This window comes from Coptis chinensis, chromosome 1, assembly GCF_015680905.1.
Source record: "Coptis chinensis isolate HL-2020 chromosome 1, ASM1568090v1, whole genome shotgun sequence".
NCBI classification, from domain to species: Eukaryota; Viridiplantae; Streptophyta; class Magnoliopsida; order Ranunculales; family Ranunculaceae; genus Coptis; species Coptis chinensis.
This window is the reverse complement of record NC_141456.1, coordinates 83,141,957-83,214,045: the sequence shown is the minus strand read 5'-3', so window position 1 is coordinate 83,214,045 and position 72,089 is coordinate 83,141,957. Positions and strand designations below refer to the sequence as shown.

General features: G+C 36.0%; 4 protein-coding genes and 2 long non-coding RNA genes across 6 annotated transcripts; 3 read left to right on the top strand and 3 right to left on the bottom strand.

Annotated features, from left to right (window-relative positions):
- The first annotated feature begins 16,382 nt into the window (after nucleotides 1-16,382).
- On the top strand, nucleotides 16,383-17,822 carry LOC147525494 (uncharacterized). Its single transcript, XM_086579538.1, has one exon. The coding sequence runs from the start codon at nucleotides 16,383-16,385 to the stop codon at nucleotides 17,820-17,822; it is 1,440 nt and encodes a 479-aa protein (XP_086435664.1).
- Nucleotides 17,823-22,937: 5,115 nt separating this feature from the next.
- LOC147525493 (UDP-Glycosyltransferase superfamily protein) lies at nucleotides 22,938-24,628 on the bottom strand. Its single transcript, XM_086607616.1, has one exon. The coding sequence runs from the start codon at nucleotides 24,566-24,568 to the stop codon at nucleotides 23,081-23,083; it is 1,488 nt and encodes a 495-aa protein (XP_086463742.1). The 5' UTR covers nucleotides 24,569-24,628; the 3' UTR covers nucleotides 22,938-23,080.
- A 731-nt stretch (nucleotides 24,629-25,359) lies between these two features.
- LOC147525492 (uncharacterized) lies at nucleotides 25,360-38,633 on the bottom strand. Its single transcript, XR_015221804.1, has 6 exons — nucleotides 38,498-38,633; nucleotides 38,205-38,386; nucleotides 29,655-29,704; nucleotides 27,568-27,812; nucleotides 26,134-26,186; nucleotides 25,360-25,824 (listed from the first exon to the last, which is right to left on the bottom strand). It is a non-coding gene; the product is annotated as an uncharacterized LOC147525492 (long non-coding RNA).
- Nucleotides 38,634-38,784: 151 nt separating this feature from the next.
- LOC147525491 (uncharacterized) lies at nucleotides 38,785-43,431 on the top strand. The gene is made up of 2 exons (XR_015221805.1): nucleotides 38,785-39,326; nucleotides 42,723-43,431. It is a non-coding gene; the product is annotated as an uncharacterized LOC147525491 (long non-coding RNA).
- A 901-nt stretch (nucleotides 43,432-44,332) lies between these two features.
- Nucleotides 44,333-46,923, bottom strand: LOC147525490 (Protein kinase superfamily protein). The gene is made up of 5 exons (XM_086607624.1): nucleotides 46,365-46,923; nucleotides 45,744-45,879; nucleotides 45,513-45,649; nucleotides 45,082-45,205; nucleotides 44,333-44,921 (listed from the first exon to the last, which is right to left on the bottom strand). Exons 1-5 carry the CDS (start codon nucleotides 46,815-46,817, stop codon nucleotides 44,476-44,478), a joined length of 1,296 nt encoding a protein of 431 aa, XP_086463750.1. The 5' UTR covers nucleotides 46,818-46,923; the 3' UTR covers nucleotides 44,333-44,475.
- Nucleotides 46,924-47,982: 1,059 nt separating this feature from the next.
- On the top strand, nucleotides 47,983-57,371 carry LOC147525489 (maltose excess protein 1-like, chloroplastic). Its single transcript, XM_086607637.1, has 8 exons — nucleotides 47,983-48,519; nucleotides 48,611-49,048; nucleotides 49,127-49,216; nucleotides 51,095-51,196; nucleotides 51,296-51,414; nucleotides 51,671-51,733; nucleotides 51,845-51,906; nucleotides 56,963-57,371. The coding sequence occupies exons 1-8, from the start codon at nucleotides 48,286-48,288 to the stop codon at nucleotides 57,043-57,045; spliced, it is 1,191 nt and encodes a 396-aa protein (XP_086463763.1). The 5' UTR covers nucleotides 47,983-48,285; the 3' UTR covers nucleotides 57,046-57,371.
- The last annotated feature ends 14,718 nt before the right edge of the window (nucleotides 57,372-72,089 follow it).

The window sequence follows — 72,089 nt, the reverse complement described above, 5'->3', positions numbered from 1 at the left end:
ACTTAAGCTTTTTCAGCTAAGGTGAAGGGAAACAACCTAAGCAAGACTTGTTCGTTGGTAACAGTCGGATGGCGGAAAGTGGTGACTACTTGTTGCATCCGACGAAGGTGATTGTACGGTTTTTCATGGTCTAGACCATGGTAAACAGGTAACAAACCGAAAATGTTTAGCGGAATTCAAAAATCACCTACAATAGCATCGAGTTTAATGCAGGAGACAGGTCCTTCTTGTAAGGCAGTATAGAAATCCGAAAGGGGTTTCTCGACTGTGGGATTTTCCTGGGCCATAATTAAGGGAGATGATGGCAACAGAGATGTTTGACGAGGTTGATTTACGGAGGAGGAACTATGTCTAGGAGATAGCATAAGCAGTTGTTTTTTGTATTTTCGACGACGATATGTAAGTTCTAATTCCTTATGTTTACCAGACCATAGTCTCATACAAATACAAATTTTAATTCAAGGCTCATAAGGAACAATTTATGACTGGAGGTTTTAGAATTAAGGAAGGAGGGAGGTGAAACACATCCTCCTGAGCTGTTGCTAACTCGAGCAGATAAGCTAGGATAATGTGTGAATATTCCAGCAGCCAGGTCACCTGAGAGGATTGAGGGAGGTTGTCCGTGCTAGCACGTTCCTTAATTAGGCAACCTCAATCTTTCGAGTTTCCTAGACACTGATGGAATAAGATGATGATTTATGATGGTGTATTATGCGGGGTATTATTAAGATTATTAAGATGAAATTTTTAATTACTATGATTTTTTTTTTAATTTTTTTTTAGTTTACGTAATTAATGTATTATGGAGACGTGATTACGAAATATGCAATTAAAAACGATAGATGCCAAAATATAAACTAATTAACATATACTAGTTTACGCAGAAAGTCTACACATGCAAATCTATATTACTTATACGTGCAACTATATGTGAGTTATATGTGAGCTAGGGGAATGTCGAGAACGAACTCATGCAAATGAATACCGCGTACGTGAATTGATGTAACATACACATACAAAAATATTCTAAGCAGGTGGTTTGAAACTACGCATATATCCAAATATATTCGAATCATATTAATCGTGTTAACATGAAGATATAATGACGTACCACATTTACATGCAAAGAGTTTTCATGCCAACACACAAACATACGAGGTAAAACAGGCTATAGCAAATAATATCCTCGACAAAGTTTGAAGAGTTTAAGAGTTTGAAACCTGGCGTCTTGCGATTCCTCGTACAATAATCGAACTAACTCCCGACCTCGTGAACTTAATGGAAAAATAGGACCAGAGAGTCCAAAAGAGTACTGAAAAGGAAAGTGGCATGTGCCTGAAAACCGGAGTGTTGATACTCCAGGTTAGTCTCGCGCGCTACTAATTTAGTCTCGTTCGAGACTCTTTTGTCTGTTCAGTACTTCAAGTTCCTACGGAATACTTAGACTGTGCTAATGAAAATAAACAAGACTTGGTTCACAGATATTTGTTAGTAGAAAAAGTTAAGGCAAACAGTTACGTAACACGTTAGTATCGTAAAAGAAATGGAAATTAAAAAATGAAAAGGTAGGGGAGGGGGTTTTACGTGATGTGTTCCAGTTATTACGTTAAGTCCAGAGTCCTTCCCTGGCAGCGGCGCCATTTGATAAAAACGTTTAATTGGACGTTTATTGGTTTTTATACTTATATTTCTTAAGTCCGAGGTCCACAGTCCGAAGTCTGAAGTCCAAAGACCAAAAACCAAAGTCCAAAGTCCAAAGTCCAAAGTCCGTATAGTCGTACGTTTTAGTCAAGTTACCTTACTCACGTAGGTTTGGTAGGATAGGTCGAGTAAGGGATCGCCCAAACCTTAGGGCTTGGAAAAGGTTCACATTTGGAATTACAACTTTTTGGTGAGTAGGATTTTAGGTTTTTAGTTGGTTTTAATTAAATTAATGGTAATGCAAATAATGTAAATTACTACGGTGATTTATATGTAGGTAAACAAAGATAGAGAAACAGGGAGAGAGTTGGTCATACTCATGCAAGAAACATTTTTTCAACAGGTTTATATTACCACCTCACTACATCTCTAATTGCCTCGCGTGTTTGGAGACGGCGCCGAAGTATTGATCCCTAGCGATGCCCACATCTCTCGAAGTCGCGATCACACTAGCATAAGGAGTTGAACTAATATTTCATCTCGGAATATTATTTCAGCTCTGGCTCGATTCCACATCAATTTGGACAAATTGGAGAGAATCGACGACCTGAGTCGTCGCTTGAGACATTTTGGGTCGCACCCGAGACTATTCTGGAGCATCAGCACTCCAAATTTGTACAATCTCAGTCATTTTGGGACCGGTGTCTAATCTATGCCTAATTCCTAAGTAGTGATTCTAGAATATTAAAGAGTCAATCCGGATTCTCACACGAGTAGCATAACCGTCCCCCTGAGGGGGGGGGGATTAACTCATGGTCATTAAAGGAATAATAAAACTTGTTGTATTCATTAAGTAAATAAATGCAGGACAGGAATTACACTAGAAAAGAAATGACTGTTATTAAGGGTAAAATGACTTACGATATTTAATTTCTTTGGAATGAAAATGACGGAATGTAAGTGCTGAAATAAAACTAACTACTTGCTAAGCGGATGTTAGAGCATGAAAATGCTGAAGCCAGAATATCAAAGGCTACCCCCCTCATATATATAGGCTGATGTCTCGTGAAAGATTTAATTGGCTTTTGTTTGTTTGCTAATTGAAATGTTCAAAACTTTGATAATCAAAGTTTTGTTTTTACCTGTTTTAAATTTTGTCTTTTTGCTTATTAAGGTTTTGTTTTTTAGCCAATTTCAATTCAAACCACCTGGTTTGAATTGGTACGTGTCTTCTATATTGCGAGGTGGCACCAAATTAAAACCATCACTTGCCACCTGCCTATGCTGACTCGTCATGCCTTTTGGGCCCGCAGAGTGGGTCCACTTAGTATGTCAAGTGGTGGCGCTGATTTTGGCGTTTTTACAACTTTCTGTCTTTGCGTAGAGTTTGTCGCTCTAGCAGTTCACTAACCAACGTTGGCACCCAGATTTATCAGATGTGAGCTTCGGAAGTTTGCTGCTTCTTTATATGTGGACCCGTTCTGCACTGGTTTTGTTCTTTTGGAAACTTCAGCTCTAGTCAGACTTTGTTGGGCTTTACTGGGGTTGAGTGGGAAACTTCAAATATTCCAGTATTCCCGTACTTCGATGCATGTTTTATCATTATATTCATTTTAAATGCGAAAACCTGCAAACGTACGAAAATATAATTATTACATGATTATTAAACGCATAATCGACCAAAATGTTATGTCTCTCGGGGTTTAATATTACAGTTTTGGGTGCTTATCATTGCGCTAATTCCCTTAAATGTGTTGCATTTCTTTGAAGGTTCTTTAATCTTGAATAAGAAAAACGTGTTACAATAGATTCATTGTAAAATGTGTGCTTTCTGCTTTCAAGAAAATGTTTATTGGTTTTATTCCTCAATTTTATTAATTTCTCAGTTGAAAAGTTCATCGGACTAAATAGGTAATTGATATTATATGATTAATACTCATCAGATAAATATTTTTATGGGGATTATTTATATTTAGATTTTTACAGTTCATCTCTAAATATATTTTTTGTTATTTTGGTTCCACTAAGTTTCTTACTGTGGAATAGAACTTGATGGAATGTTGTACTCAAGACGTTTAGATTTCCCAGTACCTAATGGTTTAGGATGTCTTGGTTCCGCAACATCTTTAGTAAATAGATTATAGATAGTTACTTACGATTGTATGTTGGTTCTACACCTCAAATCTTCTTTTTGTCAAGCTGGATAACTTTTAGGCTTCGCTTTTAAGCGGAAAAAGATGAATATTATTTACATTCGGTATGCCAAAGTTTTTCCATATTCTAAGAGCTCCATAGATGCTCCAAGGGAGCCTTTTAACTTGATCAAGTGCTCTTTTTAAATGAGGATACGAATGCATTAGTTCTGTTTTAATGGGGAGACGAATGTGTTTCTTCAATCCTAGAGTGAAAAATACTCACTTGAATACACACACACAAAATTACTGACTTAATAGTACATAAAACAATGATTTGGAATCAGTTTATTCTCACGGCCTATATATGTGCATTTGAGTCACTCGAAAGTGACCCTTCTGCTTTTCAAACTTAAGCATCCACGTTAAGTATATATTTTTGAGTTTCTAAAGGAGTAAATTAAATGTCTAGGTACAGTCTATAGTTGCATCTTTATCCTAATCGATGTTCCCTTAATCCATATGCATAATAGCAACATTATTAGACTTTGTTACATATACATGACTTTCCAATAAGATACTTAATACTTCCCAAAGCTAGCATTACCTGAACTAAATATTCTTTTTTTGTTGCATTGAATTAAAATTGTATTTGTTCAAATTGTATTGGTCATTATTTTGACTTTTGAGTTTGTGTTTTAAAAAAAGTGTTATATATACACCTTTTATGTTTGATAGAAACTTTGCAGAGTCTTATTTCAGGTTGCAAGATGGTATAAGTTAAGTTTTTTGGTGCTTCAAGTTCACTAATGGTAGTACTAATTAATGCCAACCCGCATAGCTTTTGAAATGAAATATGCACTTGGTGGATAGCTTTTGTGGCATATATATATGCAATATCAACTGCTTTGCTTTAGTGAGTATGACGTTGGTGATCTAGACCCCTCAACATCCCAAGTTTATGTGCATTCAATTGGTTTTTCTTTGTTTTGATAAAGTTGTAGGCCTTTTTATTTATACATATACAACCAAACATGTCAAACACTGATCACTAATGATACGATGTTCCAGATTCAAGGCGCAAGTCATACTTGCATAGAGTGTTGTGAAAGACTGTATGGACTTGGTGGTCAAAGTCCTCACTAGAATTCCTATTGTACTATTGAAAATAACACTTTGAAAGCAAATGGTAAATGTACGCTGGATTGTGTTTTCAAGTCACTACGTACAATTTTCTCTCAGACTTCTTCTCATGGTGCCTCCTTTTTTGGGGTGAAAAGGTTTCATTTCTTCCATTCACACTCTTGCAACGAAGAGGGTGTACCAGCCAAGACCTCTACTCTAATTCTAGGTAATTTGATGAGATTTTTACATTGGTGTTGGTTAAGTGACTGTGGTATTGTTAGTTTTGAATTTTTAGGGTTGCAGGTCATAGCTCGAGTATATTATATCTGACAAGGACTTTGGACAATTTCTAACTTAAATAGTAAGTTCATGCATTAAACATTGTCGTTCATTTTTGTTGAATATTTGTTTAGTGAAGCAGCCATGTAGTAATATTAGTTACCAAAAAAAGTGAAGGCATGGTGAAACTTTAGGAATATTATTATTGATGGTCAATTCAGATGTTTTTTATTTGTAAATTTCCAACATAGTTATTTGCAAAATGTATTGTTTATTATTTTTATTTTTTATTTTTATGTATTTTTTCGTGGGATTTCTTCAACACTCTTATTTTTCGACACTATAGGAGAATTTCTTATTCTTCGACACTCCTATTTCCATCAAGCTGTCTACTTATCAATTTTTATTTTTCGACTCTATAAGGAAATTCATATTCTTGGACACTCCTATTTTCGCCAAGCTGCCCACTTATCAATTTTTTTTCCCATCACAATAAATTGTAAATGCATGTGAAATTTTAAATCACATTATCTATGATGTTTCTTTATGGAATCCGTTTCGAAGGCACGGGAATTAACTAGTTGATCTACTTAACAAAACAGGGCTGTTTTTATACCCAACGGCTGAGATTCAATATGAGGGAGGATATATCGAGGGCCAACAATCCACAGAGTGAGTACGATTAGGAATTAATTAGGAGTTTTAATTGTGAAATCAAACAAAAACAAAAAACCCTTCGCCTCTTACCTCTTCTTCTTCCTCACACACCGTGTTTGTGAAATTAAATAAAAAAACCCTTCACCTCATACCTCTTCTTCTTCCTCACACACCGTGTTGTACTGTCATTCACTCTAGAATTTTTCTTTCCAAAATCCTTCGGTCTCCCATCTCTCCAATTCCTCTCTCTCTCCAAAAGATGGAAAGCATCTCCCCTGATCAGTTCTTATTGGAAGCTTGACTCAGGTAAGCTTTCTCTCTTTCCTCTATCTGTATGTGTTGTGAATAACTCTTCTTCTGATGAACAAAACATTATCCACTCCTCTTTCATGAATTTGCGAATCTCTTTTCCCAACCCTTGATACTGCCACATGTTATTTGTTACTTTATATGATTTGACCTATTTTGCTATTATAGTTTCTGGTCAGAGGGGGAGGAAGACGAGTTCTATATGTTTGAAGATCACAGAGAACGAAACTCAGACCTGCCATTCCAGGTAACTAGATTATGTTTCTTCAAGAATATTCTGTAGTTTAGGGGGTTTATTAAAGTTCTGTACGTTTACTTTGTCGCAGAACAATGTTGAAGTGGTTGTATATGAAGATGAAGGCGTGTCTTACTGTTCCAACCAAGGTTTTTCTCTTTCTCTTTACAAGTTTTATTCTTAGTCCCCTTGAATATCTTTACTTCAAATGCATTTTTTGTAACTTCAGGTTCTTTGGAAGGCTCAGTATCAGACCGGTCCTGTAGTGATTGGCACATGGTTAGTATGTTCCCCTATCATAGATGTAGCTATGTTCTTTCAGTATCGGAGCTTAAAATTATTGCTGCTAAACTCTTTGCATTTAATGTTTGAGACCCCTTTAATATTGGTTTTCTAGCTAGCTCTCGCATCCCACAATTATTTGTGGCCATATTTGTTACTTTTATCTTCAGAAAGTCCGATCACAATATTTGACACGGTAAACTTTAGCTCTATACAAACTCTAAACTTTGAATATATTACTATCGGTTTGCCTGAAGGTATACAATAATTTTATGTAGCTTGACATGTCCCTGCTCTATTGTTTGCAATCCATGACCTTTGTTAATGACATTTCGCGTAGTTGTTTTGGGCCCTCCCCTTGGTATTTGGTGATGAAAGGCATAGTTTTTTAGACTCTCAAATGTACTTATAATACAACTCACTGAATGCCTTTTCACAAAAAAAAATGTCCATTTACAAATTATTAAAAAGGCTATCTAGAATAATTATTACATATTGTTCTTTAATAGGTTCTTGGCGCAAGCAACACCCATAAGGATGTTGATATGCTTCCAACATTTGTGCCATTGAAATGTAACAACCCAACATGTTGATTATTTTGTCATTTCTTAACAACCATTTCGATAAGTCGACCAAACGCCATTTTGAGTTCGTAGTCCATACCAAATGGGCTATAAAGCTTAATAATTGGTGGATTTTTTGGGGCTTTGCTTGGTGGTATTTTCTTATTGAATTTCATCTAAATCTTCTCAGAAATTTCTTGGTAATTATACTAATATTGCATATATATTCCTGTTGAATTGAAATATTCTCCAACTACCCATGTCGATCACTTTGTTCTCCTTTAGCTTTTGATACCTTCCCCTCCTAAAAAAGAAATTTGTAAATCCATGTTGTTCCCTGGACTCTGTAATAAACTTAATTTCTTATTGCATAATTGTGTGTGTTAAGATTTATACTAATTTGGTAAATATTTTTGTTTGGTTTTCAGTTATGTCGTTGAGGTAGACATCGATTACACTTGAGGTATTATACCTTTCTGTAATCCCTTTAAAATTTATATGTGCGCTTAACAGATTGTACCCTTATTTTAAGCCACTTAGGTGAATACGATTTCATCGCCAACTGCAGAACTTTGAAGTCACATCTCTTTCATTTGGGTCAACTGCGCCAAGGTAATATCCTTTTCACGCTATTAACGCTCCAGTGCCTTTCTCTTAACCTTGCACTTTGTTTCTTCATCTCTGTTTTTAAACTGTAATAGTTTTACATTGTTGGTTTTTCATCTGTTTTTGTTTCCTTCATTTAGTTGCATCCGATTGTGTAACTTCTTTAGCCAATCCCAAGTGAACCAAACAATCATTCCGCACTAATTCTAAAAGTAATCTAAGTTATATGTACTTAATTTTAGTTCTTTGTCATCCCAACCGAGGAACCGTTGTTTGTTTGTGTTTGTGTTTGTGTGTCTTCGCTATTTTTGTTTTCGTTTTAAGTTTTGCACTTGCTGTGTTTGTTGTTTCTATTACTATTCTTTTCCATTTGTATGGTACTTTATAATTCTTTCACCGGCAAATAGAGTTTGTATTGTAGGCTATATAAGCAATAAGGAGGTGCTACAAAGGTACACCTTATTCGAGTTTTTTATTTTACTTTCAGGTTGTGTTTTAAAATGGAGGTGCAAATACATAAAAAGGTTGTAATGTATAACACCCCGTCTTTTTCTTTTGTTTTCCTAGTATAAAAAAATATAATAATAATAATAAATAATAATAATAATGAAAATAGATAAAATGGATAGATGATAACTATCGGTTAAGGATAAAAGTCTCGTAAGTAATAGATAAGAGTTGTCCTTGTTTTTCGGAAAGTTTTCTCACGTAGAGTTTTTGGGGAAAAACACAGCGAGAGTTTTATACAAAAAAATGGGATTTTTCTGAAAGAAGAAAAGGAAGGTTTTTTCTTGTAGCTAGCTGATAATCGGAGAGCGCTACAGGTGAGTAGATATATTATGTGATAAAGTTCTCGTTGTTTAATGTAGATTGCATGAGGATAGAATCAATATGATTTTTACTGTTCATATACTGTTCTATGAGTCTGATTATACTGTATACTGTGTAGTGTTAACTACGTATACAACTTTGAATAATCGTCTGTTCCGGAAAACTTAAAACGAGGGTATTAAATCGATGATGGCTGCTGTAAAAACAGTGGTCGGCTTATGTTTTGGCTATGCACTTTCGCGTTTTCGCCAAAAGCCAAAAGAACCAACTCGACTATTTTGTTTTGTGTGAATGTGATTGTTTATGTTTGCTGTAAATGTTTTGGTGGAACTAGATAAGTATCTATGCGTCTAAATGATTGTATTGACGGCGGTTAATGGTAGTTGGTGTCGTGAGATGGAGCTTTTGCAGAGTAGTAATGGCGTCCAGAGTTTGGTGTTGTTTGGATTAGTGTTTTGTTTGAATTTTGGTTGTGAGGTTGTTGTTGGGTTGAGGTGAATTTGTTGGTGGTTGTTTGGGTGCTGGAGAGGGTGTGGTTGAAGCTTTGAACAAGCTTTAATGGAGGTCGAAATTCCCAGATCTAGTTTTGGTTGAAGGATTTCGAATTTAAGAATTGAGGTTCTTGCTTTGGTTAATGTTATAGGGGTTTTGAAGGGGAGTATTTTCGATTAGGTGGGGAGGGCTGGCGAGTGGCTGATCCGGTGGTGGCTGATCGGTGGAGAGTTGATGGCGCTCGTGAGGGAGACGACCCTTGGTTGGGTTTGAGGTTGGGCCGAACCACTCATAGTGTGGTTTGGGTCAAACCATGAGTCTTGTTAGATGGCCGGTGGTGGCTGGAGGTGGAGGAGAGTGGCTGGAGGAAGAAGAAGATGAACAGTAAATTCGAATTTGGGCTTGGGCCAAATCGTGGGTTGGGCTTATGTTTTAAATTTTTATTTTATTTTTAGATTTAAGTTTAGACTTTGGGCCTTTAACTTTGGGCTTTTGGGTTAGAGGAGTTTGGGGCTGGTTGACTGCTGTTGACCATTGGCAGGTCGACTTTGACTTTGACCAGAGTTGATTTTTTACCAGGGTTGACTTTGACCAGTTGACCCAATTTTGACCTTTTAACTCGGATTATGATTTGGGTTATTAGGATAGGTCTAGGGCTATTAGCATGCTTGGCTTTAGGCTAAGACCTTTCTATATATACGTGTGTATGTGTATTAACTGCTATGTGATATTTCAGTTTTTGTGATATGCAACGCTATGACACTTAGACATCAATCTAATTAATAACGCGTAAACCAAAAATACATGAATCAAGATACTCTTTCGTTCTCTGAAATAATATATGCAATAAAGTTCAATATAATGCATAAACAAATTTACTGCACTCTTTTAGAACTCTCCACGCCTCAAGTTTTGGAATTTAGTTTTATGACTGATGATGTCATATGTTAAGTGGGCATTTATTGAATGTGCCATAAATGGCCCGTTAGCGTTATATATGGGTATTCATTGAATGTGTCATGAATGACCCGATTGTTTGGACTGCCCTAGAGAGGAACTAAGGTATTCGCCTTACGGGTTAGTTGTATTCTTTGATTATGCGAGTGTTTGGGTTTACTTTTGAATACCTAATATAATATCTACATATGTTATATAAAAGTTCTAACTTTCTTTTGCAGGAGGGTAGGACTTAATAACATTTTGTGCAGGGACGCGGTCCTACCCTTATACAGCAGTGGATATCGATAAGTTTTAATTCAATGGTTTAGATATTAAAACGAGTTATTAGAATGAGTTAATATAATGGAAGTTTTGCTTGGGAAGAAACTATGCCGGTTGAAATGACGGAACTACCTGTCTTCCAAGCTAAGAATGATTCAGTAATGGGAAAATATAAAGTGATTGTTTGGATAATTAAAGTATGATAATGTTTATATGTGGTTAGTCTACTCATACCAGCAAATTCCATTTTGCTGACCCATGTTTGGTTTGTTTTGGCAACGTGGGTGTGTTCTTGGGAACATAGGTGGAAGGCAGTGGAACCGCGGCGTGTGATTTGGATTCTTGCCTGGAGCAGTCCGGGAGGTTATTTTATTAGGTCTGATCTTTCGGAAGTATGTAATAACGTAGTTTTCTTTGCATATGACATGAAAATACAATATTGAAGACCTGTTATTCTTAGAGTGGTTTGATGTTTTATTGGGACGGAAGATAGACTTTTTATAAAGTAATAAAGAGAATTTTTGGAGATTATTTTTGTTGTTAAGATTCTTTATGATGTGGGTTTTAGGTTTTGACATGTGTTGTATCCACCCAGTCATAGCCTGGGTTTTTAGACAATTGAACCAAGTGATGTTTGATATATTTATATTTCAAATATTCATTTTTAATTGTTTAGAAATTCGGGCTGTGACATAATGCCTAGGAAAAACGTACACTTATAGCGGTATGGCAAAGCCACTCTTGACCAAATTGCAAATGTGCACTGATTTTATGTTCATTAAATTAGCATGATTGATGCCAAGACACCAATCTATGTATACTTGGCATGACTATTTATAAGCATTTCATTGCTCTTTTAGTGAAGGCTATCTTAGCTAAACGCATTACACACGCAACGATTAGATGAAAGTTGTGTAAGTTAATAGGGATGTTTATTCCATTTTGGCATAGTAAGAATCATATATGGTCTTTAATAGGTTTTTTTAGCATATTGTTGGGTTTTGTTATTCTTGCTTCTTGCTAAGGTTTAGACACGTTGTATTGCATGGCAAATATTTTTTTTTCCCCATTTTTTTCATTTTAATTATTCATGGAAATAAGGCATATAATAGGTTGTTCTTTGGAGCATAATGTATTGCTTAAAAATTATTGCACTACCATCAAACTTTACATGATTTGTAGATCAAACCGCTTGACCAAACAACTTATATTTTGTTGCATTTGTTCCCGGTCCTCGATAGCTATGTTGCTAGGAATATAGGCATAATTAATAAATTGATATATGTTAGACCTTTGACTGCTACTTAGTGCACATATTGTTTTCATCTAACAGTCTAAAATGATGCATTTATTGCGTATGTTTAGGAGTCGTCTGTTTTGATTTTGGTGGTGGCTGGTTCTGACTTCGGTACTTTGGCATACTATTATCAAATATATTCACTGGACTGTTACACCTATCACATTGCCGTCAAGTTTGGCGATGGAGGTATTGGAATTAGCATGGAAGTAGTGTTGGTGTTGTGGCTGGTACTGCCGTTGCTACCTGACAATCTGCTTCCTCTTTGAAATTGATTTATAGAGTAAAAGTACGATTGACAATGTGAGAAAAAGTGTAATCTATACAGGTACTGCTGGCACAATCTTAATAGTAAAACTGTGAGTGAGATCAAGTGTAATTTGTGCTCAGCGCAATCTGTATTCTGTGATTTTTTATTTTTATTTTTTGCTTTGGTAAGATTTGAATGTATCTGTAGTCTGTGAAAAGCTATCAAGTAATTAAATTGTTACATGCTACTGTATTTTACCATCACACAGACCAACTGTTGGAACAATGGAGAGTATCTACAATTCTCAAGTACCAGCAACTAGCAACCACTGATGATATTCATTGTAGGTGTTAGGGCCTTCTGCACAAACTCAGCACTATACAATATTTAGCTGGATTTTACCATTTAGACATAAATGAACATAGAATCAAAGAATTACTTGGAAAATCACCAAGAGTTACTGATTAATATGCAAAAAGTAACGAAACTAAAGAAGATAATGGTCTTTCACATAGCTCTTGGATGTTGTTGCAAAGTTGAAGTCTATCCATAGGCAAGTAAGTGTAAAAGCTAAGCTAAGAAAAAAGTTTTCTTCATTCCTTTGCCTAATTATTGTAGTTTGCAATCAATGATTGTTAGGCGGGCTACAATATACTTGGCGAGTGTTAAAGTAAAAAAAAAAAAATCCGCCTTTGCCTAATTAATTTAGTATACAACCTTTGCGACCAATGGTTTTAAAGACTACAGTATACTTGGTGGGTTTACTTCAAAAGATGTCTCATAAGGGAAAATGACTATATGGCTCATTATTATGACATTAGATTTAGGTGAGACCTTCATAGGAAACATATTTGATTGTAATATGTTTACATACGCTAGCTAGAAGCCTAGAAAGTACAATGGAATAGTGAGAACCTAACTATAGCCAATACGTCTGCGGCACCATAAAAAAACTTAATGTCACCACCAATACATGAAACAAGCACCTAGGTTATAATTGATGTTTCGTCTTATTTATTTGGTGGCCTCCATATGAAATGGCATCAATAACTACTATACTTGGTGGGTTTACTCCAAAAGATTTCTCATAAAGAAAAATGACTACATGGCTCATGGTTTTCTTTGTTTATGGAAATATATTTTGGTGCTTTTTTAGGGAATGAAATAAAAAGTGTAGATGGACAATTATTTTCATGTAAACACATACTCGAGGCATTTAATTTGAAAGTTAATATTGGATTTGCACACCTCCCTCCTATTCCATTTCCATAGTTTGTTTAGGGTACTTAAACATGCATCATTGCTTTGTTATTTTCAGGTCAGGAGTGACTAGGGGTTTCAAAACCACTTTTATGACAAGAAGTCTGCAAAATCTAATATTTGGATCTCTGCTTTTGTATACAGTTAGTCAAAGAAAAAAGATCATGCCAATGGATCTCTGCTTTTGTATACAGTTAGTCAAAGAAAAAAGATCATGCCAATCCTCCACCTCATATTTCTCTGTTTAAGTTTTGGTGTTTTTCCATGTATTCAAAACAGAAACATAAATATTATTGACATAACCAAAATTCAGTTTCTTGGAGGTTTTAAACATGATTAGTTTTTTGGAATTATATAGACATTGCCCCATTATATGCACAACAAACTCTGTCATTAGAGGCAGACATGTGACAACAGCCTTTGTTTGTTTGTTTTTTTTTCCCGATAATAAACATTTGATAAGAACTTATCTACACAACAAACTTTTCCCATTAGAGGAAGACATTTGATAAGAGCTATCCATGCCAAAGTTACAACAACTATTTTGCAGGTGTTAATGCCAATTACAATAAAAATACACAATAACTTTATAAAATCCGTGCCGAAGGCATGGGCATTAACTAGTTTTATAATAATTTGTACATATACAAGTAACTTACCAAAGCAAAAGGAAAAATGTATTTACATATTAGGTTGACTGGTTGAGAGGGTTATGATTATTTTTCTCATGCCAACAAACACTTCACTTTTTGTCGTTAAATGACACGTGTACAATATAGTTTCTAGATGCAAAGAATTCTTATAACAACCAAATAACATACAGTATTTTGTAAAAAATCTATCTAATAAAAAGGCTTGGTGTGGGGCCCGCAGAGCCCATCCAGCGGCTACAAATGTTTCTCATAAGTAATGACATGGCAGAACCAAAGTCTTATAGGATATGTGCAGTTTAAAATGTTAATTTGAAATAGTACTGGATCATTGTTGATTTGGTCAACAATGGCTGCTTTGTGGGTTGGGCTTTTATCATTCGGTTGGTTGGGGTTCTTTTGGGCCTAATTTGAAACAGTGTCGTGGGCACATGCTATATACAATATAGCTAGTTCCTAATGAACTCGATCTCATAATTACTCTCTCAAGAATTCTTATTCTTGTTTACCAAGTGCTTCCTAAAACTCTCATAATTCATCTTAGGCCTACAACATTCCAAACAAAGAATTTGTCTAGGGGAACTTAGACACCTTAGAGAATCTAGGACCAATAAACCACTTCCACGTGTGCCTGCAACTAACCATTCGTGAAAGGGGAAAAAGTGAAACATGGATATTTGTCAATACTTGTCGAGTAGGCTGTAGGCATTGCTCCCAAATGCCCCCATATACACATAAAAATCCCACTTACTAGTTTATTACTAAATTATTATTTAATCTATGGTGGTAAATTGCATTTTTAGGAGAAAAAAAATCATTTTTTTATTGTGATTTATTTTATGGTCCTTATTTTATTTTCCTGAATAATTTTAGGATTAGGTAGACCCCTAGCTACCAGGATTATATACCAAAAAAAAAATAATAAAAATAAATAAATAAATAAATAAATAAAAATCAGCACCACTAACCACTAACAAGTATAAATTAAGTACACTAACAGGTTGCTGAGAGATCAGCTAAGAGGAGGTATAAATTAAGTACACGCAACCACTAACAAGTTCAAGAGCTACCAAATAATCAGCACCCTGTTGCGACTCAATAATGATGCAAATGAGTGAAGTTCAATCTAGGAGAGTAAGAGAGGAATTCTTATTATGAGTGTTCAGATAATGAGAAGAGGTTTACCTTTATATAGATGAGGTAACATCATCACCAATATATAAAGTTATGATGATTGCTTGCGTCCTGCCTCCTTTTAGGGGGTAGGACCATCCTTACCCTCTACCAAACAAAAAATGTGACTTGTTAACATATTCTACAAGTTTTTTCAAACAATACATGATATCCCCAAAACTCAATCAATTCAGTGAGTTAACTCATTCCTTCCTCCACCACCAAATTCAAATGCCACAATTCGAAACTCACTGCATTCCTCCACACCAAATCCACATGCAAATATGCAACACAAATCTTTGGACATAAAATAATGGAAAAACCCCAACACCACTCTTTCTCATTGTAAAATAATTTTAATTTGCTCCCTAACAAAATTAAGGCTCAAATGTGGATGAAGATAGGAAACAAGTTTTAGAAGCTGACCCTATCTTTATTGCCGGTCTACTGTTTGTGGTGAGGCAATGGTCTCCAGAAATGGAAGCACAACGTACCAAAATCTCTAGTTTACCAATCTGGGTTAAACTAATGGATCTCCCATAGGAACTCTGGGCTGATGAAGGACTGGGGTATGTAGCAAGTCTGATTGGTGAACCCTTGAACATGGATGAAGCTAATCGGGCCAGAACTCAATTATCTTTTGCTAAAATCTGTGTAGTGGTTCTTGTAGACTACTCATTCAAAACCTCTATCCCAGTCAAAATGGGAGAAAAAGTTATAGATCTCCAACTGGAATACCCTTGGATTCCAGTATCATGTTCAAACTGCAAGCTTTATGGGCATAAAGCCAACAATTGTCCAGCAAAACCTAAACAAGTATGGAGAGTAAAGGATAACTTAAATACAAAGAAGAAAGTTACAGAAATAATCAATGAAGAGGTGGCAGTTGAAGAGGATACATCCACTGAAGAAGGATTGCATTATGCTGAATGTGATGAAAATAGTTCTCTAGACTCCTTGAACACTGAAAGCTGTCATTCAGTAGGAAACGATCTGGCCACTATGCCATTCGAACAACTCTTGCCTATTCAAAGCTTCCTCTCATCCCCAAGGACGGGCAAAACTGATGATGCTCTAGCCTTAAGGAAGTTAAACGAAAAGGAACAATATCTCCAGGAGCACAACTCTTTTCAACTCCTAGTTGACAGTGAAGAAGAACTAGAAGATGATATTTCTGAAGGTGAGCCAACAGATTACTTCCATGACCATGAGACTACAAGAGAAGTAGTACTCAAAGCCAAAACAAGAGCCCATAAAAGAGCAGCAGAAGAAGCGACTACTTCACCAGCTCCTATGACTACTTCGCCAGCTCCTATAACTTAGAAAAAGAGTAGAGGTAGACCCAAGGGGTCAAGGAACAAAACCAATCCTTTAGCATGATGACCAAGCTCTGTACTTGGAACATAAGAGGCCTTAATGACCTCAAAAAAGCTAAAGAAATAAACAAGTTCATCAGGGAGAATAAACTGTGTTTTTTGAGACTATTAGTAACCAAAGTAAAGGAAGTGAAGAGTGTGCAGATCAGTGGGTTATGCACATCAGGATGGGGGTTTATGAATAACTATGCAAGCAATCCTAATGGAAGGATATGGCTTCTATGGGATAACAGTTATATGAAAGTTACAAAGCTTAACGAAATTGCCCAGTTTTTGCACTGTCAGGTGACTTTTCACCAAAACTCTCTAAGTGCTCACATTACCTTAGTATATGCTAGCAACAGTCCACACGACCGACTATGCCTATGGATGGAGTTGAGAAATCTACATCAAAGCATTATTGGTCCATGGTTTGTATTAGGCGACTTTAATAATGTTCTACTATCTCATGAAAGAGTAGGAGAACCAGTGTTAGCAAGAGAAACAACTCCTTTTGCAGAATGTCTTGCAGACACGAGACTATACGATCTCAGAGCCTCAGGATGCTTCTTCACTTGGACCAACTACAGAGATGGTGTAAATAGGAAATGGTCCAAAATTGATCGAATCTTAGTGAACACCAACTGGTCTATCCTCTTCTCAAACTCTTCTGTTGAATTTCTCACTCAAGGCATCTCGGACCACTCTCCTATGCTCATCCACCTACTTCACCATGAGAGAGGGTGCTACCCTTTCAGATTTTCAAATTATTGGTCTCTCCATAAAGACTTCAAAGTAGTGGTACAGCAAGTCTGGGAAGTTGAAGTAGTGGGCTGCCCCCTCTTTGTTCTAGTATATAAGCTCAAGATTCTCAAATATAAATTAAGGGGTTGGGCTAGAGCATACTTATCAGATATCCATATCAGAACAGAAGTAGCAAGAGAAAACCTTGTTAGAATCCAAAAAGAAATGCAACGCAATCCACAAAACCCTCTCCTATGCAGTGAAGAAAAAATAGCAAGAGAAGAACTATGCAACTTCATAGAGATGGAATACATGGACTTGAAGCAAAGATATGATAATGATTGGCTTGATTATAGTGACAAGGGAAATGCCTTCTTTCACCATGCCATCAGAGAGAAGAAGAACAGAAACATCATTTGGTCTGTTCACAATCAAAATGGAACAAAAAAGGAGGGGCAAACTGAAGTGGCAGACACTTTCATCAAGTACTATAAAGATCTGATAGGCTCTTCCTCCCCTATCACCTGCCAAGAAGAACTGTTAGATGAACTCCCAATGCGTAGTGTGGTGGACAACCTTACAGCTGCAAAATTGATCGAGGAAGTCACATCATCAAACCAAGATTCATTACATGGCTATCTATGTGCTACACCACTCCATCCTTCTCAATCCTTCTTAATGGAACTCCACAGGGATACTTTGAAGGTAAAAGGGGATTGAGGCAAAGAGATCCACTGTCTCCTTATCTTTTTGTGCTTGTTATGGAAATCTTGGGAGGACTTCTTAAGCTAGGGCTCAGTAACAAGCATTTCTCACCTCACTCAAAGTGCAGCAGGCTAAAGATTACCCATCTTAGCTTTGCAGATGATGTTCTCCTCTTTTGTAAAGGGGAAACAAGGTCCATTTTGGCAATCAAGGAAGTATTAAAATCTTTCACTTCTCTCACTGGCCTACAAGTTAAACCATGAAGCCATCTATGCTCACAGGCAGCATGTTATAAGATGATAGTCAAGCCCTTGCTCATATTCTGGATGTCAGTCTTGTAACCCCACCAATAAAATACTTGGGGCTGCCTCTCTCCTCTTCAAGAATTGGTACCAAGGACTGCCTGCCTCTTCTTGAGATGATCACCAATAGAATGGCTAATTAGAAGAATAGATCACTAACCTATGCAGGAAGGTTACAGCTCATCCAATCTATTCTATCCTCTTTTCATATTTATTGGGCCAGAACTTTCATCCTCCCAGTTGGCATCCTAGATAAAGTTGCGAAGCTCAGTAATAGATTCCTATGGACTGGAGCTACTATGGAAAGGAAGATGCACAAGGCAAGCCATGAGACTCTTAGACTGAGCAAAGAGGAAGGTGGCTTGTCGATCATTGACCCAAGAGTATGGAACAAAGCTGCTTACTGCGGCTTGATTTTCAAAGTCGAAAGTAAAGAAGATACTCTGTGGACCAAATGGATCTGGGAATACCAAATCAAGAATAAAAATTTCTGGACCATGAAGATACCCAATGACAGCTCATGGGTTTGGAGGAATATTCTCAAGGCCAGAAAGAATGCCAGAAAATTCATCAAGCACTTGATTGTCAACGGTGAAGCAACAAAGATTTGGCATGACCCTTGGTTACAGGACCAGCCCCTTCTCTTAAATGTGCAAGCTCAAGCTTCCCTACATCTACCTGATGATGCTACAGTAAGTCACCTTATCACTAATGGGAGATGGAATGCACTAGTTCACAACTTACCTGATGGAGCCCTGAAGGAGAGCATTTTAAACACTGAAATCAGAACCAATCTCGATCAAGACTTAGTAGTGTGGACTAAAACCAGTTCTGACAAATTCACCACCAAGTCAGCATATGTAGCATTAAGGAGGATGAGGGAAAAAGTCAAATGGTACAAGTTAGTATGGGGAAAGCTAAACATACCAAAGCACTCCTTTGTCACATGGCAGTTATTTGCAGGTTGTCTCTCCACTCAAGATAGACTCATGCAAAGGAAAATTCTTAATCATTCAAAGTGCTACCTCTGCAATTCTGGCCCGGAAAACTATAAGCACTTATTCTTCAACTGCCCCTATTCAAAAGAGGTATGGTCATATATCAAGAAAGCACTAGGTTTCGGCCCCTCTGTCCAAGCATCCACAAGTGAATGGTATATGATCATGTGCATAATGAGAACCAACACAATTGCTAGCGACATTACCAGAGCCATGACTTGTGTAGCCATATATGGATTATGGAATGAGCGGAACAGTCGAAGATTCAAGCAGAAAGCGCACTCAGCTTTAGCAGTGGGAAATGATATCAGGAAGAGAATGTCACTCTATTTTCTAAGACAGATAAAGAAAGCTTATGATTCCCCAGAAACCAATCATATGCTTACTGCTCTAGGTATGCAAATACAAATCCAGCAATGCACTCCTATCATTTGCAAGTGGACCACCCCACCTGAAGGTACGATTAAGGTAAATGCAGATGGCTCAATTACACCAGAAGGTGAAGGGTATGGAGGTACCTTAAGAAATCGTGAAGGTATAGTAATCCTAATCTTTACAGGAACTGTAAAAAGTCAATATGTTATTGTGCAAGAATTGAAAGGTATCGAGTCTAGCCTGATGGCAGGGCATTTTATGAACTGTACAAAAATGATGGTGGAATCAAACTCCCTTAGAGCAGTCCAAATCATAAGCGAAAAGGAGTGTTGCCCATGGTACGCCCTTGACATCCTCAGCTCCATTAAGAATTTGATGGCTCAGTTTGACATTATCAAAATATCCCATGTCTTCAGAGAATTGAATAGGGCGGCAGACCTTCTAGCAAGATTGGGATCTAGGAAGGAACATCAAGTTCTATCAAATGTAACTAGTTCTCACTCTACTTTCTTTAGCACTCCACCTCTTATGAAAGATTTGAATATAATAGTAGAGGAAGATGCTAAAGGCACCTTGTATCAAAGAGTTAGATGAATGTATGAATGCAGGTTGGGGTCGGCCTAACCCCTAAATGTTTCAAAAAAAAATGCTCAAATTCACATTCTCTTTTGTAACCAATTTTCAACCATCTCATCACAAAGTTGTGTGGGTGTTGTCACACCCCAAATTTCCAAAAAATTAAAATAGGGAAGTATCCAATATATAATTATCTCAATCATCACCCTATTCCATCTTCTGAAAACCCAGAATGAAACGAAACCCTAATAACCCATTACCAAATACAATATAGAAAAATGAGATCAAATTAAAACCGAAAGAACAACTCTTCATTCACAAATAAAAAATTACTAATTAACTCTATTACATTTGTTTCAAATCAAAACTTTCCACTTCAAAAAACTTAAACCAATAAGGCTCCAAAAACGAATCCAAATCAAACGTCGTCATCCACTGCATTCTACCATCTTTTTTGTTAACTAAACCGATAGTTTACAAAAGCAAGAGAATCCGAAAAATGAAAGTTGACTGTCGGTGCCTTAAGTGATTATCTTCTTCCTCCGCTCTTTTCTTTTTTATTCTCCAACACTCTCAAGCAGTAGACTCTTTTTTTGTTTCTCTCTCTTTTTCTTTTGCACATCTCTTTTTTTTCTTTTGTATTTCCAAAACTCCCAATTACAAGGAAAGAAGTTTGGTGGTTATAACCCCCTATCCTTTTCTCTCCTCACGTTTTTCTCTTTCTATCTTTATCTCATCATTTTTTTTAAAGCCCACCAGCTAGCCCACTTTGTAAATAATATGCCCATGTCCAAATAAAGCTAATAAAACAAAATAAAATACATGCTATAAATATTTTTTTATTTATTTGAAAATTTGGGTTGTTATAGGTGTTGAAGAGGAGAGGATCAAGATAGAAATTAGTTTGCAATTTTGAAATTGCAATTATAAATTTATGTAAGAAATTCTTTCTATACAAACTCAATGAAATTTGTGTATATACTTTCTTCATGATTTTGGGTTTTAAGAAAATTGTGGAAAGTAACTAAGAAAGATGGGAAGAATTAAAACTCTCAATTTCTGAGTTTTTATCATAGGGTGAAAGAGAGATGGAGAGTGGAGAAGGATGGGCGGAGAAGAAGATGGATAGATCTGGATCTGGTTTGGTCAATTTTATTATCTTTTGATTTACCAATTTGTCCTTTGCAGACACTTTAATTACTAACATAACCACATTTTACTACAAATTCATATCCGGTGCCCAATTGATTTTTTTTGTTGTGTAGCGTGGTAGGATGGTCCTATCCCTAAAATGGGCAGGACGCTAGCAATCCTCATTACTAAAGTTGCATTAGGAAGTGTAACCTCCTTATTAAGATAGGGTCCTGTATTGGGCACTCATCAAATTGGAATGGGCACCCCAAAAAAAAAGAAATATTACAAATTTGTCATATTACAAGTTTGCCATCAAAGCCCAAGCCCAACAACCAATCCAACCGGTTTCCCCATAACGAACCCCTCGGGTCGCCTCACCACGTAGTTTGAGTATACACTGAAACGACCTCACCACGTAGTTTGAGTGTACACTCAACGACCTCACTGCGTAGTTTGAGTGTACACTCAAGTGGTCTACGCATGTCGTTTGAGACAAAACTTTTGGTTTTTTGCTAAACTACATGGTGGGGTCGTTTGGGGACTCTCTTGGGCAACATGGCGAGGTCGTTTGGGCACTCTCTTGGATGACATGGTGGGATCGTTTGGGGACTCTCTTGGGCGACATGGCTGGGTCGTTTGGGGACTCTCTTGGGCGACATGGCTAGGTCGTTTGAACTTAAAAAATTCGGTTTGTTTGTCACGATGTTCATTTTAAAAATCAACTTCCACTTAATCAACCCAAACTCAAACTCAAACTCAAAAATGACTTCATCAAGCTTGGGTAAACTCGAACTCAAGTTTAATCAACCCAATCTTCCACCCAAACTCCAAAAAAACATCAAGTTTGAAATCATCAAGTTTAATCAACCCAATCTTCCACCCAATCAAATTTAATCAACCTAATCAAGTTTAATCAACCCAACCAAGTTTGAGTATATACTTAAATGGGACACGACTCAAATTGGGTGAAGTCGCCCACTTCAATTCTCATTGTTGATCCACAACTCAACACTCGAAGTATGAACACAATAGAAAACTCGAAGTTTTTTTTTTTTTTTTGGTTTGGGGTGCAATCTCGCGAGAGAGATGATACCGGCTACAAAAGGTTTGAAAAAAAGGGTAGCCGGTATGAGTTGAGGTGGGGGGTGTATTGGGCTATTGTTGTTGGACTTAGTTGTCGGGCTTGGGCCGGAGGCTGGCCAATGCAATTTGACAAGTGCCCCATTAAATCACCTTAAGATATAAAGTTACATTAATGTAACCATTTCTCTTTATGGATATTGGACCTCATGGTGGGTAGCCATATTGGGCAGAGCCCATAGATTATAACACACCCCTACTAGCTAGTTTCTCTCTATATGTATATATGAGAAAATAAAATTCTATGTAAAACAAGAAGATAAGAAAACCATCGCCATTAGCAAGAGATTGTGATTTATTTACTAAGAAGTAGGCATGAGATTTTTTGTAGGTAATTCCTATGTATTTTTCCAGGCACCAGAAGGAACAATTTTCACGGGTAAATGAGGGCTATTTCCATGGTTAACTAGTGACATGTTTTCCCACTAAATGAAAATATATCTTTGCCTCAAAGATTGGATATTTTCCCTAACAATTGAAATTATATTTTCTCATGAAAACTTCATTAAGAATTTGTAAGAGAACGTATGTAGTTTCTTCAGTAAATTTAGTTACAAATAAAAAAAGAGTGGAAAATCATATATTTTTGCGTGAAAGATCAGATATTTACCTGACAATTGAAATTCAATTTTCTCATGATTCAATAAAAATTTCTATGAGAACATATGTAGTTTCTTCAGTAAATTTATTTCCAAGCACCAAAAGAAAGCGCCTAAATTGAATTTTCATAATTACCAGAAGTCTCAATCTAATCTATGGGCAAAGGGTACTCACAAAACGTGACATTTTTAATACATAGAAACAACCTCTCATATGCTAAAGCCATCTTGCGTGCTGTAAACATGGAAGCTGCATACTCTCTGCATGCTCTTCCCCTCCTTGCTAACCTTTCAGACCCTTCTTCAACCACTGCCTCTAGTGCCTCAAACAATGACTCGACGTTGGGAGAGAACATGTAGCCAAATTCATCATTGACAACTACGCTCCCTTTGATACTTGGGAACCTTGAGGCCAGTAACGGCTTCCCACTCATCATCGCTTCCATGAGGGTCAAGTCAAGTCCTTGAGGCCTCAATGTGGGATTCACAAAAATATCAATGGAGTTGTAAAATCCCTTTAATTCACTTGGTTGCATTGATCCTAGAACTATAACTCGCGATCCAAGATCCCTGTAACGTTGCTCCCATGGTCCAGATCCTGCGACAATCAAGTAAACACCAGAGTGCTTAGCTAATAACATAGAGAAGGCTTCATAAAGTATGGGATGGCCTTTGTCCTTCACTAGTCTCCCTGCAACCCCTAGTACTAAAGTTGCATTTTTTGGTACACCAAACTTTTTCTTAAACAGATCGCCTAATCTTATATCATGTGTGAAATCATCTTCATCAACCCCATTAAGAATGACATGGACTCTTTTTGTAGGAATTTGATAAACATCCCTAAGCATCTCCCCGCAGCTATCGCTAATAGCAACATGGTGAGCATAGTTCTTGAAGAACCTAATTTCTTTCAGAACTTTAGGTAGAACTCCTTGAATACTACTGTTAAAAGAAGGAGACATGGGTTCACCAGGCCTACGCGCCAAGTCTTGATAGATATCGGATTGAAGAGACTCTAACGCTATCCCATGCCAAGACACTGCTAAGTTTGACAGGTCGCGACCTAACCAATGAGGAAGTGCTACACTCTCTGAATGCACCACATCAAATGGATCGCGCTGGTTTTCTTGGTCGAAAAGAGACCATGCTAAATTGTATCTCCATTGGCCTGGTTGACCCTCATGGTAGTGAATTTGCGGTGAAACAATTGGACTTCCAGGAGGGAGATTAAGTTCATAAGATACAGTGTAACTAGTGCTAACCAGATCAGGAGGGGAAGTATACACATGAATTTGATGACCCCGACGTGCTAAAGCTGTATATAGTGTGAGAGCATGACGTTCCATGCCACCAGGGGTGGAACCTATAGGCCATTTTCTAGAGAAAACTGCAATTTTGAGAAAAACAGGTGGCGGTTGACTGTCGATAAATGGTAACCGATTCCAAGCAAATTGAGAGCTACGAAGATTCCCGGACCATGGACTAGTGAAGGTGGACGCGCAGGTAGAAGTGGAAGTGGAAGGGGTGTGAAGAAGGAGAAGAGCTGGAATTGTGAAGAGAAGAGTAAAGAAGAGAACCGTTTTAAAGTTTGTTAGTGAATAGAGAGAGGGCTTCTTGGGTTTGTTGTTGGAAGCCATTGGCGTATGGCGAGAGGAGATGTTTGTGCGTTGGGTTTGTGAGCTCTCAAAGTCAGAATCCCACAACAAAAAAAAACAATATAGGAAACAAAAGTGGAGATGGTAAACACGCACTGAAGCAAGTGCGTTGGAGTCTTGTTTTTTTCGATAAACACCACTCCAAGTGCGTTGGAGTCCATGTTTCTTCAGTGCGTTTATCACGCCACCTTTAGACTTTAGGAGTTTGCGTTAACTGGACAAAAGGTGTGGAATAGTGAGTAATCTGTATGGCAGGTAGAATTCCAGTTACATATTTAGGTGATGTAACATATAACTTGCACTTGGATGGTTTGCGAGTCAAAGAGTGAGTCAAAATATTTAAGTTCCGACTTTTGGGGGGGGCATTCTTTCTCTGTAGGTTGATTTGGAAGTTTTGCAGAACACAAGCATCAATAAGTCGATCGATTTCAATCTCGCTATCAACCGACAATCTCAAATAGAAAGGATGGTGGTCAACCTTACCTTGCACATGAAGGGGAGGGAGCTTTGCCGTTTTTGCAAGCACATTCACTTTGATTATTCTCTCATCAAAACCCAGCAACCTTATTACTTTGAGTAATGCGTACAGAAAATGTCAATCACTAGCTGACTTCTTTTTGCAAACACATGCAGGGGATTGTTTGGGAAGTAAGGGATGCATAAGGAGATGCTTTCATCTCGTTCTCAAACGCCCGACGAAAGTTTCTCGTGAGAAGTGATGAATATTCTCTGTTATTAGCAACGGGGACTCGTATTACAATAAAGACTAGAGATGAACCAATTGCAAATTTTATTTAATATTAACAACTTCGAGTTAGGCTGAACACAAGCTTTATTAAAATCAAATTTTAGCATATAAACAGGACCATTCATTTAGTCTTTCATCTAAGCGGCCTATGCTGTACAATACAGCCAGTTCATTCCTGTCTGAATACAGAAGATTTTGCTATAAAATCTACAGCCCTGTTACCTTCCCTGGAATTGCACACATTCTGCAATATCTGATTCTGGAAAGTTTGCTGACCTTTTCAAACTAAAGCCGGAGAAAGATCCTTTTTATTTTTTACCAACAATAAAGTCACCTTCAATCTTCTACATTGAGTAGGGGTGTCCAGCTCCTCTGATATATAAATACCAAGAAATTAATCAGTAGAATTTAACAGAGCCACCATAGCCAAGAATCCATCGAGTTTCCTTGGGGGTTGCATACCCAGCATAGACTACCCCCGTCCATCAGTCTACAAGAAGCTCAATAGCTCATTAAACACTTATTGGGGAAAGCACAAAATAAAACAACAATAATAATAAAAATTGCTCATTAAACATGATATAGGAACATTTAGTTTGCTAAGAGAAAATAGATGTTTTCTAAGAGATTATGTGTTCTAATAAACTTTGGACATCTTTCTCTCCTAATAGATTGACCAGATAAGCTTCACGCTTAATAATTAATAAAACTCATGAGATTTCACAGCACGCCTGTTTTCGTTGTTATGTACAAAGATTCATCTGCATAAAACACACATGCAAAAGGGGAGAGAACATACCTCTCGGAGAGATATAGGCCTAAGCATGCCAACTCCACCAGCTTTGAAATACTCTGTTCACCGCACTTCATCAGTACAGAATATTAAAGGTAATAAGGACCAGCCTGGCGAACTCCACATTTGGAAGAACAAGAAAGACCCAATAGTTATAGAGTAACACAATGTGTTGCACTTAGTTAATGACACAAGCCAATTTGCCACATGAAGAGCAACTTGGTGAACTTGTTTGAGTCTATGTTACATGGACATGCCATATTTTGAAAAAAATCCGTGTTGGATACATATCCACGTGTCCGTGTCGGAGACACACACACAAAACACACACACACACACACACACACACACACATATATATATATATATATCTGTGTTGGATACGTATCCACGTGTCCGTGTCGGAACACACACACACACACACACACACACACATATATATATATATATATATATATATATATATATATATATATATATATATATATATATATATATATATATATATATATATATATATATATTATTTATTATTTATTATTTTATTGGTAAGCCTGTTTTAAATGAGATCAATAACTCTCATATTGTCGGACACATATTGTATGTGATTTACCTCAATTTTTTATATTTCGCCATCCTCCACCACCTCCATCCTTGCAAACTACTAGAGATGCCGCTATCATCCTCCTTTCTTTATCTCTATCTCCTCCATTTCTATTTCTTCCTATTTCTCTTTCTTTTCTTCTTATTTTAAACTCTTAGTTTTTTATGCTTGCTGACAACGAAGACACAACTGCTTCATCCGCACAGACCTTACTCCTTTAGACATGTAGTTGTTCATCATTAAAACAAGTCGAACAGATAAAGAGGAAGTAAAAGTACCAAAAAATTAGCCGTTGGAGAAGATCAACAATCATTTTCCAGCCAATTGGATCCAAAGAACAAATAGAATTCCACACAACACAATACTAAAAGAAATAATCTGCAAAAGAAGGACCTTGTGGAGCATGAACAATCATTTGCTTGCCTGTTGGATCTAAGCAATCGTTTGCATCTCAAGGGATGTTAATTTGTTAAGAGGTAAACTTATGAAAATTTTACTGGCGGAAGCAATAGGTAAAGACGACACCAATATTTATAGGTCAACCACTCATACAGTATTTCATAAATCAGCGCCCGCATGGATTGCGGACATAAAAAACAGAGTGGCTGTGGGTGCTAGTCTTGTAAATAGGGCTGCCAAATGTATGACGTTTCATAGCCAAGTATGAAGGATCTATGAATATAGTTTTTTTTATTAATAACACCCGCATGGATTGCGGACATATAAAACAGAGGACGGGAAAGAAGTCTTGATTTGCATACAGACAAATAGGGTTTCAGAATTGCCAGGTGGTGCAGACACAACTTAGGGATAGAGGGATAGGAGGGTTCGCTTACCTGAGGTTGTGGATCCAGGGAGGAGGTACTGGACTACTGGTTCCTTGAGCTGAAAGTTGGTGGTTTTGATTGAAGGATAAGCTGCTTCATGTTATCCACCATTTTCGACAGATTAACGAACTTTTAATTTACTGCAATTATTCAATTTTCTTCTTGGTAGATTGACCTCTCTTTTCAACCATCTTCATCTCTCAAAACTTCAATTCTAAGCTTCGTAGTTGCTCCCGATTTGATGAAAAAAATCACTGTAGAATCAATAAGTAAAGATGAACACCAATATTTAAGAGGAAAATCCTCACACCTTACTGAATTAAATCAACACAACTGAATTTTTTGTGTGGACAAAGCCTTTATGTATAATGAAACTGACTTCCTAGCAATGAATCCTATGTTCTAAATTGAAGAGAAGTTTCTAAAATCCAAAATCTACAAAAAATAGTAAATATGAAATTTTACTAATATATATCAAGTCTGCGGTTTACAGTAAATAACAAGCCTTTATATGCCACACTACATCACAAACCATTTTAGGATGCATTAGGATAAAGAAATATGTTCAGGTCACCACCTAGAATCGATAATACTTTCATTCCAATTGGTAGGTTCAACAACTTGAAAGAAAGACAACACATGTTCTTCTAGCAGCTGATCTCCCTCTACTGTTCTCGGCTTGCACCTTTATCCTTCTGCCAGTTCCTCCATCCACGGTACTACTTGTTACTGTTTTAGAAAACATTTTTTGAAGACCATTAGGTGAATAAATATTGTGGATCACAACTATTCAAATAGAGTCGTTAGACTTCCGGAAGATGAAATTCTAGTTACATGAGCAAGGCCATAGTACAAATCTTTCTTCAGAGTAAAATCCCTTTGGTTATTTATCATAGCTTTTTATTTTTCAATACAACTATCATGTTTTAGTTTCCTTTTAGAGTCAAATATAACCTATAGATTCCCCAAGAGATAGATTAACTACCTACCCTGAATGATTGTGTAAATCAAGAGTCTAGTTTATAGTAGTTGCATCCTTCCAAAAAGACACTTCTAATAAACATGCAACTTCATTATAGGGTAATGGATCTTCCTCAAGAAACATGTAAACGTCATCACCTTGAATGGAGGATTTACGCATTGATATTCTTCCAAATTTCTTGTTCAAAAATTATGGGATTCTCTTATTTTAGTTCATTAATGAACATTCAACCACTTAATGCCAATTTCAAAGAAACCACAATCTCAAATAAATTAGCATATAATACATTCAATAATAGTGTCATATATACAAGATTGTTATCACTCTTGACAACAAAAATATATATATACATCACTATTACGATTTTCACCAGTGAGCATCTAATAAATACCACCCCCCAATATTGTGATCCACATGTTGAAGTATTTCAGAATAGGTGCAAGACCTTTCAATATTTCCATAACTGTCTTCGCTATTTGTGAGGTGTACTATGGAAAAATAGTGTTATGCAGATCGATCACAACCCCCACAGTTCAATGGTTCCCTGACCTAATCAAACTTAAATGCAACAAACATTATACAACAAGCACTAAAAGAAGCTACAAAAATATGCACAATTACGATAAAAACCCCAAATCACTCAAGTCTAGGAGTATTGATCATAATAAACACAAGAATGGCATTTTCATACTATCTAAATGAAAGGAATACCACATATGATTCTAACAAATTTTAGGGACTTAAAGAACTCTAAAACTGAACCAACCCAAGACAAACTAGGCGTAAAGACATACACCATTGGAAAGCGAGTTAGTCGTCCAATGCAAAAAGCATAATGCAAAACCAATCTTCGAGCAAAATGTAATAGTTGTTTCTGTAACATGTGTCCACGCAGTCTGATTTTCGAACTTGGCCGTTTTACATTATTGAAATCACATATTTGACTCCCACAAGTGTAGGAAAAGGCTATACAAACATTTAAGATTTGATAAACCATAAAAACATGTCAATTATTCAATCTTTAAATGGGTTGCCTAGCAAAAAGAAATCGTTACCAAGATTTCAAACACTACAATTCAGTATAATAAATAATAACTCGAAAGGGAAAAGTTACCTGTTTAATCGCTATCTATAACCACTACTCTTTGTTTTCACCATCTTCTCCTAAGATTGTTTGGAAATAATTAAAGTAGAAACAAAAGAATAAAATAATGGATCATGAACATAAATTTTACAAAACTTGTCAAGACGTGAAATCAATATACTTAAGAGAAATCACTACAACATTATCCGTATCCTGTGTTAAACCAACAAATTTACGCTTAGGACATTCGATGTGAGCATGTCCTGTTTCTTTACAGTTTAGCTTATGACAGGACCCATTCAAGGGGATTAAATGAAAAAGCAACATGAGTGGCAGTAGCAGAAGGAGAGGAGCCTTTTTTCAGCTTTGAGATCATATTAATTGGCATCGGACATACCATAAATATCTTTGAAAGCTAGTTCCTCTCAAACTTGTTTTCGTAAACCGTTCAAATAATTCCCAATTTTGCTGGTTTTTTTTACGCAAAAAGTGTTAGCAAACGAACGAGGTGTCAAGCCATACACCACTGGAAAGCCCTACGAGCTAGCTATCCAATGGAAAAAGTGGATTGCAAAACCAATCTTCGAGCAGAAAGTTGTAGCCGTTTCCGTAGGCATGTGTCCAAGCAGTCCCAATTTCGAACTTGGACATTTTTCATGATTGAAATCAGATATTTGACTCCCCCACAAGTGAAACAAACAAGGTATCAAGCCATACACCACTGGAAAGCCTTATAAGCTAGCTATCCAATGGAAAAAGTGGATTGCAAAACCAATCTTCAAGCTGAAAGTTGTAGCCGTTTCCATAGGCGTGTGTCCACGCAGTCCCAATTTCGAACTTGGACGTTTTTCATGATTGAAATCAGATATTTGACTCCCCCACAAGTGAAGTGTACGGAAAAACTATACAAAAATCTAGGGTTTGATAAACCAATCCTTTAATGGTTTTCCTAGCAAAAAGAAATCATTAGCAAGATTTCAAACACTATAATTCAGTATAACAAATAATAACTGAAAAGAGAAAACTAAAATTGTTGGAAATAATTAAAGTATGAACAAAAAATAGAATAAAGGAACACGAACAGAAATTTTATAGAACTTGTCAAGGCATGAAATCACTGTACTCAAAAGAAGATTCGGCACCTTCACGGTGCAAAAGGCTGCATTGGCGTCTTCCCTCACAAGATTCAATGACAAAATAGTAGAATAAAGTACACTCGGACAAAACACACAAAAGTCATTATTTATAGCGCAAAGTTGGTTTCAAAGATATAACTAGCCAATGTAGGACTAAACCAAACACAAGTATTTTAAAATATAAAGTATTAAATTACTATGACTCACAACACAATCTCTATCAGTAGGCTCATAACAGACATCAGAAAAGGAATCCATTAATTGTTGTAACACGTGGAATAGTAGATGACATGAAAGAAGTGATCAAATATAACAACCAACATAACAAAGTCACATACAACTGCTTAAAAACCAGACTTCACTTGTGGGCGTGGACTAGAAAGTGGGCTTAGTGGAGCCAATAGTGTGAAAACAATCTTCTCACCATTAAAAGTGGATGTACAAAGTATTCTCTCTCCCATTGAGAAGTGCAATGAGATCATACCGCCAAGATCAACCAAAATAGCACGTGACAAGCATCCATGGGGCTACTGAACAATGTTGTCAAGTTCAGGATGTGGTTCCTCCTTGAGTTTCCACTATACCTTTAGAGACAAGATTATCACCAAAACCACTCTCAATGACAATATTACACAACTTGCAATTCCATGTGCAGAAATATTATGGCAGGATAGCACTATCATATACGTAATATGCAAAAGATATATATGCGTCTTCCTAAGGACCAATCTAAATATGCACAAACTCAAGGATGAACAACATCTTAAACATGACAACATCTTTCGGTTGGTTCCACTGCAAAGGTTACTCGCCGAGGTTCCCTTCTCTATTGGTCCAATGTACAAGGATGAAGTCCGGTGTTTAGCAGCCCCATGGATGGTTTCCACTTGCTATTTGGTCGACCTTGGCAGTATGATCTCATTGCACTTCATAATGAGCCAGAGAATATTTTATACATCCACTTTAAATGGTGAGAAGATTGTTTTCACACCATTAGCTCCACTAAGCCCACCTTCCAGTCCAAACCCACCAGTGAAACACAGGTTTCTAGCAGCAACATGTGACTTTGGTATGTTTGTTGCTACCTTTGAATCACTTTTTTTTCGTGTCATACTATTCCACCTGTATCACTGTTGGATCCTTTTCTGATGTCTGAGCCTACTCATAGAGGTTGTGTCGTAAGTCCTAGTAATTCATGACTTCGTATTTCAAGATAATTGTGTTTGGCTTTGGTCAAGCATTGCACCCAATATAATGACTTTTGTGTGTTTTGTCCCCTTTCGAGGAATGAACTCTTGGTAGGAGACCTTGAGCCTTCTATACAAAGGGTTTTTGTCCATAGCCTAAGAACACCTTTTCTGAGAGATTGAAACTCTAGTTTTACATCTTCTAACACTCTTGCAAACCTTTTTTTTCTCTTTCCTTCCTATACCAAAGAGAATTATATAAAGTTGTTCTAGATAGTTGAATATTGGAGTGCACTTTGTTCTACTATTTTGTTGTTGAATACTGTGAAGGAAGACGCCAACGCAGCCTTTTGCACAATAACTTCACGCCTCGACAAGTTTTATAAAATTTATGTTCGTGTTCCTTTATTCTATTTTTTGTTCCTACTTCAATTATTTCCAACAATATTAGGAGAAGATCTTGTCAGCAAATAGTAGTGGTTAGAGATGCCATATAATAAGATAAATTTTCTCTTTTGAGTTATTATTTGTTATTATGAATTATAGTGTTTGAAATCTTGCTAACAATTTTTTTTTGCTAGGAAAACAATTTAAAGATTGGTTTATCAAACCATAGATTTTTGTATAGTTTTTCTCTACACTTCACTTGTGAGAGTCAACTATCTGATTTCAATCATGAAAAACGTCCAAGTTCGAAATTCAGACTGCGTTGATACATGCTACGGAAACGACTACAACTTTCCACTTGAAGATTGGCTTTGCAATCTGCTTTTTTCATTAGATAGCTAGCTCATAGGGCTTTCCAGTGGTATGGCTTGACACCTCGTTCGTTTGCTAACACTTTTTGCGCCAGCAAAAACCAGCAAAGTTGGGAGTTGTTAGAATAGTTTACAAAAACAAGTTTGAGAAGAACTAGCTTACAAAGAAATTTATGGTGTGTCTGATTCCAATTAATATGCTCTCAGAGCTGAAAAAAGGCTCCTCTTCTTCAAATCGAATGTAAAGAAACAGGACATGCTCACATCGAATGTCCTAAGTGTGTTGGTTTAACACAGGATGAGATGATGGTTAAATCAATTATTTGAACCAGCATTTCTTGATTGTGAAATAGAGGACATGCACCCACACTACACTATTATATGGGTGTTTTTATGGCGGTCCACTTTTTGGCCGATTCGTGAGCTGTGTCATGTGAATGCTCTACAAAACCTGCCTAAGTACCCATAAGAGCTGACCCAATTTCACATTCATATAGGAGGATTTCCATCAAGTGTGCACTACAGCTTAAAGCACACCACCTCATATAAAATGGGCTATATAATCCATTAAGAGCAACACTCATCCTTACTGCAGTTCTAGTTATACATATATATCTAAAGTATACAAAACTGTTATATCACCATAAGATTTTTCGTACACATTTCACATTACATGGCAAGTTGTGTATAACAATTGCTATTTTATAGTAACTCACACATGGACATATGCTAATTATAGTCGTGTTTACTATTTTTAGTAATTCCTAGTTTTAGTTGGTTTAATTGTTTTTAGAAATCCTATTAGTTTTAGGAGGTTCTTTTAAGTATTCCTTATTGGCATAGGACTATTGTTAGTTGTCAATTAATGTTAGTTTCGTATTTGGATTTAGAAACCATAGGTTGTTATAAATAGGGCCTTAAGCCATAGAGTTCTTTAGTGTTTATGTGAGTTACAAACTTGAGTGTTTGAGGGTTAAATCCCATGGGTTGAATTCATGTTTATCCTTTTATTGATGATTCTAGGGTTGATTTTTATTTAATTTTGTTTGTTTAGTGTTTTCTTTAAATTCAAGTTTAGTCTTTTATTTAAATAATTTTGATGAAACTTACTCGTGAAAGCAGGAAGTAAGGTGAACCAATGATTTATATATTTATATGAAAAACTAAACTTGAATTTAAAGAAAACACAAAACAAACAAAATTAAATAAAACTCAATTGAAAATAAAATCAACCCTAGAATCATCAATAAAAGGATAAACATGAATTCAACCCATGGGATTTATAAGGAATACTTAGAAGAACCTCCTAAACTAATAAGATTTATAAAAACAATTAAACCAAATAAAACCAGGAATTACTAAAAATAGTAAACATGAATTACTATAAATAGCATGTATGTGAGTTACTATAAATAGCAACTGCTATTTACATCATTATCGATATCACATTATATAGAACAAATTTGTGGACAGGCAACTGTTTGCTGTCCACAAAACATCAAGTGTTGATTGGTGGTTTTGCTGCCCGAAAAATTTGTTTTTCTGCCCAAAAATTGATTGGACCAATAAAAAGTTGATGTTTGTGGAGAAGCCTGTCCACAAATTCATTCTCCACATTATATCACGAAGCAGATTAGGTTCCAAGCGAATTGAAATTTTTTGTCAATACCACATTATATTGTGTTGCATTGTAGGCTATGCATGAAACTCCCTATTCCATTCCCGTCTACACGAAACCTGCAATATATTTTACCTCCGTTGATCTGTTTTTCTTGTTAGAAACTAGACTTCCAGAGCTTTTCAATGACATATACCACGACTTCTAACTCCAAAATATGTTGTTCTGTAGAAATTTCTAAAGATGAGGAATATGTTTTCTTTTTCTGTGTGGTGGTGATGGTGGTTTAATGAAAACAATGGTGGTGGGCAAGGATCGTTGGTGGTAGGATGATGGGGGTGGAAGTTGAAAAACTGTGATAATAGAAAAATCAAACTTGAGGATATGGAGGTTGCACTATGGTTGGTGCGTTGGAATTAAGAAAAATTTCTACATTTGTCTTTTTGTTGTGATCTTCAATGCAGAAAGATAGTATTAACACTATGGTTGGTGAGATACAAATCTTTCAATAAAAAACTTCAATTCAAAGATACTCTGGAAAAAAAAATCCCCAGTATTTACGTCCTGTGAACGTTTTTCAACTAGGAACTGCATATCAACCCTAAAACGTTGTTTGAATCTTATACCAATTGACGTAGCGGAAGCGATATAAAAAGTTCATTAGCACATTGAAGAGATAAATTGAAACATAAGTTTGTTGATAATATTGGCATCAGATTCTGACGGTGTTCTAGGGTTGATATCTAGTTTCGAAGTTGAAGAACGTTCTCAGGACCTAAATACTGGTTTTCTTCTGTCCAGAGTATCTTTGAATTGAAGATTTTTATTGACGGATTCATGTCTCATCAACCATAGTGTCGATACTATCTTTTCTCAATGAAAATCACAACAAGAAGACAAAGGTAAGAGTTTTATCAATTCCAACGCACCAACCATAGTACAACCTTCATATCTTCAAATTTGATTTTCTATCATCTTCGTTTTTCATCTTCCACCCCATCACCAACGATCCTTACCCACCACCGTTGTTTTCATTAAACCACCACCAAACAAGCAAGTCAAGTCAAGAAATTTCCATCATCTTTAGAAATTTCTACAGAACAACATACTTGGAGTTAGAAGTCGTGTTATATACCATTGGAAAGATCTGGAAGTCTAATTTCCAAAAAAAAAACGGATCAATGTTTGAAGTTCTGAGGTAAAAGATATTGCACTTTTCATGTAGTGCATCAATTTTTGACGGAAATTGACTATGAATATGGAGTTTCAAGCGTTTTCTACTTCTTCGTCACCTACAATACAAGATACTATGTGGTATCGACAACAAATCTCTACTCACTTGGAACCTAATCCGCTTCATGACAAGTATAGATGGATATCAAATTGGGATGCAGGTTTCAACGACAAGATTGAATATCGTCCAGTTGTTCATTTGGATACAATTTCATGTAGATTATTGGCTTGAAAAAGTTGAAGATGTCTTTTGGTGCAAAGGCACTTTGAAACAAGACAAAATTCATTGGGCAACTAGAAACCTTAGAGGCAAAGCAAAATTTATATGGATTGAATTGCTACAAAGAAGACAATATTAAGGTGAACCACTACTTTTTTTTCTTTTCGTTCTATGAAATATGTTTTACGTCTTCTATATCTGCCCCATGTTACTAAATTTGATATATCTCCAAAATATTGCAACTACAATTCAATGCCTCAACTTCACCCTTGTGCCCCTCGGTACCCTTCACCCACTCAATACTCTTAGACCACCACTCAATACCCTAGTGTACTTAAGCCTTCCCCGCCACTTCCCAAAACCCTTCCACCATCATTACCTCCACAACAAAATTTATTCCCAACACCCATACTACCTACACCACAACCAATACCAACACCCATACTACCTACACTCCTACCTAAAATATGCAACCCAAAACCTCAACCCATTCGTCCAAATCCTCCACCAACCCCAAACACTCGACCAATCCACAACTTACAAGATGTAAATCGAGAAGTTACAATTGATCCAACTCTAAATCAAATTGTGGAGAAAGAACAAATTATAAGTATTTCTTTCGGGGAGGAGAAAAATTTTTCAAGAGAACAAGAACCTTAACTACATGTGATAGTGTCAGTTGTTGATCAAGAAATTGTCAAAGTTTGTAATGAAGAGCAAGATCTCGAGGACGGGTTATTTAAAGAGGTGGAGAATATGGTTGTACAATCTTATCTACGAAAACATCAATTTGAAGATCCATATTCTGATTTTTGTGAAAATTTGGTTGATGATCGTGTTTGTCTCAAGAGTTTTCTGTCGAATGCAAATAAAATATTTGGTTCGAGAAGAATGAAGCTTCAAAACTACATGCATTTCGAAGTTTTAAAAGACCAATGAAAAAACAAAAGAAAAGGAGTCGTAAGAAAAGTTGGAAGATTCATGTGATCGTGTCTCTCACATCTTCCAACACTGAAGCCTTCATCATTCCTATGCATAACTCGAGGGCGAGTTATTCTAAAGAAGGGGAGACTAATGTAGAACATGGAATCTATAGTTATTGTCTATTTGTTTTTAGTATATCCAAATTCACTAAAAACAAGCAAATTTCGTTTTTATTCTTTAAACCTAATTTAGAAGTGTCTAAAAGTCTAGTTTATGAGTTCTAGTAGTCTTAGAAGGTTACTATTAATGTATATATAGATTAGGAAAATGTTTCATTCTTAGTGTTTTAGTATGTTTTTAAGATGATTTGATAGAGTTCTCTACATAACGAGTTTAGAGGACGAAAATTGTAATCAAGTCTTCAACATTATCAATAAACTCATGTATCAAATATCGTCTCCATGTTCTTAATGAACTTTTTATATTATATCCTACGTCAGTTCCAACTCCAAACCCCTGTGTCAATAAATGGACGTCTTTAACCAGGCAAAAACTCTACGCTATGTCTCCAACAAATCTTCAAGCACCAGTAGCACCAGGTGTCTAGGTCATGGCCCCAGCATTAGCAGCAACACTCCAGAGCAGGTTGTTTTGCATCCTCTTTTATTTTCTTATTTTCTTCTCATCCGCCCCGTTCTTCTTCCTTCTTCATTTCTTCACTCCAGGTCTAGTCTTACATGGATAACTGGTCTAAAGGTGTGGTTGACCTGGTCCAAGGCGCCACACATTTTAGATAGGAATTAGCACCTTGCCACACCCATGTCCAGTGGCGGAGCCATGTAGAGGCCAGGTAGGGTGTAGGCCCCCCCCTGAACTTGGGACAAAAACTAAATTAGTAGTACTTGTTTAGGCCCACCTAATACTTAAAAAGTAAAAAACTACTATTCAGGCCCACCTAAGCACTAGGAGGAGGGTTGGTTTGCCCAGGTGACTCTATTTCTGTATTCGATGCTGTCATTTCTCGTTGACACCAGGAAATAGTGGACTAAGGCTTGCTTTCCCCAGTATTTTTACAAAGTAAAACAAAGGCCATCATGCTCTAAAAGAATTTCTGGAGTGAGCATAACCCAAAATTGAACCGAAGAGAGGCAAAGTAAGAAGCATCGCCTGTAGAAGTCTGTAGTGAAGGTCATTTGGTCACTACCTCAAATGGGTTCCTCCAAGCACTTTACACTAGGCCCCTCCCCTGGAAGAACTTCCTGGCTCCACCACTGCCTACGTCTTTGACAATTTAGGTGCTCACTACGGGACAGAGGTGTGCACCCACTACGCCACTAGTAGTACATATGTGAGTAATTTGGACAAAAATAACAACTTAACACATGAGTTTTAAAAGAAAATCTTGGCTAGACCAAAATTTCAGCAATGAGGACACTCTCAAAGACATTAACATAAAAAAATCAATAATAAAATCTCTTAAGAAAATATACATATGTTTACATACCTTATCAGCAGGCTCTGCAGTTCATGCATAATATTGCTCCCTTGCTCTTGCTCGATAGATTTCCACTCCTCTTTAAGTATATGCAATTGGAACATTAGCATATCTGTTTGTCCATAAGTATCCAAAAAGTTTCTTCAGTGGAATAGAAAATCTCTATAGTTTGTTCGACGAAGCAACTTGATCTGTTGGAAGTTAAACCTTTATTATCGTAATGAATGTGCATAGATAGAAATTGAATGGGTCTTCAAGAATACGTAATATTGAGTTCTAATTTACTGGAAATCAAAACACACATGATTACAGCAAATTGATTACGTAACTTCACAACTTCTTCTCTCATCAAAAGAATTGGGTCGAGTAGTGGTGTGTATTTATTTTATAGACACACGAGGGAGACGAATGCGAATTGGCAGAAAAAGGAAACAACTAACCAAAAGTAGATATTAAGCAAAAATATAAGTTAAATTACCCATTTACCCTGGGTATTTTAACGGAAACATAAAAATGACAGCGGTCTTTATCATAATTCTAAAATAACAGTTTATGAATCACAAATACATGATGGGAAGTTTATGAATCACAAATACATCATGGGATATGAAACAGATATAGAGAGCTATGCTGAGCAACCACAGCCACTAGCCATGGATGATTCCTCAGTTGGGCATAGACTTTCAATATCCTGTTGACCATGATAGCTACCTTGAGAACAATAGTTTACAGAGAGGAGAAACTTCAGGTATTGGAGGTGCTGGAATGTATGAAGCCTTTAATGGTATGGAAAGCAGTGGAGGTCTGTCCAAGTCTCCTCCTGGGTTCGCGATGACTGTCCCTAAACAATCGCCTTCACCGAAATGACGATCTACGCCTGGAATTGCTGGGGTATAGGTTCCACCACGGCGATTCAACATCTAAAATACCAGATTGGGGTTATGGAAGTAGATATTGTGTGTTTATCAGAAACAAAAATTGGCAGTAGACGGATTAGTACAGTTAGTAAGATGTTAAAGTTTGGGGGTTGCTTCTCTGTTCCTGCAGAAGGCCTCAGTGGGGGACTTGCAATTTTGTGGAAGGAAGATGTGGACCTGGAAATACTTGGGGCTACAAAGAACCAAGTGACAAGTAAAATCTCAAATTACTTGAATAATTAAACTTTCTTTTTTTCCTTTGTTTATGGTGATCATGTTCCTTGTCATAGAGGTAGGGTCTGGACTGAACTTAGGGATATTGCTCCTTTGGTCCCTGGTCCATGGGGGTAATAGACTTACTAAATATATGAATGATTTTAACAGTTGGATAAATGACCTGGGGTTGGTGGATTTAGGGTTTAAGGGACCCAAGTACACCTGGAATAACAACAGAAACTTTGGTGACCATATTTTGGAAAGGCTTGACAGAGCCTTGCCCACCCCTGAATGGTTAACTGTGTTCCCTCATGTGCATGTTAAGACTATTGCTAATGCATCATCTGATCATCTTTCCTTGCATATTACTCTGAATAAGCCTAATGAGATGTGTCCTAAACCTTTTAGATTTTACAGCATGTGGTTGTCTGATATATCCTGCAAACCTTGTATTGATAATGCCTGGAAGTCTGCTATGCATGATGAGCCTGATTTAAATGTTATTCATAGAATTCATGCTACAAAAGATGACATTTCTGCTTGGAATAAGAATGTTTTTGGAAACATCTTTCAAAATATTAAAAGAACTCAAAAAAAAAACTGAAAATGGTCCTGTCTAAGCCCTTTAACCAGGCTAATCTTAGTAAAGCTAAATAGCTGAAAGCTACCCTTCTGGAATGGTAGTTGAAAGAGGAATCTTATTGGAAACAGAAATCCACGAATCATTGGATAAAGGAAGGGGGAAGGAATACCAGATTCTTCCATCTTTCGACTATCTACAGAAGGGGGAAAAATAAAATTGAAAAAATAAAAGACAATGATAGTAACTGGAGATCTGGAAGAGGGGAAGTTGGTGCTGCTGTTAATGAGTATTTTAATGACATTTTCTCTTCTGATTGCCCTGATATTAACACAAGTATTTTGGATCTTTTTCACCCTGTCATTACTGATAGAGAAAATGAGCTGCTTACTACTGTTCCCTCTTGTGATGATATTTGGCTTGTGGTAAAAAAAAATTGGAAGTCTTAAGGCCCCTCGGCCTGATGGCTTCCAATGTGTGTTTTACCATAATTGTTGGGACATCATAGGGGAGAGCATAATTGCTTTTGTTCAGGACTTCTTCAGATCTGGGATTCTCAATCCTATCTTTAATGAGACTTATATTGCTTTGATTCCCAAAATTTCTAACCCTGATAATATGGCTAAGTTTAGGCCTATTAGTCTTTGCAATTTTAGCTATAAAATCATTTATAAGATTCTTGCTAATAGGCTTAAATGCCATATTAATAAGATCATATCCCCTTTTCAAGGTGCGTTTATAAAAGGGAGGAGTATATGGGATAATAATGGTTTGGCTTGCGAAGCTTTTCATAGTATGAAAAATATGAAAACAAAAAAAGATGGTTGGATGGCCCTGAAGATGGATATGGCAAAAGCCTATGATAGGGTCGAGTGGTCTTTTCTTGATGGTATCTTTGAGAAACTTGGGTTTAATTTTAAGTGGAGAAACCTGATTTTGCAGTGTCTCACTACTGTGACTTTCAAAGTTCTTTTGAATGAATCCCCTTTGGACAAGATTGTCCCTAAAAGAGGGCTCAGGCAGGGAGATCCTCTATCTCCCTATCTCTTTATCTTGGTTGTTGAGGCTATGTCAAGGATGCTTACAAAGGTTGAGAGTAGGGGAGACATTCATGGTATTAAAATCAAAAGGAACTCCCTTGCTATAACTCACCTATTGTATGTAGATGACTTTATCATTTTCTCCAGAGCTAATCTTGAGGATAGTGGACAGCTGAAGGCCATCTTGCAATAATACTGTGAGGCCTCTGGCCAACTCATAAACTTTGATAAATCTAGTATTTTCTTTAGTAGAAATGTGAAGTTTAGGGTAAAGTTTAAACAGAAAAGATTCTAGAGAATGAAGTTGTTTGATCCTAAAGATAAATACCTGGGTGTGCCCATCATGTTATCTAGGAAAAAAACTAAAGACTTTGATTATCTGGTTGATAGTATTCACAACAAGATTAAGGGATGGATCGAAGGCCAAGGTCCTCTCCCAAACTGGCAGAGCCACCCTAATTCAATCTGTGGCTCAAGCTGCCCCTATATATGCCATGTCTACATATCTATTACCTGTCTCCACTTGTGATAAAATGGACAAGGCTTGCAGGGATTTCTTTTGGCATGGGTCTTATAACTCAAATAGTGTTCACACCATTGGGTGGGATCACCTATGTAAACCTAAGCAGGTCGGAGGCTTAGGGTTTCGAAAGGCTAAGGATATGAACATTGCTATGTTAGCAAAACTCCCCTGGAAAGCTGTAACTGATTTGGAATCCTTATGGACAAAAACCTTTACTAGCATTTATAACAAAAACTGGATTGGGGATGTCAAAGTACCACCTGACAAAGCATCCTACTTCTGGAAATGAGTTCACAAGGTTTTCAATATCATTAGTGGGGGTCTCATCTGGGCCATTGGAAAGGGAGATACAACATCTGTCCTACATGACCCTTGGCTATGCAAGGGAGGTATCCCTATCACACTCCAAGAAATGGGAGTTGACAACCCGAGACTTGATACCCTTCATGTAGCTGATCTCTTCTTGACCAATGGTTCTGGATGGGACACAGCTAAATTGAATTCTATCTTCCATCCCCTTATTAGTCATAAAATACAAGAGGTGGTGGTTAGACCAAAAGGTGCTCAGCAAGACAAAATGAAGTGGAGTGAAGAGAGTAAAGGGAGGCTCACTGTTAAGTCTGTCTATACTTTTCTAAACAAGAAGTGCTATGAAGGACAGTCTTCCACCTCTAATCATAAGGCCATATTTAGGATATGGCAAGTAAAATTGCCTGCCCACATTCAACTGTTCATATGGAAACTATACATGAAAACTCTTCCTACAGGAAATCTCTTAATGGAAAGGAAAATGCATGGGGACTTTGCCTGCCCCTTTTGTTTAAGAGATGTGGAAACAGCTGAACATCTCTTCTTTGGGTGTGATTGGTCCAGAAATGCCTGGTTTGCATCCACTCTAGGGCTGAGAATGTTAAACCTAACTAGTGACATTGTCAGACTTTGGCTGGACAAGATCCTAATATGGTGCTCAAGTAAAGAGGAGCATACCATTCAGGGGGGCATTTTTTGCTGTGTTATGCTGCATTCCCTGTGGGAAGTAAGAAATGAAGTAAAGTTTGAGCACAAACCACCTCACAGGGCTAAACTGCTCAGAAAATGCTCTACCATGGTTGACAAATGCTTTTTAGCATTCAGAGAAGATATCTCTAACCCTCCTGAGTATTTGCAGCACCAAAGAAACAACTTAGATTCTATTTTCCATATTATCCCAAATGATATCATAATCATTTATTTTGATGCTGCCTTCTATAGGGAAACTGGATGGGCTAGTGCTGGTTGTTTGGCATGGAATGATGTAGGAAAGTTGGTGGGAGCAGCTTGTAGGAGATTCAGAGCTAAGGATCCAACAGAAGCATAAATGGTGGCTGCAGAGGTGGCAGTGCTACTGGCATGTTACTTAGGAAGCTACAATTTTATGTTTAAGGGTGACTGTATGGAAGTCATCAAAGTTTTCAATGGGGGTGTTTGCAGCTTTGTACACTTCTGTAACAAACCTTTTTAGTAACCTAGAGTCTGTGTCTTTTGAGCAGATAAGCAGAACTTCTAATGGGGATGCACACAGTCTAGCTGTCTGGGCCATCAGGCAGTTACCTATGTCGGATCTTCCAATTTGTATGCTTGAAAACCACTATGTCCCTTTGCTGCTTTAAGCACTAATATAATTAAGATGTCTACGGAAAAAAAAAAGTCTAAATTAACACACACCGGGTAACTTGTCCACAAAGTTTCTTAACTCCCCCCTTCAAACATACACAAGGCAGTTAGCCGGGCAGAATTTTTCACTCTTTTTTGGATGAATTTAGGAAGGTTTCAATGGGTTTTGGTGTATTTTGGGTGAGTAGATAGTTTTTCTGCAAAAGCTTGTGGAGAACATGATAAGGCTCTGTTTGGCTGCAAGAGATATTGTATTACTTAACTATGATTAGGTGATACAAGTCATGAGATGGAGTACTTGTGTGTCTGCCTCTTATCTTATCACATGTTTTACTTGGCTACTGTTTGGTTGACATTCACACCTATATACTCATTTTTTATATCATACAAAAGAAAAACTAAAAAAAAAAAAAATCATATACAAAATTTGCAAATAAAAACTTAAAAACAAATAAAAACTAATAAACAAATAAAAGGGAAAAAAAAAAAACTCTAATTAAATATTGAATACATAAGCACCCAATTGATTTATACAAAAAACATCCAAAAAAAAAAAAAAAAAAAAATCCCAATTTGATTAATAATGTGAAGATTTAAACACTACTTTTTGGAGGAAAAAAAAAGTTTTAATGTGAGAAAATAAAAAAGGTGGAGAGAAAAAAAAAAATAAGATTTATAGTTCCATTAATAAGATTCCCATGAAAAAGAGAGAGAGGGAGGAGGAGAAAGAGATAGGAAAACATTCTTTATGTGTTTTTATTATTTTTATTTTTTCTCTTTTCATGGATAGAAAACAAGTTTTAGTGAATCTGGACTTTTCCTTTGGATTTGCTTATCCACACTTTTGTGTTCCTGCAATTCAAGGGGCTTACTAGAGTATCCACGTTTTAGACAGACCAAACACCTATACAAGATAAACATGACTGCCACGTCACCAATTCCTGAATATGGACTCTCTATTCACACTGCCAAACAGAGCCTTAATAGAGTTTCTTGAACTACACGTCCAGTTGAGGTGGGATAATTTGTTGAGTCCTTCTCTTTGAGAATCCTCTCCTGATTGCTTCAAATTTGCTGCTGTTAGAATGATAGAGCTTGATCAGGGAGGTTCCTTAAATCAGCTCAACCGCCTGCAGCTATTGGTCCAGGTATATCGCACCTTAGCTTTTTATGGGAATTGCTTTTACATGACCTTATACAGAAACGAGTTTTATCACAAAATTAAGAGCTTTATTTTATGCAATCCCAGTATTTACATGACCTTAGGATCAACAACAACAGAACACTCTTACATAGTTGTATAGGTTTCTAAGATTGTACAATTTAGTGGAGAATAACCTGCCCCACCCAGTCAACCATGTCGGGTTGGAGCAACTGGAGAAGGTTTCCAGTATGCCCCTGGTCTAGTCTCCCTCCTCCCTTTAGCACTCACTCCATTCCTATTTGATTTTGGAGTTGTTGGCCAATGCCCACTAGTAATTGCCATATCCCTCAGATTTTGTAGTCGTTCAAGAACTTCAACAACAGCAGGCATTCTTGGTCTAGCCTTTGGATTCAGACTAACACATTGTAGAGCTAAAGAAGCAATTTCACGCGCTCCCTTGACTGAATACTGGCCTCCAAGTTTCGGGTCCATGATGCAGCGCAATCTTCGACTACTAGTCAAATAGGGCCGAGCCCAGTCAACTAGGTTTTGTTCAGCTTTAGGCTTTGTTTTATCCACTGATCTTCGTCCTGTTAGTATTTCTAGTAGTACAACTCCAAAGCTATAGACATCGCTCTTTGTGGTCAAGTGCCCTGCCAGATGATCAGTATATGCAACTTAGTCATGTTCAGATTACAATCTAAATGTATTAATTAATGGATTATCAAGAACAATAATCCATATAATGTGGTTCTGTAAAATGTAGCTTTGCCAATAACTGGCACTGGCATGAACATGTACATGAACTATTACCTGTGTTGACATATTCAGGCGCCGCATACCCATACGTCCCCATCACACGAGTTGTAACATGTGTATCAGATCCTTCTGGCCCCATCTTTGCTAGTCCAAAATCCGATAGTTTGGCAGTAAAATCCTAAAATCATTTTGTAATGAATTATGAGTCTTTGCTTTTTTTCTGTCAGAATATCTTACATGGTCAACTAGTAAGAAGGCTATATTGTATCTTGTTTAGCATTAGCAACTGATTCAAATCTGATTCATGTTACACGCACACTGATGAGGATTATGAAAACAAGGATGCCAAATATGAAATTTAACAAAGAGAAACTTTAGAAATTACAATATCTAAGTAATAATAACAGTAAAACATTGCGTTATTTATATTGAGCAATCGGAATTGTTATATTGTAGTATGTAAGTATAAATTGAGAACAACTCACAGAATCTAATAGGACATTTGAGGTTTTGAAATCGCGGTAGATGACTGGTTGTTCTGCACCATGCAAGAAAGCAAGGCCTTTTGCTGCTCCAATAGCAATCTTAAGTCTAGTTCCCCATGCCAAAGGTACCGAAACTCCTGTGGTTGAAGGGTGGTTATTAAGCCTCTAGATCAGACAAATATGATGTTTTGTCTGCTGTGAATGAAAAAATATATAGTTAATTAAACTTACTCCTGAATAAGTGATTCTCCAAGCTGCCTCGAGGCATAAACTCGTATACCAGAAGTCGTTCTTCATCCTCACAGCAGTAGCCAATCAGTTTCACCAAATGTTGATGCCTGAGCTGTCCTAAAAATATCACCTCCGCCTTCATGGGAGAATAATACTAATCATCAGTTTAGATATATCAGATGCCTCAAAGTATTAACCTAGTTATTCATATGTACTAACTCTGAACTTCTACAATTAGATTGGTGTCCTACGTTGTTTATGAGAACAGAGGATATGAGGGGAGGGGTGGGTGGGCGACTGAGCGTTTGGAGATTTTGACATCCTTTTGTAGGAACTAGTAAGACATGTTTTTTTGACCTCTTTTCTCTTCTTCCTTCTTTTATTACCAAACACTTCCACAGTGCTAGTTTGTCTGAGCCTTATACATACTAATAATCGCTATGAACAGAATAAGCTCCATAACAACAGAGACTTTCTAATGGCACTAATGTGTAATCTTTAGTTTCTTTAAAACCAAAAATCTATAATTTGTTAACCGGATAGATGAACGAAAAAGAAAGGAGGGGAACTATCTGAATTGAATATTTGCATTGCATTAGTAAGCAAAGTAAAAACAATTACTAGCCATTCTCGGTGTCCTTGAAGACCTTCAATGTCTAGAAGTTTTACAGCGACAGACTGAGCCTTCAATCCTTGTCGTAAGTTCTCATCGATGTACCCTTTATGTACAGTTCCAAATCCGCCTTCTCCCAACAAGAAATTACTTGAGAAATTTTGTGTAATTGCACGCAACTCGCTTAACAAAAAAACATTCAAACTGGAGCCAAAAGGGTGTGCAAGGTCCTCATTGATCCTTGTTGAGGAAGTACTACTGCTAAGATCAGAGAATGATAGGCGCCGAAAAGAAGGTAATTTTGCAACATTCTTAGAGAACTGAGACCGCGTCGGCCTACATCTGCTAAAATTGCCAAATACAGTCTGATCTTCAATGGAACAACAATTTGTTGTAAAGGGTCTCCATGGTTTAGAATCCTTCGACATCACAGCAAGAGGAGGAGGAGGAGGAGTAGGCATAATAGGAGGGCAAGGGAACAATCCTGAGCTTAAGACCAATTACTTTGTCATCTGAACCTAAACCTTATAGAGAGTATCCTAATCATAACTGCTCCAACCACTCTACCATATTTCTTACGTTCATATATGTATATATTCTGTTTGCTAATATTATTTTGTTATTTTGTTTGTCTTGTACGTAATGTACTCTTCATGCAAAAGAAGCCATGGTACCATCTAGGATCCAAAGTCCAAATTACGGACTATTTAAATGGCCCCACTAAGTACACTAAGACATGAGATGCATTGGATTTTGGAGCAGTTGAAGCCTTGAGGATTGTCTTGATTAAGAAAGAAAATTGCCATATCTGGAACTGCATGAACATATTTGATAATCAAATGGCTACCGTCTGTTTGGGGGGTCGTTATACTTAGTAGGACAGGCCAATTGAAGCTAGGGCCACTGGGTGATATGCGACGATGGTAGCGGTTTCCTGTACTAATCTGGGAGCAGTTGAGGACTACGTGATGAATGACTACTCTCTTTATATTTCTCTCTCCTACTCCACTATACTACAACTGGGGAGATTTTGGCCCTACTGTTTCATCAGCAGATAATATGGAGTAAGGACAAGCAGATTCTATTTCTCATTTCAGAGCATCGTAAGTGGCGCGATCAAAGACTACATATCAAATGAGCGTCTCTTGATCTCCTTGTTTGTTGACTATTGGTTACATGGGCCTCCATGCCGCAGTGTCCATTTCATCCTCTATTTCTATTGGGTTTATTGAGAACTTCAATTGTTTTGTAGGCCCATGGTCCAGAAGCCTAACAGCGAAACTTAAGTTTTTTTGACATGTCCGCCCATGCCCAAACTTGTTATGTAAAGACGCATGAATGCAAAAAAAAAATTCGATAATTTGCATGAACACATCTAACATCTAGCTGATGAGATAAAATGGTATATATTTACTGATATAACCATATTGTGTTATAGAAATGGGTGTAAATTTACGCTTACGAAGTACTTACGTATTTGATTTGTCTAGACTCTTGATCACAACTTTATGTTTTAAATGTTTGACGGTATAAACCTCTTAATCAATTATATATGCAGGACAGAAATTTGCAAATTTGTGGGGTGCGAAATGTGGAATTGATGGTTGGGGAATGCTATACTGCTATGTTGAGTAGACACTAGAGTGCTAGACAGGGGAGTGTCGACCGTGCTACCTACCTCAGATTGTCGACAATTCATGGGTCCAGATCTCATTTCATGGGTCCTTGCGGGCCGGATTCTGGATTCCCTACATCACCATCTACTTGTCAACTTCCCAACACAACACAACAACGTGTCACATCCACATTCGCCCCCTTTTCACCACTCAATGATCTACTCTACTGTCTTACACTCCCTTGCCACCATTCTTCCATTTTCTCAAAACAAAGCAAGAACCAAAAACTAAAAAAAACTCTTGAGAGAGTCTCATGGAAGGGTGTCTACTTCTAAAGCCCTTCCCAAAGGCACCCCTACAAAAACTCCCTCCTCATTCCCATTACCATCCTTCCCTACCCTTAAAACAACACACTCTCTCTCCTCCAAAACCAATTCCCACTCCCCTCAATTTTCATCTCTATACTAAAAACACTATTCCCTTAAGCCACCGACTAAAACCAATTAAGTCACTTAACTCAGATCTTCAATCCCCTAACAGCAACTCGGTATTTATTTATTTTTTTACTGACAGTTAAGTTAGTTGTAAACTGACTAACTAACTTTTTTTTTTTTTTTTTTTTTTTTTTCTTATTTCAGGAGAAGGAAAATTGGGATTCTCTGACAGCGAAATTTGCTGCATCAGCAAACCTGCCATTTCTATTACTACAATTACCACAAATTCTACTCAACGCTCAAAATCTCTTGGCGGGAAACAAATCTGCTCTTCTAGCTGTCCCATGGCTGGGAATGCTGACTGGACTGCTTGGGAATTTATCTTTGCTTTCGTATTTCGCGAAAAAGAAAGAGAAAGAAGCAATTGTGGTGCAGACATTGGGAGTTATTTCGATTTACGTGGTCATTGCCCAGCTTGCTATGGCTGAAGCAATGCCTTTTGAGTATTATTTGGTTACTTCTGCTGTGGTCTTGACGGGTCTTATTTTGAATTTTATGAATTATTTTAATTTTCTTGATGCTGGGATTTGGAGGTTCTGGGAAGATTTTATTACTATTGGTGGACTCTCTGTTCTTCCACAGGTGATGATTTTAAAACTTATATTGGTTTTGTTTTTTCTGTTAGTTAATGTGTTCTTCTTTTGGACTGTGTGGTTGTAGGTGATGTGGTCAACTTTTGTTCCTTACATTCCCAACAGTGTTTTACCCGGATCAGTAGCTTTCGTCATGGCTGTTGCAGCTGTTGTTATGGTAAGTTTTCACTGATTTTATGTAAAATTGTCTACGTGTTGTTGTTTTAAGTTCATGTATCTATACTTGTTTGGAGTTCACGACATAAAACTGAGTAGGAAGAAAGTATATTTTTAACTGGGAGATTTGAGTTGCATTTGTAGATGAACCATTGAGTCAAGGAGATATCATCTCATTTAATGGTATATAATGTGTGTCTGTCGTTGGAAAAATATCCATCGAGTAATAAAAATACAGATGTCTCATTACTTTGAAATAGGATTTTGAAATTTGGTGATAATGAAGAGTGCTTGTGGACGAATGTTATGAAAAAAAAAACGTGTGTTGGAGGGGTTAAGGTGGTACACCCAACCGCTTCTTCTCCTTATGGAATATGGATGTGCTTTGTGGACACGCGTTTTTTTAACTGCAAGGAAGACTTCTCCAAACTTGTGAAGTTTAAAATTGGGAACGGGGAGAATATCGTACTTTGGGATGACATATGGCTTGGAGATTAACCATTCAAGTGTCAGTATGACCAATTTGATAATATGTCCATCAATAAAATGCACACTGTCAAAGAGTCATCCAGATGGGAGGTTGGGGCTCCTTTTTAGGATCTTCAAATCCACTGCTGTTTCAATGATTTGGGTGTCCATAGTGGGCTGGTTTGACACACAAATTAGATAACAGTTGTGGAACTGGAGTAGCTCCGTTTACTCCCCTTAGTCTTACAATGAGATCTTGGCTGAGAAAAAAGGTCAGGGAGCTCAAAATTGCGTACCTAACTAACAGCCCCTGGAAAAATTGTATGAAGAAAATTCTTCTTAACTTTGCTTTTTAATATTGAAATTGGTGTTTGGAAGAGCTTTTACTACTGATGAGTTTAAGAAGAGGGTTAATTCATCTTTAGTAAATGTATTATATTTGTAAGAGAGGAGACCGTACAACACCTATTTTGGGATTTTTCCTTTCCCGTTGTGGTCTTGTGCATCTTCCAGGCCAGTTTTAAATGTCGGAATGCTTTTGGCAGGGCTCTTGGAAAGCTTGCTCAACTGGCATTGTTACCACTTGCTATGGCCGACAAGATCTTTTGAAGCTCTCCTTCAAGAAGTGGCAATTTTCTTACCTTTGACCATTTATTTTTTCTAAACCCACTAAAAGTGGCAAGTCCTCCAAAAATAAGGGTATGCTGCTATGTGCGCATTTCTCACCTTTGACCAATTTGTATGCAAATTAAAATAATGTATCTGGGGACGGTCTTTAAATAATGTATGAATAAGAGGTCTTAGATTTGAAGACATCATTTTTGGGTGGGCCAGTCATTTCTTTTGGGCACAAATGAGAGAATTCCCCATCAAATTGCATTATTAATAAATAGATAAGTTACATTGACACGGATAGGTGTGTTCATATCTGACGAAATATCAAAATTTGAGGTAAATGACCTACAATACGTGTCCGATATGTGTCCGACACGGACACATGGGTACGTATCCAACATGGATTTTTTAAAAAATATGGCGTGTCCATGTAACATAGATAAATGGTATTTTTGTTTTACCGAAGAAAAACAATTTGTGTCTCTTGACAAGTTGGCCACCCACTTAGAATATCCTGGCTCAGTCGCCTCCTGTGTTTGCAGTATGTGTGGCACATGAAAAGAATGACACCAAGTTGTTCGTGTTAGCATCTGGATTAAGATGATCTCATCATTCTGTTATCTCTGTCTGGATCTTGGAAAAAATCAAATTATGTACACTGTCAAGAAAAGCATCTTGTCTTTAAGACTGACATTCTTATCTTTTGATATATTTAACCTTTATTTGTCTTGAGGGTTGTTATAAAATAGAATTCTTTAGTTTTTTGAATGAAAGTATTCTCTACTGTGGTTTGCAGGCAAGAATGGGGAAACTTTCAAAGGAGGGCGTCCAGTTTGTTGGATCAATATCTGGATGGACTGCGACATTACTCTTTATGTGGATGCCAGTTTCACAGATGGTACTGCACATATACACTCTTATTTTGAAAATAATTTGGCTGCATGTTTCCCTGCTTTAATTGTCGACCTTCTAATATTGAGTAATGTAACATTCTCAGTGGACAAGTTATCTTAATCCTGACAACATTAAAGGCTTATCGGCTTTCTCAATGTTGCTTGCCATGATCGGAAATGGTCTTATGATCCCACGCGCACTCTTCATTCGGGACCTCATGTGGTAATTTTTCTTCCATCTTTATTATTGCAGATAATCTAATGGCAATACAGAAAAGCTTGTTGTAAATGTGGTAAGGCTAGGATACCTTGAAAATGTAAACATCATAACTGACAAGTAAATAAATTAAGTATATATCGTCGAAGATGATTTACATCATTAATTATGGATTGATGGTGCCACACTGTAGTGTTTACAGTTTCCTCTTTAAGTCATTTCAATCTCACTTTTCATCAACGAGAAAAATAACTGATGACAGGTTCACTGGTGCAACTTGGGCTTCTTTTCTGTACGGATGGGGGAACCTTATCTGTATGTACTGGTGAGTCCTATAGTTCTTGGGCTCTGTCTAGAAAGTGGAAACTCGTGGTAAATTTTGTCTGATTTTTGCTCTTACTTATGGAAGCTCAAAAATTAACGTTTTTTTTTTCAGTCTCAAGAGTATTAGCAGGGATTTCTTTTTGGCAGCAACACTTGGTTTGTTTGTTTGGACAGGTTTGTCCTCTACCCTTTTAACTTTCTAATGGTTTCTCTTGAAATGGATTACATTGTTCTCTTGGTGAAATATATTCCAAATTACAACTAGATAGGACAAATATGTACAAAATTGCACCACATAAATAATAGATTTAGATACCAAAATACCAATACGAGCATGGACACTGACTAGAGAAACGGGGATGTGGCTGTCTTTTCTTAAAGCCAAAGGGTTGAATAGTGATAGTGTTTCTAGATAATATGATAATTCTTTGTTTTAGGTTTAGCTGTCATATCTATCTTATGCTGACTAGCATGTTTTGGAGGTACCATCAAATTCAAACTTATAATATATATATATATTTTTTATCAGTAAAGTATAATTTTATTAATATAATTTTTATATACGCATAGAAAAAGAAAAGAAAAGAAAAAACATAAAGTGGCAAGTCCCTTAGCCCGATCATCTCATTATGGACTCCCATCTAAACACAAACGCTTCAAAAGGTATGTCTTGTGTCTCAATATGCACCTTCGACCATAAACATAAAAGAGCTTTGATGGCCAATACAACTTCTCCATAGGTGGTGTTGCTCCCTTAAAGTGTCTTTGATTCCTCTCCAACCAAATGCCCCACAGAATCGCAAAAGGCAACATGCTCCAAAGTTGTTTTCCCTTCTCAGAGTGGACTCTCAAGTCCTATGAAGCTAATAACATCGTCACCGAAACCGGACAAACCCAAGAAACCCCCGGTTCTAGAATAAAATGACACCAAACCCGTCATGAAAAAAGACAAACAAAAGAATATGATTCACAGACTCCCCATCTCTTAAACACAACGGACAAAAGTTGACAAGGACTTTTTTGACACGTCTTTTTTTGAGATTGTCAATAGTCAAGATTTTACCAAGAGATGCACACCAAACAAAAAATGCAACTTTTGACGGAACTTTAGAACCCAAGATAATATGACTAGGAAATTTAGGAAAGGCAATAAGATCATGACAGGGAATTAGTGAGCGAAGCTTAAAGTAAAAAAGTCTAGAAGAAAATCTCCTTTTCTTGTTATTAATAGACCAAAGCCTCTTATCTCTGTCTGGTCTCACAGAAAGAAGAGTCTAACATCATCGTGAGAGCAACCACACTCACTATACCCTTGTCAAAGAGAGCAATATGAATACCTAGGTCCCAAACAATAAAACCATTGAGTTTCCTCATGAACAATTTCATGATCAAATTGGTAGGTTCCTTAAGTCAGAAACAACACATAATCTAGGGAAAATGTGTGACAGAGGCCTCTCGTCTAGCCATATATCCTCCCAAAAGCGGATGCTATCACCTTTGCCTAAAGCAAATCTAATATGTTTGTAGAACGCCTCTCCCACTCTTTGAACGTCTTTCCAAATATATTAGCCGTAAGGTATGGCCACTTGACCACTCTTCCACCCCAAACCATATTCTCCAAACCTAGACACAATCACCTTCCTCCAAAGGCTCTTTATTTCCTCCCGAACCTCCAAAGTCATTTACCTAGCAAAACAAGATTAAACTCTCATAAGCTTCTAATACCTAAACCACCTTCTTGTCTAGAAAGACACCTTCTCCCAACTAACCAAATGAAACATATGCGTCTCCTTACTGTATCCCAAAGAAAATTTCTAATCATCGCCTCCAAGTTGGCGGCAACACTCTTAGGCATGTAGAAAAGGGACATAATACACAGGAAAACTGGAAAAAATGTTTTTAATCAAGATCACTCAATCGTCTTTAGACAAAAAATGGCCCTTCCACCCAACTAGCCTACGACTAAATCTCTCAATAACCGAGTCCCAAATAGAGCTCTATCTATAACTAGCTCCCAAAGAAAGACCCAAGTATCTAAAGGGAAGAGTACCGATGTTACAACCTACTGAGGACGCTAAAGCATCCAAATTATCCCTATAACTCACCCCAAAAATGGTACTTTCGCCATATTCACCTTAAGACCTTATACAACCTCAAAACAGCAGAGGATACCCCTAAGATACCTCACTTGCTCCAAGTCATGCCCAGAAAAACTACGGTATCATCCACGAACTGAAGATGAGAGATCAAAATCTGGTCCTTTCAAACTCTAAAACCCTCTAAAAACCCTAACCTATTAGCCCCCTCTCAATTATTTCACCAAAAACCTCCACGACCATAAGGAAAAGAAATGGGGCCTTATACCTCGAGAACTCTTAAAAAACCCTGCAGGCGACCTGTTTATGGGAATAGAAAAAGAGGCCGAGGAGACACATCTTTTTATCCAACCCCTCTAGTTAACTCCAAAACCCATACGCATCATAACGTAATTTAGAAAATCCCAGCTCACATGATCATATGTTTTAGCCAAATCGATTTTACATAAAATGCCCGGTTTACCGCTCCTCTTCCTATCATCAATGGCCTCGTTAGCAATTAACATCCCATCCAAAATTTGTCGTCCAAAAACGAAAGCCCCTTACTCTTGAGCGATCACTCTAGATAACACATTTTTTAACCTAATAGAGAGAACCTTTGAAATGATTTTGTAAGCACTTCCAATGAGACTAATGGGGCGCAAATCACCACTATCCTCCACCCTTTGCTTTTTTGGAATAAGCTTGATGAAGGTGTTATTAAGGCTATGGGCTAAAAAACTCGACTCATAAAAATCTCGGGCCATATCCATAAAATTGTCTTTCACCCCCCCCCCCCCCAAAACCATCTGGGCCCTTCAAACACTTCATATTTTCCCATACCTCCTCCTCCATTCTCTTCTAACTCGTCTCTTTCCCCATCTAAAATTCAATCTAAGCCAAGATTATCAACCCGAGGGCGGATACGATTAGGCTCGGTATACAACTTAGAATAATATTGCACCACCTTACTTCTGAGATTATTTTCCCCACTTACCTCCTCGCCCGCAATTAACAATCTCTAAAGAAAATTCTCTCTAAATCTCACTTTAGTACATTGGTGGAAGAATTTAGTATTAGACTGGCCCTCTTTGGTCCGTCTCTCTCCAGGTTTCGTCTCCAAGAAATTACTCCACTCTTCCTTGGAGAGAGGACTTTCCTCCTCCTTCAAATCTAAAATCCTTTTGTCACTTAAGAGTTGATCCTTTTTCCTATCAACCCAACCGAATACTGTCTTATTCCACTCCTTAATCTTAAACTTAACAAACTTATAATATATACTTAAGAACGTTAGATCTATTCTTTGTCTCTCTTCTGCATAGAACATTCAAGTGTCCATTGAAAAGAAATAAAAATAAGTTTTGAGAGTGGAGGAAAACATGCGAGACAGAAGTATCCACAAGCATCTGGTGTAGGAATTGTATGATACGGTGGGCATGTTAGAGTATCCAGGTATCATAGCTGATAGCAAGGACATTAACATAGCTTTGTGGATGATTGTGTTTTGGCAATAAGGAAATAATGTTCATAGAAGGAGTGGAGGACAAAAATGAGGTATGTGTGCTAGTGCAGAACATGAGAAAGACTGGAAATCAGGGCAACATAGTAATCCACGACCTTAGAGAAGGAAAGAGAGGTATGTGTGTGTTGAGGGGGGAATGGAGGGGAAGTGGGAGGGGTTATACAGTATAGAATATGTCATTCAGATGTGTGTTTCCCGCTAAAACCTGGGGGACACATAGAATGCAGAGTTGATCTAGATTGAAATATGTCTGAAAGACTAGAAGACACATGCCTCAATAGGAAGAAGAAAAATAAGAAATTCCAGTTTAGGAAAGAAAATTTATGAGGATTTTATTTTCTTGTGAAACAAGTTAGCTTACGAATAGGATTAATTCAAATTTGTAATTGATCCTTAGAGAATCAAGTTGGACAGTTAGCAAATCTTGTGTGAATTTTGTTTAATATTTGGAAAGTTTAGATCTTCATCAGTTCATTTTTAGGAATCTTTTCATTTGTATACTCATGTGTTTTCACCAGTTATAAACTTATAATTAGCGTTCATTGTTTTACTCTAAATTGTTAGTTTAATTGCTTATATAAAGGTAGTTCCGTAGTTTTGGCATATAATATTTAACTTCTTGTTAGGGTCTTTGTTAATATCTATGAAGTGGTACTAGTATGTAAGTAACTAATATAGTTTTGGTAAGTCCAAGGTTGAAGCCACAATGATGGAGTTAGGAAAACTAAGATAGCTGAGTAGAATTAGGATGCCTGATGGAGCATGAGTTGCAGAAATGTAGAATAAGTGAAAGCACTTTAGATGAAGGATAAGGCATCAGATCGACCTCCTCCTCCTCTCTTTATAATTTTTTAAGTACAATAAAACCATAACTTTAAATCATTGTTGTTATATTCAATTTTAACGTCAATCTGTCGGAGACTTTAAGTCAAAACCTATGTTGTTAAAGGCAATACTGGTTTTCGAAGACCTGGTAGGTGCCCAGATCCCCAAGTCATAACAAGGTTTTGTCTATGGCAAATATTAGCACCTTGCTTCAGCTGCCCTTAATCATAAAGGGAACCGAAAAACATCTTGTGTAGAATATCGTATCACGAGCTTAGTCATAACTTGTGGAGAGGATAAGTGATGAGGTAGACAAGAAAGCCAGATATAGTATGTGTCGTTCAATAAAGTAAACTGGGAAAGATTGACAGACAGCTTGTGCACTGGTGATCTGATCTCTACGACATTCTAAGAGGGATCAATGCACTGGTCCTCTATTCTTATCATCTGCCCAAGCAATTGGATACTCTTTGACTATGCACCTAAGAGATGTTTGTCACTTATGGGTTTTGGTCATATAGAGCTCCAAACAGGCAAACATGTCTGTTGCATATTCTGGTTCTAGTGATTTGTGCAGAGTTCCGTTGTAAGGATAATAAAGAATTGTATCCATTCAACGCGAGATAATGTATGTTCAAGTGAAAAATAATGAATTGTATCCATTCAACGCGAGATAATTTATGTTCAAGTGAAAAATGGAGAAGAAATCTACTCTCCCTCATTCTTGTTTTGATTGGTAGAAGTTTGAAGTAAAAGATTAGTTACACATTTTTTTTATTTTATTAGTTTTTTTATTTTTATCGAACAGGAGTGGCTCTATGGAAAGACACCAAGGTCTATGGATACAACTCTCCGTTGAGATCTTTGAAGGAGCTAATTCAAGGAACCTGATTTTGTACGGTTCTTCCACTAATTCAAAATCATCATTCGATTTGAGTGAGACATGCTCTGCTGCAAATGTCCACCGAAATGTATTCTTCTGGCTACTTCCTTGAGGTTACAAATAGAGATGCGAATATGGACCTTGGCATCCCTGGCACTAACGCTGCACATTGTCGATGTCCACACTTTCCCCAACACTTGAACTGAAACGGATTATATACTACATTATAATTAATTGTTTCTCTTACTGTGCTGAAGAACCAAGTAGATTCACTTATAAGCCACGACTATGTATGGATTGTATGAAACTAAATGAGTTGAGATAGTGGTCGAAAGTTCTTTTTTCCCTAATAAATCTAGGGCGGCGGTATTGACACCCCATAAAATGGGACTAGCACTCCTTTGGATGATATAGGTCACCAAATAAGCTGTTCAAGACACTAAATAAGATGCGTTAAGACACTATATAACATCCAAAAGGAGTGCTAGTCCTATTTTATGGGGTGTTAATACCGCGGCCCTAAATCTAAATCTAATTGATATGAATGACAACACAACAATTAAACCTGTTGTAACCAGATTCTGAAAAATAGTTATTGACAAAGGTTTAGGGTGCGTTTGTTTATTCATTTAACCAAGGAACTCATTTAACTAAGGAAAGGAAAACTAATGAATGGTCCACCCTGGAACCATAATAGAGAAGGATAGAATGGAAACAAATTCGAGTAGTACATTGTAAACCGAGAAAAAGAATGGAATTAATCATGTTTGTTATGCACCAACTAAAGAAACGAAAGGAAAATGGAAATGAAAATAATTTTCATGTCTTTTTTTCTTTTCTTCTTTCATTTTCCATTTCATATTTGTTATTCAAAAACTAAAGAAAGGAAAGGAAAGGAAAACAATTTTTTTTTATCCTTTCCTCTCAAATCCGTGGGTTGAACCTCGGATTCAAAAAGCTGTTTTTTTTCTCCTTAGTTTTGGTTTCATAGGGGAAAGACCTTTTTTCCTTTCCATGACAAACAAATACACCAAACTTATGGAAAATGTGGACCACTCTATAATTTTATTTTCCTTTCCTTTCCATTATTTTTTGCTAAAACAAATGTAGCCTTACATTTAAACGACCATGACGATCAGGACCAATAGTACTTGTGAAAACACATCATCTCGCCGAGAGTTGGTAACTCAAACTGCTACCGCTGAATCTCTAGGTTCTTGCATCTTTTTATGTAATTGCATTATTTATACTACCAAGAATTGGCCTAGCTCAATTGTTTTCCGAATATATACGCCAAAACTTACAATAAAGATTTGTACATACCATTTGTTAGGCAACATGAGCAGCATTTGATGGTTCACCACTTTTCTTAGTGTCTTTTGAACCAAACATCAACTCTAGTTACAACTCCTTTCTCAAAATAAAAATTTTGACAACAGAAATAGATAATAATTAAGTAAGCGAGGCAGGTTCTGTTTACCATACTTTTTATACCATAATTTGTACCACACTCCCCTACAAGATGAGTTAAGTGCTAATAATTTGTGGATGTGATCTACTGACTATTGATAACATCTACACAAAAATTTGTCTTGTTTAGAAATCTCTAACCTAGTTAAAAATCGTTCTCAATTTTGATTTTTTTTTAAATGCCTAATATTTTTCAATTTTGCAATCATTTTTTGACATAGTTAAACATAATCAAATGAGTTGAAATTTTGGAGAGGTGATCTTCATGGTTAGTTGAACACATCCACAAAAAAACTATGTTATAATTCACGTTGTACGTAAAGTGGTGGGGCATGATATAAAAAATATGGTAAACAAAACCTACTCTCTCTCTCTTTTTTCGATAAACGGAACCTACTCGTTAAGTAAAATATCCAATGTCAACAAAATTTAACAAATTTGACAGTGAATCATCATTTTGGAAGATCTTATGTTGCTCTCAAATCTTGAAACTTTTGACTCCTCGTCTGCAATATAATAGCGTAAACAATTTGAATGTTAATTATATATCATTCCTAAATTAGGGCATTACCAAAATCCAATCGGTGATGAATTTTTTCTTATATTCTTAGCAAACATTTTTGGCATGAGACGAGCTATGTCTTTCTTTATTTTATACTAGGTACTACCCGTGCCTTCGGCACGAATGTCCTTATTATGGCTACCCATTTAAATGATGGATTTCAAAAATATAATCTCAATATACTTTAATAGTTGCATAACTTCAATAGCAAAACAGTTGTAATAATTTAAGTGTAACTAAAATCAATTGCAAACTGCAAAAACTTGCACTATCCAAAACCAAGACGACCTCCAGATGTTATATAAATATAAAGCTTTTAATACAAATGTTAGACTATCAATGGCCCATTTGTTTCATTATTATACCTTCTCATTTACTGAGGAACATAAAATCTTCCAATTTTGGAAAATGTATAGAAAATAACTTTGGTATTACATTAGTCCTCAAAACTTTTGCATCTTTCGCCAAAACAAAGTCCACTTGGATGATGCTTGTGTGTCATAATTAACACCACCTCATCTAGCATTCTCATTCTCATTTGCAAAGAAAAGGATCACATTTTTTTGTATTCAACTGTCAGGCTATTGTCGTATTCATCTTTGAGAAATCAATCAACTTTTCTTTTCAGGGACCAACTTCAGCATCAAGCTATTGACATGAAAAGTTCTCAAAAAAAAAATCCAAGACATATCATACGTGGTCAGAGTAAGTTTTCATCATGTTATGCGCAAGAGGACAAAGTAAGGAACTAAAGAAAAAATCAGATTGAAAGCACAAAGAAAATTATACAATGAAGCGCAAAAATTGCAATCAAGAAAATCTTGCAATATAAGGTTCATTCAATGTAAAAGAGAATATAGCAACGGTCTTATATAGCGATACGAATCTCAAAAGAAAACAAAACTTGACTAAAAGCTCCATGCCAGAAAAAATGCATTACACATTGCATTTTTTTTTTATGTATTTCTAAAGTCAGATATAAAGTGAGATGTACAATCTCGTAAAGACCATCTCGTAAGGACGGTAGTAGAGTTCTAGCTACGGCTGATTCATTACTTCAAGGGGATTTGCCTGTGAGAGGCGAGATAAAGTCAAGTAGTCATAATTCTCTAAATGTTTCTCCAAGTTGAGGCTAGTCTACCCTTGATGATCGATTTCAGAGCTACCTACAATTTCCTTGTAAATCCACTCAATGAAGGTCCTATTGCACCGCTCGTATATAGTATCCACCTTCATCAGATTGAATGTATTTCCCATAATGTTTCTTCAAATACTTCTTTTATAACGAATAATCATTTGAAAGACTAATTGTAACATTCATAAATCAGTTGGGTTAGCCAATAGTAATCAAACAGGGAAAGGTATTCCATGCTAGCTATAGTTTGAGGTTTAATGATGAAGCAAAATGTGGCCAAGCAATTTATAACCAAGATTGTCACACCCCGAATTTCGACAGAATTCGGAAAAACAATATTTGTTCCCGACTCTTCGATCTTCGAGGTGTGACGCACTCTCAACTCCCAAAAACCCATAAACAGTTTAAATACGCTAACGCAGATAATTAAAAACCAATAAAAATTTCCTATTAAACAAAAGTCATCTTCATTACAAAAATTCACATATAAGATTAGGTTACAAATCTCTTTTCAATAACTCTTTATTTAAAATTACAAATGAAAATACAAATAACATGCCCTTATCGGGTGTGTTTATTAAATGAACGTAATTGATAAGTCTTGACAGGTTTAGTGTTGAATAAGGTTGGCTGCTGCTTGTGCTTTGCGTTAGCATCGCATTTCAAAATAGGTTTTGTTTTCCCTTAAGGTGATATATATTTTCAGTTGAGACAATGTTATTTGTATTTTCATTTGTAATTTTAAATAAAGAGTTATTGAAAAGAGATTTGTAACCTAATCTTATTTGTGAATTTTTGTAATGAAGAAGACTTTTGTTTAATAGGAAATTTTTATTGGTTTTTAATTATCCGCATATTTAAACTGTTTATGGGTTTTTGGGAGTTGAGAAGGCCACACCTCAAGATCAAGAGTCGGGAACAAATATTGTTTTTCCTCAATTCTGATGAAATTCGGGTGATTAATATCGAGCATTTGGTTAGCTTAGACTTGGGTGAGTCTAAGTGATTCTCGGATCGTAGTTTATAGGTAGTGTTTAAGAAGATTTTCAAAACTATTTCCTCTAGTTGTTTTATTTTTACAAAGAAAATAAAATAGATATAGTAATAAAGATAGTCAATATTTTTCTTGATTTGTTTGTATATGTAATGTGTATATTATATTAGTTACTTTTGTGGAGTGCATATGAAATGTTTTTCTTTTCCCTTATCATATGAGGAGTAGTTATATTTGTTATATATTAATTATTAACGGTTAGCACCAAAATGATGTGTGCTATTATAATATTGTTTAATTATTGGTGTTCGTTTTCACATGGAGTATGGATTAAGTATGACACCCTGTTTGTGAACTTTGTATTTGAGTGTTATGTTATTATTCAAGAAACAAGGAGATATTTTAATCTATATTGAATGAGCTGCATTAACTGATGACTTTGTGACGTACTAAGTAATTAAGGAACTAATTGCCTCGGTGTTGGAGGAACTATCTTGCCTCACTCGTACACTTTAATGGATGAATAATATTTTAAAGTATAAGAGATTAATTTGTTAGATGTGATTAGTTAGAAATAGAAAGAAAAATAAATAAAATATACGTGTATTCCTTTTGAGATGTGTATACTTGCGTATACACGTTTTTTATATTATTGTATATAGATGAACTATTACTGTGTGTATATGATGATAATATTGTTCTGCCAACATGACATGTGTACAATTGTTTTTATAAGGTCACGTTAGTAATCATTAATTAAAATAATTGTGGTAATCGGTGGTCATAAACCATATTGGAAGTTCTATGAAGGATGTCTTAATATAATGTGGATCTTATTTCAACAACAAACAGATTTTTATTTTTGTTTTATAAGTGTGTTTCATGTCTATAAATTATGACATGATGGATTATTATTGTTACATTCGTTTCACATTGATTTTTGCATATTCGAGTATTCTTAAAACATATGCCTTGATTTATTGTTCATAAATATTATATTGAGAATATAACTTGTTGTGGGTGATATATTAGAAGTGGGTTTGTATTATCTTAATTTTTTTAAAATTAAGTGTTATACGGTAGCAAGTCTTATTTTAATTGTAATTGTATATGGAGATTAATTTTTGAATCTTTTCACCGTCTAAAATAATTAGTAATAATAATAATAGCAATGAACGTAGTTGATAAGTCTTGACAGGTTTAGTGTTGAAGAAAGTTGGTTGCTGCTTGTGGTTTGCGTTAGCGTCGCATTTCCAGATAGGTTTTGTTTTCCCTTGAGGTGATGTAGATTTTCAGTTGAGACAATGTTATTTGTATTTTCATTTGTAATTTTAAATAAAGAGTTATTGAAAAGAGATTTGTAACCTAATCTTATTTGTGAATTTTTGTAATGAAGAGGACTTTTGTTTAATAGGAAATTTTTATTGGTTTTTAATTATCCGCATATTTAAACTATTTATAGATTTTTGAGAGTTGAGAGTGCGTCACACCTCGAAGATCGAAGAGTCGGGAACAAATATTGTTTTTCCGAATTCTGTCGAAATTCGAGGTGTGACAAAGATCGTAGCAACTATACATCAAGTACACAACAATAGATCAAGTCTTCAGTTATGAGTTTAAAAAACCCATTTGTGAAAATTAAAAGAATTAACATTGAGTTATGAGTTAAGATTAGGAAGACTCAACTGTCCAAAGTTAGACTTTTCCTCTTAAGTTTCAACCAATAGGCAGCTATTTGTAAGACAAACTACATCTTTATTTCACAACTGAAGAACAATGAATCTTGTTAGCTACGGAGAAAAGTCTATTTCCTATACCACCCACTATTTTACATGAGGTTGTTGCTTGTAGCATAACCATCACAGAATCAGGTCTATCATTTATCTATATAATAAGACACAACACTTGACATTATCATACATAATAAGAACATTTAAATGAAGTAAGAAAATAATCATCATAAACGAAGAGTAACTACACAAAATACCTGAAACCAACGCAGCAATGCAAATTTAAGCAAGAATGAGAAAGCATCTCGTTTCATCCCCAGTTTATCTACCTCAAATGTTGTTGCTGCAAACTGACCTTAGATACAACTTTATCACTCTGAAAATACATCAATAAAGAACACCCACGTTAACCACTTGTGCAACATACATGATCAGTTTCAAGCTTACTGGTTAAATTATGTAAAACAAAAGAGCAGGCCTTCAATTCCAATTTGACATAAGTTTCAGTAAGTGCTAAATGTCATTATATTTTCACATTATTTCACCGAAGTATGTTAAGAAAAACAGACATTAGCAAACCAAAAATATGTGATGATAGAATACTCACTTAAAAGTAGGATTTTTTTTTTGAAGCATTTAGAGGTTAGGCAGACCTCGACCTGTATTAAAAGAAAAAACTCATGTTCTCAAGTACAGTTTCCCTTGTGCATCCTCCTTTACTATTTTGGATAGTTCATAGTCTACAGGAGGTAGGAAATACAAAATTGAATCCTCATGTTCCTTGCTTAGCTTAGAGAAGTAGTCAGCAACTCGATTTGCTTCCCTGAACACATGCTTGAAGTCTACCCATTCAAAATGTACCTTCAAACGGTCAATAGCAGCCACTATGTTAAAAGTAGGAATTTAAGAACACACAACAACACAAAGCCAAAGAAACGGTTCAACTCCTAGTTCTATTAGTACTGCAGTTTTATTAATAACTTAGGACTTAAACCTTCCTTTACTTTGGCCATTGGGAATAGTGATTCTTTCTCTTTGACCATAGTAGCTTCTTGCACGTACTGCACTGGATGAGATAATTAAGTAGCATTAACACTACCACCGAAATACCACCCAACCTTAGTTCAAGCAATGAAGCAAAAATAATACCAACTCATACCTTGTTACATACATTCAAACTATTTGCGCTAGTAGTTGTCCTTATTAGTGATCAAGGACTTTCATTCCATTTTCAAACTTACATGTTCGAGCTTAAAATTTCAGTTGTGAAGCATATTCTGAACTTGGCCATTACTACTGAGCAGCACTCAAACTCCAACTCACCGTTCAAATCAGCATAGTAGTAACCAACGGAACAACAATTAGCCTAAATGTAACCACATCTGGAGTTTGGACCAGGCATTTGGCCATGTTCCTTCAACACGTCAATTTTCAATAGTGTCTAATCTGCGAACCCAAAACAAAATGGTAACAAAATCAGGAACAATAATCATTTGCAAATCATCAAGGTGAATGCAGGCATGGGAAGAAATGTGTCAATAAATTTAACATGATTCTTAACTGACCAATGCCTAACTTGCATACATATATTCTTTTCACTTATCAATGTTAAGCCCAAATCAAATCCCTTCACACTGCTGTCAGCTAAGAACAAATCTCACCAATGTAGATATCCAAATAAACCATACGCTAATTGTGATTTCTAAAGCCAAATAGGGTATTGATATCTGCTAATTCATAGTTCCCAGAAAGTAGCCACAAAATTTTCACCTATTCAATTCCTTACATAGTTTTATTCCCTACCATTCTCTAAACAATATTACTCTATTTCCAAAGACATGATTCAATGCTCATTACAACAATGCATATAAATGGCGGTATAAAATTCGTGCAAAAAAAGACCTAAGAATCACACCGATTATAATGTTACCATGCTAGGCCAAGGACAACACCTGATTAATGTATGGTCAGTTCTACTCTAACATCTTCATATGTTTCTTTGTTTAACCTCTTATGTCTTGTGATAACTAAGAGAGCGTTCAAAAGATAAATACTAAATAAATTGAAGTACCGAAGCAATCATTAGACTGAATAATACTAAAAACATACGCTATACATACCATCCATAGTAGCAAGGGATGATGGTTTAACTCGGATCATACTTTACTTGTTGCAAATCAAATACCGCAAAGTTTAACTATAATCTTGTAACTCCACCTACACTATCTTCCCTAAATGCTAAAAGTCAATAGCTTGGACCAATTCTCCTCTCGTTGCTGGACTTAATGGCTCTTTTGTATTCGTAGCACGTCACTATTATCTTGCACCACATCAAATGACATATTGTCAATCAAATTGTTTTGTTGTATAGTTCTTAATTGGTCCTTTACATAATAGGTCTAAGCCTTTATGTTATCAGAACAAACTTAGAACTACACTAACTTTTTGGCTATTCCTTTGTCTTGTCTAAGATCCATTAGTATTTACTAATCTACTGTTGTTATCTCAGCAGGTTGTGGCTCTGAATACACTTTATAATCCTCTCCTAGCAACAAAAACCATTCTTCCATGAAGGTTAGCCAATGGAGTTATTATGGTTAATAGTCCAACACACATTTTACAACTTGCTCCACAACACTATCATCATCTCACTCATCAATCGATCTACACTTTAAAGATTGATGGAATTGCTTGGTGTCTAAATCTTCTCGTTTTTTAATTTTTTAAAAATGAAAAATTTTTGTTAGATTCCTCTCGACCATCCAACTGATCGACCGATGAACACAACCATGGACATGCATGGTTTAAAACATTTGACATCCAAATGGAGCTTTCATTATGCATAACATACATCTCACTGGAACTAGTATACTTAACTTTATTAACCACCATTAACAGAAACATGGGAAGAACATCCTAGAAGATGATTCAAGGAGTAAAAAACAATCAACTATTATTGCATACAGTAGTGGAACTTAGTTTTAATATAGGATATACCATGTTGAACAAAAAAAACAAAACACCCAAACACCAATGCAAATGACAACAAATGGATATTTCATCTTTTTCCAAAGAGAAAGCAAATATCACAAATTCATGTAAATGGGAAAATCCCACATCCTATAAAAAATTTAAAGAGAGAGAAAGGGGATGTTGAAAATGGCATTGATATAATGTTCTTGTTGCTTAATCGAGCTAAAGCAAGGGGCGTTATGATAATTGGCACACTCTTCTCCATTGAGTTATGCAATAAGTAGCTTAAGAAATAAGATATAACACATTTTTATTAGGATAGTAATACATGAATTTATATATATCTAATTCACCTTGGGCATATGGTCGTTCCTCAACCTTAGCAAGCAAATCAGCTAACATAGCTAAGGGACTAAAATGCTTACCCCAAATCAACAAATATAAAGCTACAATAACCTTATTAGCCACACCAGTCACAATAAATGCAGTAGCAAAAACTGCCTACATTGCTACAAAACTAAAGAAACTAATAAGCAAGTGAACTATTGAGCTACAATACAAAACCCTAAGTGCTCACTTGGCTTCCACCACGCGCTTTTCTATTTCTTTCAATACCAAGATAACCTATGTTACCCTTTGGAATATGTTGCTACTCTGCTTTGGAGCAAGTGGGTATCTCAATTTCAATATGCCTGCAAGTAACTTTAAAATGCTAAAAGGAGTGTTATATATCTTTCATCTAAAAAAACATAAAGAGTGAAAGTAAATATTGGTTGTAAGAAATAAATTTTTTTAATGTAGAATAGTTTTTTTTAACGGCCTGAAACGTTGTTGTAGAGGCCCAAGCCCACAAAACCTTTAATAATATTTCCATATGCTACTTTGTGTTTTTGACCCTTTATCACAACCGTTACATTTCACAAATTATATATAATATCAAAAAAAAACAAACAAAAACAAACAAACATTTCACAAATTAAACTGAATAGTTATGAATTATTTTGTGGGCCTTTATTCCATTTTTGGCATTTATACACATTAACGTGCTTTAAAAGTATACTAAAAAATGTTTCAAAATGATTTAGAGCATACATCTATTCCAATCGAACATAAATCCCTGTGAAATCCCAACCACCATTTGTGGTTCAACTTTTATGGTCACCTTCCTTCCGCTAAATCCCCATCCTTGGATATCCTTACAAAAATGAAACGTACTACAATGTCATGGAAAAAGAAACGGACAAATTAAGAACCAGAACATGAGATGTAGTGTTGGTATTTTACTACCATACCATGAGATGTAATGTTGGTATCTTCCTATCAATAGAAGTTTGGCTACATGTCCCTTCTCTGAGCTAGTAATGAAGTTAAATTAATTAAAACTTACTAACATTGATAGATAGAGCTAAATCAATTAAATGTCAGAGAAGCAGTCCTGAATCATCCTATGCAAAGCAAAACAATCAACATCAACAAACAAAAAAGACCACCAAAATTGGAATTAAACATTTAACAAACAATTAAATAATTGCGAACCTTGAGAGAGCAATTTGGGAACCCGACTAACTTAATTGTAAATCTCTACTTGGATTGAACAAATGAAATGGAAATGGAAATGCAAGAAAAACCTTCATAGAATCAGATCTTTGATTGATGAGAGGTGATTAGTAGAGGAGACAAAGAGGTTTATTGGTATTACAGACGTTTCTGATTCTATTCTTAACGATACATTAATTCCTATATAGAAAATAATGGTAGGAGTTTCTGTTTTCTGATAATATTATAATAATGATAGGAGGTTTATCGAAGGCTTTATTAGTGATTAAAGAACAATGGTTTATTAATGATTTATGGTGGGCATTATTTGGGTGATTAAGAATAAAGTCAGCCATAAAAAAAAAGTGACTACAGTTGTTTGGGTGGGCAAATGTTTTAACTTTTAAGCGTAAAGTGAGAATACATAAGCAGAAAGAAGTGGCGTCAACAAAGAATAACAACCAATGGAGTATTGGAGTTCGACAGCAAATTATGATCAGCGGATCAAAGCTAAATTATAATAATTTAGGCATGACACATAAACAAAACAATTTGACATCAATATCCACTGTCAAACTCAACTGAAAACAAAAGTACAAAATAAATGCATACACAGAGCAGATGAAAGAGTAGGGTGGTTTGTGACCTTCTCATCACAATTCAGTTCTGAGCGAAATTACTGTTGGTTTTCGCATTCAAACCCAAAATCTTGAAGTTTCATCGGCAAAGTTAAAAATTCGGAACAAATAAAATTGTTAGTAAAACGTATAGCTCAACCAAAAACCAACGTCCATGCTCTAACATCAAACAATAATCCAACAAATCTATTTACTCTAAAATTAGGGAAAAAACACACTAAATTCGTACCTCCTGAAGACCCTTCCCAAAGATGATTAGAGATCAAGAACAAATTAGAAACACTAATGGCGAGAGAGAGAGAGAGAGAGAGAGAGAGAGAGAGAGAGAGAGAGAGAGAGAGAGAGAGAGAGAGAGAGAGGCGGTGTTTTATATGTGCTGGATAGCCTTAATAATATAGGAAAGTTAATAGCTAATGTTTAGTTGATAGAAGACGTAGAGGTTGATCAAGACTTGATTGGTTTTCTTAAACTGATGGTGAGGTTTGGGGATTAAGCACCACCGCTGAAGCAAAAATATTTATAATATCATGCAAAAATTCAATTGTATGAAAAGTTTGCAATCTTCAATCTGCGTGCGTTACATTTTACTTTTTTTTTTCATTTATTTCCATAGTTATACCAAACCCAAAGCCCACGTGAAACTTGAGAATATCTTCACGCACAATTTTGAGATTAAATGAGAGAGTTAGAGATATTTAATATATATTGTATTATTGTATTTGGTTGTATTTGGTAACCGAACTTTGAAGTAATTAATACCCATTTACTAAGAAATTAAGAAGTCAAAAGAGTTACTAATTTCCCTTACAAAAATTGGAAATGACGTTTCAAATTTCTTAAATGGTGTATAAATTCACATGTAGAAAGTTAATAAAACTATTAATACAACCACTTTTTTGGGTAATTGATAACTATTTTTGGTAACTAAAGTAATTGGTACTTTTATTACCAAATCATTCTTTTTTATTATAAAACATGTAATATATTAAGTAACATTTTAAATGTCATTGAGGTTTCAAAATGTTCTAAGCCATACACGTGTCTATGCAAATCCCCATGCACATCTAACTCAGATCCCCACGAGATCCCGACCTCTCTTTGTCCTACCATTGTGTTTTATTATAATAGATGCTCTTATCTTTCATTTCAAGATTGATTTGAGCGCCCTCCAACTTTCCAATTTGTTTGAGGGTAATATACTGTTTACGCCCTTTATTTTTGCTACAAAGCAAAATGTGCACAAATAATTTTACAATCAATCAAAACGCAAAATAATCAAAAGTTAAAATATAACTAGATTTTGTGGTTACCAAAACTGTTTGCCAAATAAAATATGTGTATTGTTGTTAGCGGAAAAAAAAATATATATATATATTTGTACTCATCTTTGATCGACCTCCAATTGTTGTAAGTCAATGTCACCAAATGGAAACCCAAACAACAAGAAAATATATTACTTAGCGAATATGTAATATTACTAAGTTTTATTGGGATGTGATACGATGTTCTCGACTTTGATAGAAAATATGTAATATGGACATTTGTAAAAACATTCAACATGGTTCGCTACAACATTTGGATTTGTATACTGAGTTTGAGTTTTTTTTTTTTTTTTTAGGGGCGGGGGGAGGAATGTCAGACATGACTTATGACTTCTTGCACTGCTGCAATAGAGATTATATGATGCAATGTTCACATGTGTAAAATAAATACATAATAGTATATATTAAATGCACAATGAAAACAAAAGATTTGATCCACAAAAATAATGTTATGTAATCCCACATAGGAATCAAATACTTAGGTGCAATCAATATAAAAATAACACACTGCTCTCCCATATGTGCAATTTTGCATGTTTAAGGTATTATGGTTGGCTCTGGCTCTCTTAATATGTATTATTGTCAATTTCTGCGACATGATCGATATGAAAGAGTTGTTTTAGAAAGTAGAGTTTAAGTCGATAAGAACTATAAAACACACGCCATAAAAGAATTCATTAATGGTTAGAAACTAATAAAAGTACTAGTCAGTCCTAATTGAACTAGATTTGGTAGGCTCAATAGATCATATGCACATTTTCTCTAATTAAGTGAGTAGAGCTAACGTTCTGGGCGGGGGGGGGTATGTGGCCAAAATGTTATTTGGTTGGTTTCTGTCTGTCCTCATCTCTTCTATTCATCTCCCTCTCCCTCTCCACTCTCCACGCCCTTCCAATTCTCCGCTCACGCCCCCATTGCTATGTAGTATACTAGTTAAGATAAAATTGGAATTGATAAAAGGCATAACCAAAATTGAACTGCTCGTTAAAGACACTAAATAAACGAAACGAAATGACAAATACATTTAGTTTTTTTTTACATTCTTCACAAAAAAAAAACCGAAATAAAATAGCGAGCTTTCGAAGGAGAAGAAATGGGGGCTAGCCAATTAAAGACATTATTGAAACCTTTAATGGGTCCTTGCAATTTAAAATGGTTTGCAGGGAAAAAGATTGCAATTGATGCATTTAGTTTGATATACACTGCTTCTCACAAATCAGAAAAAAGACAATGAGATATTATCCCATAGGTAAGAATCTAGACATTGATTTTTCAAAATGATTGAACATTAATTATCAAAAGTTGTTAAGTTGATTAAAATTTTACCTTGAATTGTGATTTTGTAGGTGTATTGAGTATTTTATGAAGGTAGTTGATCTGTATCTCTCCTGTGATGTGAAACCTATATTCGTTTTTGATGGAGCACGTTTACTAATAAGGCTAGATTATATCACAAACAAACGTATGAGGTATTGATAGCTTTATTTATTTAGTTGTTTTAGTTTCATGGAGCTCTTTATCTCATAAATTTGTTCTACTTATATTTCTTATAGAATTTGTATGATTATTTTTATTCGTTTTTTTCTCTTTTGAATCGCTTTAAGGCTCTTATGCACTTTTTTCGAACATGTAATTGTGATGGAAATGGGGATTATGGAAATCATCTTCTTACTGATTATCTATAGATTGATGTGATTACAATTACTTACACAGTTGCTAAATACCCTTGTTTTTGTTAATAAGAGTTCATCAAACCCTGTGCTTTCTTGCAAGGAGAGGAGAAATAATCTTGAAAAGGGACAAGATTGTGAAAGACAAGGCCACCTGGATAAAGTACATAAGTTCTTTTCACGAGCATTGGATGTTGAGTTTTGCATTGACTAAAGTAGAGCACTTTTCACAAACCCATATCCAAGAATTTCAAAAAATACGACTGTTTCCCAAACTTTTTTTGTTCTTACTAAAATATTATTATTATTAAAAGAATAGTAGAAACTTTTTACCCTTCAACATGCAACAAGGTAATATTAACATATATTAACATGTTTTTCTGACAAAGTCTATTCAATATTTTTTACCTAATTAAGGATATTCAAACCATTAAATTTTGTTTTGTAGGGATTTTTTAGTTATAATGATCTCTCATCTCACAATGAAGGTAATTCTCATCCTTATTTATTTTTCTATAATTATAAAGTTTTACTATAGTTGTTCTCCTCTTGTTTAACAAAATTTGTGAACAAAGAAAAGTTTGTATGTTCTTAGTCATATAAGACAGTGTATATATATATTAAGTGTTAATAATTTGTGAACAAAGAAAAGTTTGTAGGTTATGTTTACCATACTTTTTATATCATAGTTTATACCACACTTCCCTATAAGATGAGTTAACTGTTAATAATTTGTGGATATGATCTACTAAGTATTGATAACATTTCCATGAAAATTTGTCTCATTTAGAACTCTCTAACCTCGCCTTGGCTAGAGTGACATCCTTATAATGACATCCTTATTGTACATCCTATCAAAAAGTGCATTTCAACAATGAATTAGTGGCTGATTTTTTGTAGATATATTCTACCCATCATGGATTATATCTCTACAAAAAATTAGCTCAATTCGATATTTCTAGCCTTGTCAAACTTAAAATTATTTCTAGACCGTTAGATAAAATTGCAAACTTAAAACACTA

Coding starts and splice junctions, on each gene's coding strand:
- LOC147525494 (XM_086579538.1), top strand. CDS start 16,383: ATGACCAAGCTCTGTACTTGGAACATAAGAGGCCTTAATGACCTCAAA.
- LOC147525493 (XM_086607616.1), bottom strand. CDS start 24,568: ATGGCTTCCAACAACAAACCCAAGAAGCCCTCTCTCTATTCACTAACA.
- LOC147525490 (XM_086607624.1), bottom strand. CDS start 46,817: ATGCCTACTCCTCCTCCTCCTCCTCTTGCTGTGATGTCGAAGGATTCT. Junction 45,206..45,512: donor CAAATGTCCTATTAGATTCT/GTGAGTTGTTCT, acceptor AAATGATTTTAG/GATTTTACTGCCAAACTATC. Junction 44,922..45,081: donor GCCTGAATATGTCAACACAG/GTAATAGTTCAT, acceptor ATCATCTGGCAG/GGCACTTGACCACAAAGAGC.
- LOC147525489 (XM_086607637.1), top strand. CDS start 48,286: ATGGAAGGGTGTCTACTTCTAAAGCCCTTCCCAAAGGCACCCCTACAA. Junction 48,520..48,610: donor AATCCCCTAACAGCAACTCG/GTATTTATTTAT, acceptor TTCTTATTTCAG/GAGAAGGAAAATTGGGATTC. Junction 51,734..51,844: donor AACCTTATCTGTATGTACTG/GTGAGTCCTATA, acceptor TTTTTTTTTCAG/TCTCAAGAGTATTAGCAGGG.